The 70,717-nt window shown below is 32.9% G+C and overlaps 2 protein-coding genes across 3 annotated transcripts; one reads left to right on the top strand and one right to left on the bottom strand.

Moving 5' to 3' along the window:
- Window positions 1-44,442: 44,442 nt before the first annotated feature.
- Window positions 44,443-58,597, bottom strand: LOC134696543 (uncharacterized). Its single transcript, XM_063558392.1, has 10 exons — window positions 58,534-58,597; window positions 56,084-56,136; window positions 54,839-55,019; window positions 54,233-54,547; window positions 53,865-53,931; window positions 52,709-52,773; window positions 51,034-51,096; window positions 50,034-50,096; window positions 48,621-48,716; window positions 44,443-47,390 (listed from the first exon to the last, which is right to left on the bottom strand). Exons 2-10 carry the CDS (start codon window positions 56,105-56,107, stop codon window positions 44,905-44,907), a joined length of 3,360 nt encoding a protein of 1,119 aa, XP_063414462.1. The 5' UTR covers window positions 56,108-56,136; window positions 58,534-58,597; the 3' UTR covers window positions 44,443-44,904.
- A 3,138-nt stretch (window positions 58,598-61,735) lies between these two features.
- On the top strand, window positions 61,736-70,342 carry LOC134696500 (uncharacterized). Of its 2 annotated transcripts, XM_063558332.1 has the most exons (5): window positions 61,743-61,897; window positions 63,659-63,732; window positions 66,115-66,170; window positions 68,568-68,609; window positions 69,932-70,342. In XM_063558332.1, the coding sequence occupies exons 2-5, from the start codon at window positions 63,725-63,727 to the stop codon at window positions 70,186-70,188; spliced, it is 363 nt and encodes a 120-aa protein (XP_063414402.1). In that variant the 5' UTR covers window positions 61,743-61,897; window positions 63,659-63,724; the 3' UTR covers window positions 70,189-70,342. The 2 variants fall into 2 exon arrangements, with proteins under 2 accessions (XP_063414403.1, XP_063414402.1); XM_063558333.1 differs by lacking the exons at window positions 66,115-66,170; window positions 68,568-68,609; window positions 69,932-70,342 and adding an exon at window positions 64,975-65,257 and having other exon boundaries at window positions 61,736-61,897.
- Window positions 70,343-70,717: the final 375 nt, after the last annotated feature.

Here is a 70,717-nt window from a genome sequence, read left to right as displayed (position 1 = left end):
AGCTTGTCATGGTGAACAACCTTAGGTTTACTTTTTGGGGTCATCTTTATTCGGTATAGTACTTCGTTTAGACGACTGATGACCACATAGGGCCCATGCCAGGGTCGCTGAAATTTAGGATTTCTTCCGACTTTCCTCTGGTATTGGTAGTACAAGACGTGATCACCAACGTTATACTTAGTATGGTGAATCTTATGGTCATATGTTTTTTTCATTGAATTCGAAGATAGATTCATCTTTCTACGGGCCAATTCATGAACCCTGCCTATAGCTTGTTCTAGCTTGTCCAGATAGTCATCTGGTTGAGGGTTAGAGCCATCTGACTCTTTGAAAGGTCTACCCATGACAAGATCTACAGGGAGATTAATTTCCCTTCCGAACATCATTTGACAAGGAGTAACTCCTGTCGTCTCATGTTCGGACGAACGATAGGCCATCATAACGAGTGGAATATACTGGTCCCAGTCTCTCTGATATTCGGAGACAAAAGACGCCAACATATTAACCACTGTTCTCATATAGCGCTCTGCCATACCATCGGACTGAGGTCTCATGACTGTTGTTCGAGTCTTATCGATGTCAAGCACTTTACATAATTCTTGAAACACTCGAGCTTCAAAATTTGCTCCCTGGTCAGTATGTAATTGCATAGGGACACCAAAGATGGTGACAAAGTTTTCAATGAAAGCTCTGGCAACTGTTTGTGCCTCTTGATTCACGATCGGAATCGCATGGACAAACTTAGTGAAATAATCACCGATCACCAGTACATGTTTGTTTCCATATTCGGAAGTTGGAAGTGGACCCATTATGTCCATGGCCACTCTTTCGAGGGGGGCACCGACATTGTACTGGCGCATCGGAGCTTTCGCCTTACAAACCGGTGATTTCCTACTGGCACATACATCACATTTGTGACACCAGCGTTCAACAAATTTTCTTACCCCAAACCAGAAATACCTCTGTCTTACTTTGCTCAGGGTTTTCTTTACCCCTAGATGTCCACTACCCATTGCACTGTCATGCAAATGTTTGAGAACAAGATCTTTAAAAATCTCTGGTAATACTATTAGCCAAGAAATAGTGCTGCCATCGTCACTCTCCCATTTTCTATATAACACCCCATCTTTTATATCAAAAGATTCAAGTCGAGTCCAATAGAACTTTACCCCTGGACCATATTTGGAGATTTCGGACCACTCTGGCTTAGTGGAATTAACCAACCACTGCCGAACTAGTCCTAATATGTTATCTTGCTCTTGCTCTTTTTGAAGGTCAAGACTTTTGTCAAAATCGTCAGACTCCTTGGAAGAAATAAGCCCATTGGGGAGAATTTCTGGTGTTGTTTTTTTCATACTTCTTGTTTGAACCGCTCTCACATCAAAGTCCATTTGACCTTTAGTACTCGAGTCAGACCAACAAACATCGGTTAATGTTTCTCCGGTTGGCATAAGCATCTGGTACGTCATTGGACCTTGACATGAGGGGTTTATTTGATTACTGTCCAGTTTTTCACCCATGCATTCCTTATTTGAAATTGCTTCCATAGGTGTACCTGGGTTTGGACAAACTAAGGTTTTACCATACACGCATTTATCATTTGTAAATGCCTCGTTGTGTATAGTATTAACGTCTTCCAAACCCGGGTTTACCGGTGCCTTGACTTGATCATTCTTCAATTGCTCGGTAGCAACTCCTGCTTCTGCGTCATGAGCTAAAACTCCGACAACAGATGCACTCGCTTGAGTTTCTTTCTTTGAGCAATGCGAACAATTTTCCGGACAAGGTCGTCGACTCAGAGCATCGGCATTACAATGAATGCGCCCTGGACGATGTATTATTGTGAACTGATAACCACCAAGCACTTCTAACCAACGGGCAAGTTGACCCTCTGGGTTTTTAAAATCCATAAGCCACCTGAGGGACCCATGGTCACTTCTTACAATAAACTTGCGCCCATAAAGATAATGGTGGAAATTCTTTACGGCTAGGACAATAGCAAGAAGTTCTTTCCGGGTTACACAATAATTTTTCTCACATTTTGAAAAGGTTTTGCTATAATATGCAATCGGTTTTTCAATACCATCTTGCATTTGAGACAACACAGCTCCCATCCCATAGAAACTTGCGTCACAGTCAAGGGTGAATTCTCCCTTATCTAATGGATAACCAAGCACTGGGGCAGTAATCAATAATTCTTTCAACTTAGTGAAGGCCTCTTGGCAATCAACGGACCAATTAAATTTGCTACCTTTCTCAGTTAATTCATGAAGAGGTTTTGCAACTATGGCAAAATCTTTGACAAAACGTCTATAATAGGAACAAAATCCGATAAAACTTCTGGTGTCTTTAACGTTTTTCGGGACAGGCCAATCACGCACAGCGCTGATTTTTGCCTCGTCCGTACGTATACCATCTTGAGTTACCCTATGACCTAAAAACGTAACTTCGCTGCGTGTAAGTACACATTTGCCTGGATGTAATTTTAAATTTGATTGCCTCAAGCGATCACAAACTTCTCTTAGATTTCTAAGATGTTCCTCAAAATCTTTAGAATAGACAATTATGTCGTCAAGATAGACTAAACAAATTTTCCATGTCAGGCCTGAAAATATTCTTTCTACTAATCGTTCAAAGGTGGCAGGTGCTCCACTTAATCCAAAGCATAACACCTTGAACTGCCACAGACCACTCCCTGGAATAGCAAAAGCAGTCTTTTCGCGATCGCTTTCCTCCAGGTCACATTGCCAATAACCTGACCTCATATCAAGAGTCGAAAACCATTTATTTCCACTCAAAGCATCAAGAGTATCATCTATTCTCGGTAAGGGCTGACAATCATTTAGGGTAATAGAGTTAAGTTTTCTAAAATCACAACAAAATCGTATACTCTCATCAGTTTTCTTTACTATTACTACTGGGGAACACCAAGCACTGCTTGATGGTTCAATTATACCCCGGGAAGCCATAGTTTCTATCTCTTTTTCGGCCGCTTCCCGCTTTGCTAAAGGTAACCTATAAGGCCTTTGCTTTATAGGGGGTGCGTTCCCAGTATTTATCTTATGCTTAATCAGTTCTGTATGCCCTATATCAGAGGATGATGTAGAAAATACATCAGCATAAGAACATAAAAAATCCTTCAACTGATTTTTATTCTCCTTGCAGAGTCCATCTGATCCCTTTTCAAACACTTCAATCAAATGCTCTGGCATTTCTTTTTCAGTTGCAACTTTAATGCAGTTCACTGACTCTATTGGTTTATCAACAGAAACTACTTGTTGCACATCAACTGGTTCAAACAAACCAGCAACAGTGTTCTTGTGAACTTTTATAGGGTCTTCACTAAAATTTATAACTCTTAACGGGATTGTGTTCGAGTTTTGTTGGATTACAGACCTAGCTAACAAAAGCCCTGTTTTCTCAATAAACTCTTTATTTGTCTCCACAATTCCAATTGAATTGTATTTTATCCGCCCGAAGGCATGTCCTTTTATTATCATTTCGCTGTGAGGTGGAACCTCAACTGTCTCGGCTATAGAAACTTTACAACATGAAACTTCGCCTTGATTTGTAAAATAAGGAATGAAATCATTTCCTATTCGTAAACTGCCTTTAGTAAATAGTATATCAATGTGAAATCTACTCATGAAATCTGTGCCTATAATAGCAGCGTCTTTAATTTCTGCTAATAGAAACTCATGTTTACACACATGGTTTCCTAATTTTATTTCTAAATCTACTTTCCCACTGAATTCAGAAGCAGCACCTGTCGCTGTAAGAAGATTCATGCGAACAGGTATAACTTGGGGTCTTAATTCTAAAGGAATACTATCAAAAATATCTTTTCTTAAAATAGATACACTTGCTCCAGAATCTATGAGAAAAGGTATAGATAATGAATTAATTGTACCCAAAACAAAACAACCATTTTGTTGCCCCCAAGTTACATTTGAAATTATGGTATTAGGCCTTCTTACCGCTGTCGGGGGTTGGCCTGCGCTCCCGACACTTGCTCGTTTTCCGATCTCTGATTACCCCTTCTATTGTGATCAAAATTTCCATTCTGATTTCCAGACCTTTGAAAATTTCTATTGTTTTGATTTCTACCGAAACCATTATTATTTTGATTTCTTTGAAAATTTCCACCCCTATTCTGCTGACTATTGTTATTTCTGTTAATAGAGTTAACTTCATTTTGCAAAGTTTTCATGCCATCTTTTAACTCTCTGAGATCCGATTTTAAAGTGTCATCACTAGATTCGACCACAGCCGTTCTTATGGATCTCCCCTTTTGTTTATCTGCCAGTCTTAGAGCTTCTAGACGGACAGAAATATTTTCTGCCTCACCTATTGTCTTTGGCCCTACTTCTCTCAGTCGGAGGCGTATATCAGACTCAGGAATGGCATCTATAAAATAGTCAAGGGCCAACGTGTCCCTGACCAAAGATGAAGTACCCGGATAAGCCTTACGGGTAAGTTTCTTAATGGCTTGGGCAAGCTCTGGTAGTGATTCCTGTCTGAATCTTACTCTTGTTTGTAACTCTGCCCTAAATACCTCTGATCTATTAATTGAGCCAAATCTACTTTTCAGTGCGGTGACTAAACAATCAAAATCATGTCTTTCCCCATTTGTAATTTCATTACGTATTGCCCTGGCGTTCCCTGATAAACTGCTTGCCAAAAGCAGTGCTTTTGTTTTTGAGTCCCAAACATTAAGTTCGGCCAACAAATCAAATTGAGTCAAATACTCTTCCAAATCATCAGAGCCGTCATAGATTTGTGGCTTAATCTTACAAGAAATTTCAGATTTTGACCGTCGGACCTCAGAAAAATTACTATTATTCTGATCATCCTTATCATGTCTAACATCGGGTCCCATATTATTATCTATGGAACTTTCATTGCCCCGTCCTAAAATTGGGGTAGACCTAGTGTCAACAGTGTGCTTTTCAAACTTTTCAAACATCTTACTCATATCACTTGAAAAGTCGGAAAAACATCTGTCCATCCGAAGCCTAATTTCTGCCCTAGCTTCGGCCATCATTCTCTCTGTCCTTCTAAAAATTTCAGTACCTTGAGCGTCTATTTCATTTTCATGAATAGTTGCTTCAGCATCACCATGTGTCTCATTCAAGTGTGGGCCGAACGTAACTACGTTTGAATCGTCCATTATTTTCTATCTATGATCTTATATATTCAACTTAATCTGACTCTATAAATTTATCCCACCGCTGCCACCAATTGTAACACTGCCTCTCGGGTGCTAGAGTCGGACACCAGAGAACACAATGAACATAAAGTAAAGGGATCTTTTTATTGTGTGTATGTATATTAGGATAACGTCTAGTTGGTTTACCGTCGACCAAAACACTCTACCGATATTGATTTTATATTTGTTTTGTTATTACTGTATATTTACTAAATATTCGTGAAATAAAATACATGAAATAGAACAGTTTAGATGCTTTATTATTATTTATAAAAATGCTGGACTGGTAGTGGTACAGCTCTGTTCCTGGCCTAGTCCGGTTCCTAGTATCGTTGGTCTTATCTATAACTAACCTAAACAGAGACTTTACTCTGTCACTATCTAAATATTATTAAACTACCAATGTGTAGCGCTAAACTCGATCACATTAAAGTAAATCAACCAGATTCACTAACCCACAGTTTATAATAAGTCTCAATTCCTTAAGACATAATAAATACAATCAACAATCAACAATTCTTTATAGGTAATCACAAAATCGTTCCTACCATAAAGCTTCCGTAATAAATATTAAATACTTGACTTTCTTAAAGGTTGTCACCTAGGAATTTCACCTAACAAAACAAGTTGCCCAAAACTATATATTTATTTGCACCAAGCAATATATTTACACCCAGGAATTACACCTAAACCATCAATTGCACCAATAAATATTTGCACCAAGGATTTGCTCCCATTTGGCACCTAAAGTTTGCACCAATAAATATTTGCACCAAGGATTTGCTCCAATTTGGCACCTAAAGTTTGCACCAATAAATATTTGCACCAAGGATTTGCTCCCGATTTGGCACCTAAAGTTTGCACCAATAAATATTTGCACCAAGGATTTGCTCCCGATTTGGCACCTAAAGTTTGCACCAATAAATATTTGCACCAAGGATTTGCTCCCGATTTGGCACCTAAAGTTTGCACCAATAAATATTTGCACCAAGGATTTGCTCCCGATTTGGCACCTAAAGTTTGCACCAATAAATATTTGCACCAAGGATTTGCTCCCGATTTGGCACCTAAAGTTTGCACCAATAAGGGTGCAATTTAGTATTTACTAACTTTTCCTAAATCTACTGTGTTTTCGGACATTCTTTTTCTACTTTTGAATTTGCCACTCTACTTAACAATCTATCTAGTGACTGCCTCCCTTTGTTATTGATTTTAGTTTTATACCAATATCAGCCAATCACTAACGTTCTTACTAACGAACGACCAATCAGCAGCCATGTTTCTGATTAGGGAAATTCCCTTCAGAACAACTGAGAATGTAAACACACGATGTTTTCACAGAATAAAGATGTTTTCCAGCGGAATAATAACTAGAACCAACATGTTTTATACTCTTGGTGATATCTACACCTATTGGATAACATAATACTTGAACCACAAAGGTTATTATTCTAAATTAACAACCAAAATATCGATATCAACACTACGGTGACCAATTGGCAAGTTGTCACCGCAAGTAAATCCTTATCCTTACAAAATAAAGGACTTAATATTATTATACTTATCAATGCTATAATTGTCCAACAAACTGTTTATCCCCCCAGAATTATATAAAAGACCGATTTCAAGCTCTTGTGGGAAGTACAGATAAACTTCCGTTCTGTCCCGGCTACCAAAACAACGTTGTACGAACTAGACACAATATTTTTACCACCCAAAACAATCATTTATTGTACAATCCTCAAGTCATATGAACTAAAATACATGTTATTAAATCTCACTAGCAATTATTCCACCTTATTAGGTTTAAGAACAATACACACAAAATATGTGGGTAAAAAGGGGGAGGCCAGCATTACAATATAATCATGACAATGGACAGCAATATTGCAATTTAATAACAACAAATTTTTATACGCATAAATTTAGGATACCAGCGTGTCCTCCTTTTATTCAAAATATTGATACGTAACAAAATTTCAGTAGTTTTAATACCTCATGCTGACTTGGAAAACAAAACTATTTGACCAAAACTGATCATATGTGCACTTTTATTTGCAAATCTATATACCCGCATACCATTGTACCGAGCGCCTTAATGTCTTCTCCTGGCGCTCCTGTTCACATTTTAGTAGGACTGTAAATGTACATGTAATCAATAATATTGGAAAACTATTAATGCAAAAAAAATTTCCGAATAAATTGAGAATGTCAGAATTTCATCTCTTTATTCATAATAACAATCACATCATATATAGGAGTTCATGATGGTGTACGTGTAAAACAAAACTATTATGCCACATCATCAAAGTACCAACACTGACATGTCTGAATTCATCTCTACTATTTACAATGATTTTATAATAAAAAAAGTATACGAGGTTCTCTTCTTGGAATCTATTATGTCGGTTGATTGATTTTGTTTATAGTTAAACGTCAAGTGGCAACTATTTCATTTAAGTTAGCATTGAGTATAATTTTAGGACGTCCCATATAAATATCGGCAATGACAAATCTCTCGATAAATCTGACGAATTTGACGAGATTGTTGATAGTTTTACCACACCGTATGCTTACGGACACTGTATAATTTCTGTTAGAATATTCTGCGGGAAATAGAATAGTAAATCCAATGCAAACAAGTTGAATATCAATGAAATATCCATGCAAGTATAAATTTATGCATAAAGTAAAATATAGGAAGGGACAGGTAAACAACGGGGAACGAAGTAACGTAGACGATGTTGCCGATATCCCGTGATATAAGAATATTGTTCCGATGCGTTGGATAACCTTTTATCCGCCTTCTAATAAAATAAAAACTCTGTGTGATCGTATAGCCATTTTTTATTTATATAAGAATACATGTATATCAAATAAAATAGAGCATTTAAATAATATCTAGTAGAGTCTAGCGAGTAAATAATAAATGATATCTGTGGAAAAACAATGCGAATGTTGTTTACATATTTTAATGAAAGTTCAAGTCTGAAAGAAAACTCTTATAACGATAATCTGTCATAAGCAGACCTGTCCTCAGGTCTGGTCAATAGCAGACTTGTCCACAGGTCTGGTCAAAAGCAGATCTGTCCTCAGGTCTGGTCAGGAGCAGACCTGTCCACAGGTCTGGTCTGAGGTAGACCTGTCCTCAGGACTGGTCAAAAGCAGACTTGTCCACAGGTCTGGTCTGGAGCAGACTTGTCGATAGGTCTGCAGCAGTCCTAAAAAAGCAGACCGTAGGTCTGGTCCACCAACGACGAAGTTAACTTGCTTGACTGCTTAAAAATTCTCAAGTTAACTTAGAAAGCAGTCAACAAGTTAACTCTAAGTTAACTTTTGTCAAGGTTAGGACCGCACCCATCTGTATCATCAAAAGTAAAAGGTTGTTTGAATTAGTTACTTTAAAAAAAATAATCAGTTTCAAAATTCGACATTTTATTTTAATTACCCACATTCTTACCGTGATTTTTTTTTTACCTTTGCTCATACCAATTTTCGTAGATTGATAAAACACTTTTTTTCGTCGATAATTAGTTCATGCATTTGCCAAATATCACAAGCATATCGAAAAGGTGTACATCATTTAACATGTACATTTTTCATGTTTTCGGTAAACGATGGTCAATGATGGCAGGTGTTTAAGATTTACTTAAACTGAAAAAAAACTTGCAATTAGTATGAATTGGAGACCGTCAAAACTTTTGCAGAATTTGAGTGCTTATATATCCGACATTTTGTTTTTGTAAGTTCAGTATTTTATATATATTCCGTGGATACATGTAGTACTATTTAGAAGCGTTTCAGAGAATATCTGTTGCTATGTTTAATAGATATAGGAAGATGTGGTGTGAGTGCCAATGAGACAACTCTCCATCCAAATAACAATTTAAAAAGTAAACCATTATAGGTTAAAGAACGGCCCTCAACACGGAGCCTCGGCTCACACCGAACAACAAGCTATAAAGGGCCCCAAAATTACTAGTGTAAAACCATTCAAACGGGAAAACCAACGGTTTAATCTATATAAACAAAACGAGAAACGAGAAACACGTATATATATATATATTACATACACAAACGACAACTACTGTACATTAGATTCCTGACTTAGGACCGGTGCAAACATTTGCAGCGGGATTAAACGTTTTAATGGATCCAAACCTTCTCCCTTTTTCTGAAACAATAGCATAACATCACAACATAGAAAAACATACGATAAAATATCAATTGGCAGACTTAACTCAATCAAAAAACGTATGATTACACAATGAACGAATAAATTTGATCTTCGATATCTGAATACAAATGCACAGTTAACTAAATATTAGAGACAAACATTCATGACCAAAAAGCTAACAAACAAATTCAAACACAGGACATCACTGAGAAATCAATCAATGTTCACTTTAGAAAAAAAAACGTTTGTTTATAATCTCGAAGTTTATACAAATGTTATAAGAATAAGTGAAAAATTGAAGATACAATGTATTACAGAATATTTAAAAAATACAATTCAGTCCAAATATGATTAAACGAATGTTCAGAAACGATCGTTGTTTTCCTCTTATACATTGTTATAGTTGATGTGTTTCCCTTGGTTTTCGTTTGTACAGCAAATTAGTTTTTCTCTCAATAGATTTGTGACTACTGAACAGCGGTTAACTACTGCAATGTTATTAGACGTATTGACAACGTAAACAGGTATATATATATATCTAGATTTAAAATGTTGATATGTAATAGAAATAGTCGATATCAAAGTTAATTCGATGGCATCAACCTTAAGCAAGGAAACAAATCAAGTGAAGTCATAAGATACCGCCGATTACGACATTAAATCGAGTTCTTCGATATCTGTACCAATTGAATTTGAACTTGCTTGATTCAGAAAGTTGATATGTTGGTTTAAATATAAACGATAGAAATTCATCTTACAGCTCAGTCACTTTTATGTACAAAATCATGACTACAATGTAAGATAACTATCGATTGTGACTTTTTGTCCCCAATATCTTAATTTTACTGTGTACTTAGACAAACAATATTAGTTTGTTTCTTGTACACATATTGCGATTTTCAATGCTTATGATATCTGTTAAAAAATATTTTGAAAATTTATGTCGCAAAATTATGCTTTTTGATTATAGTATATAATCATTGAATACACATGCATGAGATTGATAACAATTCTTGGTAAGGATTTGTCGATTTCTTTACAAAAGTGCAATTTCAATATTTTATTCATACACATGTCAACATTCAAATCTACTTTTTGGATATTTCAAAAATATTGCGTTTGGACTAAACAAATATATTGGATGAGACTGTCATCAAAAGGATAGGTTTAGCGCTATAAAAACAGATTTAATCCACCTTTTTCTACATTTGAAAATGTCTGTACCAAGTCAGGAATATGACAAATCTTGTCCATTCGTTTTTTATGTGTTTTGTCATTTGCATTTGCCATGTGATAATGGACTTCCCTATTAGATTTTCCTCCTAGTTTGTGTTTTTACTTTTATGTCTGCAGTGTAAACAAAACAATCATGTATATCTTGACAATTGAAGATTTAGTTGCACTCGGCTTAAAAAAGATAACTCATCAGATGTCACATCATTTAAAAATATAAAAGCAAATCCGAGAAAGGACGTTCCAGTCCCTAAAACAAACGACTCCTTTTCAACAGAGTTCCGCCAATGCAATGTGGATGCCATTTTTTTAAGAAACACTTGGTGACCTATTAAAGTTCACACACTTGTTTTTCAAGTTACTACTAGGAAAATGTTTTATAAAGATTTATCGGTCTTTAATTAGGAATTTAGCCTATTTCAATTTAAATTTCAGTTACCTTGAAACAAGTAAATGTAAAAAAGATAAAACGAAATATTTGATGACGAAATAAACTATCAACACAGAGAAGACAACGATAAACATACTGTAAAATCGAAATTCAAGCAGGAATTATTATAAAATCATATTTACTGAATAATGCTGTTGCAAGCGACAAAAGGCATGTATTTGCTTTTAAATCTTGAAAAGAGAAAATTTTATAGTCACTAGTTCATAGGCTTGCATCACACTCAATAAGGGAACCAATATGTATCTCTACATCATTATTATTTGCGATTTTGAACATTATGTCTTAAACGGACATAATGACCAACGATCGCCGCCGCACCTTCTTTCACTGAATTATATTATATAATGTACTGTTTGTCTTAATTTATTGAAATACATATAAGTTGGTAACTTGATATTTTATAATACATTGTTATCGATTTAAAAACATATTTTTTGAATACAAAATTACAATGTGTTACATTCTTGTTATAAATATAAATGTTCTAGGTGTGGAAATATACTTAATTACATGCCTTTTTTTTTCTTATGATGCATATGCTACTGTTTGAGGCAGAATAGGCTTGGTTTTGACACGTACGAACATATCAACGTTCGTATAAAAGAAACCACGGCTTACTGTAGAATTACTCAGTTATATCTCGCCAAGGTAAGACGTTTTTGAATTGCTCTGAAGGTAAGTAAAGATTTAAAGTAAACTATTATCTATATGTTGTATGCCAACAAATGAACAACACTCAGAGTTTACAGTTTTACTAAGTAAACACTTTTATTGTAAAATACTGTGTTTATATTTAAGAGTAATGAATCTTGATCATATAATATTTTAACAGGTAACCTACTTTGTGGTAGGACAACTTGGTATTCAGCAAGTAAAAACAACTATTGAAACAAAATTGAATATATAATAAAGAACGGTATCTAAAAACAATTAAACAAGTTGAGAATAGCATAACGATTTTTTTGGAAGAATCAACCTAAAATAATGGTACCTTTTTACATGTTTGCTTCAGCTGCCCCCCCCCCCCCCCCTCCACCCCCACCCCAACACACACAAAACAAGATATAATGTTATCGGAATCATGAAATTATGAGATATATGTAAAATGATGCATAGTAAGGAATGATTCACAATTACATGTAATACAATTATCTTGCACAATAATATTTGATAACTTTGCCGGTAATAGTTATTTTACTGTGATAAGCACGATTCCAACTAAACAGATGTATCTATTTGTCTATTACGGAGATCCTGAATTCCAATTTCGCTTTAGCTATTATTGATATGTTAACAGCTATATATTTGAATTTTCGATTATGCTGCACTTCTGATATTAGCGATAACCAATTGACTATTATTATTCATTAAGTCACCACCAACTTAATCGTTAAAATTTGTTAAATTTGCATGTCCGTCTATCCGTCCGTCCATCACACTTCAGTTTAGAAATGCTTTCACCAAATGATTCTATAATTGGTTTGTAAGCTTTCTATTATGTTACAGGTCAATTTTGTGATTTATGCTGGTGGAATAACATGTCAGTCGGATGTGTGCCCTACGAAATTAAAAATATTCTTACAATTGGTAAGGGACATATCTATCATGCCTTACCATAAGCTAGGTTAGCCCGGCTATTGCAATCCCATGAAGTTCATCAACTGTGTTTACTTTCAAAAATTGATTAACGAATGATGAACTCGAAACAAACTCCGAACAAACGCAATTATCTTTTTAAGTATCTACTTGTATAAAACATTTAAAAAAATCATATACCCCCTTTTTTCCTAACCCCCAACCCCAATGTTACATCATATATTACAGTAAATAAACCGTCTGAAGAGAAAAAAAAGACAAAACTGTGAGTGAAGCAAAGAACGAGGTCATATTCCAATTTAAAATAATCACCCTCTACTTATGTACTTTTTTACCCAAATGTTTAATTATGCTATTTTTGAGTGGATGTTGCTATGGATAATATGTGTTTCCATGGTAACAATTGAAGTCAACAACACTATACGATATTAATTTAAAGTTTACATTAGCTTTTATGTATTTTCTTATCCGTTATGAAACAATACTGGACATTTAAGCTCTCATAAATAAAAATTCCGTTTCCAAGGAAAAATAAAATTGTTGTGGTGATAAAGCTAAAGAAAATCCAAAGCATTTTTCTATTTGATTTGGTAAAATAGTATCCAAACTTCATAACTACAGTGCTAACTATTCTGTACACATTTGGACTATTCATAAACAGGCTCTGAATTGTGGTTATTTAGCAGATTTTTAAAAGATTTTACTACGCTTAACAACAACAAAAAAATAGAGTGTCCGTTACCATGACAAGCACTCATATTTTCCAACTCAAAATATTTTTTGTCTGTATTCATTTATTGCTTCTACTACATTTACTAGGCAAATTATAGATAAAATCTGGAAACCTTCATAAATCGCTCTCTGCCTGGTTCTTACATTGAGCTGTACTTAAATGTTAATAAAAAAGGTTATTTATCACTTAACTATTGTATAGTAAATTAGTGTTGTCCAATCGTCACGAACATAATTTTAAAATTATTTAATGATTCCGATACACTTTTATATAAGATATATCAAAATTGAAAAGAAGTCCGGTTAACCGGTTATCGTTTACGGTATCCGATAGTTGGTACTTCCGACGGTCAATCGGTTAACCCTTATGTGTCATTAATCTCAATTCTTTTGATTATTTTTCCGTCTTTGCATTTCTTTTGAATATACATAATAAACATGTTTCAATTTCTTGGATATATGAAGATTCTAGTGTATATGTTTGTAGAACATCAATTTTGCATTTCATCAACTTCATCCTTAGACTGTCTAAATAATAAGTCACTTATTAACAAAAATATATTGTAAACAAATTAAAAACATCGCTCATTAGTTATGAATATCAGTTTCTACTGACACTTCATTATTAACAAATCAGTCGGATGAGTTTTTTAATTTGTATTGCCCTTAGTAACAATTCGCATACACGTTAGTTTATAATACATATTTTTTTTTCATCGTTATCATGGTTAGTTATACGGACCGAAAATTGCTATGAAACAATAATACCGAATGCTTGTTTTAGTTCACAGGTTTGATGGTACTTATAACACATTGTACATCTATTGCATTTTTTATTTTTTATTTGTTTTAATTCTAAAGGAAAACAAATAGAACAGATTTGGAATTATGATCACCCTAACAGTAATTGCAATGGTTATCACACTACATATGGCTTATGGTAATCCGTGTATAGAATTCCAATGTAGTTGCACAGGCACAGCAGTGTTATGCAAACAGAAAAATTTAACTGATGTACCTGATGGCATACCTAATACAACAACAATATTGTAAGTATGGTTCGCTTTTACAATTTCTCTCTCTAGTGACTTAAGTCTTTCTGCTTTATTGTTATTTTGTCTGATTCTCTCTAATGAATTAAGCCCTTTCAAACTTGTTTCAGCGCAAGTGTTTTGATTTCTAGTAAATAAATAATCAAAGATCATTTATTTAGCGTGATGTTCAACATTTTTTTTAACCTTTGAGTACTAGTGTAACAGAGATCATCCTCAGTTTTCTTTGTTGGTTTGTGTTGAATTCTTACGACTAAAAGCTGTGTTCAGTCTACTGCTGTTTGAAAAATATAAAAACACGCACGCTTGTCGAGTTCAATGAATTTGAATAATATTCTAATGACAATTCATTGCTCCTTTATCTAGAAATCTACAAGGAAACCAAATTTCAAATATAGCAGCAGATGCGTTTAATGGTCTAACGGCATTGACCTCTCTGTAAGTATAGTTTTATTGGATAAATGAATGACTTGAATTCCAATTGTCCAATTCAATAGTCGACATTTTAAATAATCTGATCGTCTCTAATCGCATTGATGGTCAATATGATAATGTATGGTCATATTGCTTCTCAGCCATTATAACCCTTGGATTTCCTCTACCTTTAGTGAATGTTATGATTAACTTTTATGAGCCTTTGAGGGTAACATAGATCATCCCCAGTGTTTTTTGTTGGTTTGCGCTGCCTTTTTAGACTAAAAATTTTGTTTAGTGTACTGATGTTTGTCTTTGTGGATTTTTATACCCAACCTACGATAGTGCTGCCATTCGCCCCGCTTCAGGTCTACATGTGTGGTCAAGGTAGTTTTTGATGAAATTAAAGTTTAATCAAATTGAAACTCAGTACACATAAGCCCTATGATATGATATTTCTTTTTTTTGTTTACGCCAGATTAGTGTTTTGACCCCAATTTCGCGGTTCACCGAACATAGAAAATGATAGTGCAAGTTTTAGGTTAACGTTTTTGGTCAAGGTAGTTTTTAATGAAGTTGAAGTCCAATCAATTTGAAACTTAGTACACATGTTTCCTGTGACGTGATCTTTCAAATTTAAATACCAGATAAGAGTTTTCATCCCAATTTCATGGTCCTCTAAACAAGAATAAATGATAGTGCGACTGGGCCCGCTGTACTATGGACACTTTCTGGGTTTTTCTGGGCATGGTGTTTATGCTCGAGTTTTGGGTTTGAGTTCTCTTTTCTTGCCTTTTGTGTGCTTTTGCCAATAACTTCAATGGTTTCGTTAAAAAAATCTGCAACAGTGAAAAAAGGAATGCGCATATTAATACTAACGTTTGTATAATCTATACGAGCATGCCCCTAGTCACGTCACATAACAGAAGGTGGCCACCTCATGAAAAGGAAATTGCTTTGAATATTAGACAATGCAATATATTCGAATGCCATTACGTCACGGATAAGGAAGGACACATATTTGCGTTCTTACACAGTTTTAACCCTGTCAATACACTTTTACACTACAGTTTGTATTCTCTAAAGTATTACTGAGGAATACGACTACATTACATATTGAATAAACAGTTGTGCCATGTTACGCCCGTCACGTTTTCCTAGGAATACATTTCAATAACTTCTCAATACCATATCCGTCAATGCCATATCCAAAAGTTACAAACAAAAATAAAGACTTGTATTTTAGTCTATCTGATGAGTTAAGCCTTTTTCAACTGATTTTTATAGTTCGTTCTTATGTTTTACTGTTAAACCACTGTCCCAGGTTAGGGTGAGGGTTGGGATCCTGCTAACATGTTGAAACCCGCCACATTATTTATGTATGTGCCTGTTCAAAGTCAGGAGCCTGTAATTCAGTTTGTTTATGTGTTACAAATTTGTTTTTCGTTAATTTTATTTACATAAATAAGGCCGTTCGTTTTCTCGTTTGAATTGTATTATATTGCAATTGTCTTATCGGGGCCTTTTGTAGCTGACTATGCGGTATGAGCGTTGCTCATTGTTGAAGACCGAACGGTTACCGATAGTTGTTAATGTTTGTTTCATTTTGGTCTTTTGTGGATAGTTGTCTCATTGGTAATAATACCAAATTTTTTTAATAGATATATAAATCATTTACTAAAGTTTATGGAAAATTGATCAAAACACTGAGAGGATATGGTCTTAATCTGGAAAATCCCAATTTTTTTATGAATAAAACCTAATAACTAGTAAACGTATAATCTGAAATTGATAAAAAATCAAAAAGATACTTACTTCAATATCTTTTAACAATTTACAAACATTTCATGAAAAACGACTAATACATTTTTAAGTTATTTCCATTTTTAAAATGAATAAAACAACAAAACTCGATTGACAACGATATACAATACCACGGGCGTATAAAAGGCAAATATAAAACTTCACGTGTCGAGTTCAATATATTTGAAAATGTTTTCATGACAATTCATAACTTATTTATCTAGAAGTCTAGAAGAAAACCAAATTTCAAATATAGCAGCAGATGCGTTTAATGATCTAACGGCATTGGAAACACTGTAAGTATTGTTAATTGTTATAATTAATGACCAAAATTCCAGTAGTAAAATTCAGTGGTCGATTTGTATGTTATCATGTACATTGTAATCCTGCTTCTCAATCATGCAAACACCCTTGGATTTATATCTGTAGCAAACGTTTAGAACACAATTAAAAAAGTGCCTGAATTTACAACACAAAATTAAATGTATGAAGTTTGTTTTTTCTTAAACTATTATCCATTATAATTCAAAAATTTTCCGTGCATTAATTTATTAATCATTAGAAACACAAGTACACTCAGACATAGATGAATTTTTGCTTGACATGGGTACCATTTGCAGATACATGTTTTTCATAAATATTTTCAATCGTAAACATTCTTATAATATTGTTAACAGTATGTCTGTGTAACTTTAATAAGTCTTTATAGACCTGAATGTTCTAAGTATCACGTAAGTGTATGGCACCCATATCATATTAAGTTTGGGCTAAATCGCTATTTAGGTCATATGACCTTAGAAAATATAACCAACAAGTGAGTTATATAGCAGAGTTCACTTAAATCATTATAAAATGTAGAAATTCAATATTCTAGTTATCACCATCGCATTAACTCAATGTGAAGAGCCATGGTGTGTCGAAATGCTCACTTTGAAAACAATACACAAAATCTATCTTCAAGTTGTAATATGGTTAAATGCATTTTTCGATAGATACAATGTAGTTTCTCCAATTACGAATATAAGCCAAATAATAAGCACTATCGTATTGAAGAAAATTCAAAATTATAATTCTGACAATTATGTGAGTCTTTGTCTTTAGTGTCTTTTGCAGACAATTCATTATATCCTTGTCTGAACGTTTAGGAATTGTGGGTCCTCAATGCTTTCAACTTTGAATTTGTGTTTGAATTTAAACTTTTTGATATGAGCGGCATTGATAAGTCTTATGTAGACCAAACACGCGTCTAGCGTATTAAATTATAAGCCTAGTACCTTTTGATAGATATTATTTGTGTATTTCTCTGTCCTGTATATTCTCCTATTCGTTTTTTATTGCATTCCTGGCATGTAATGGAGTTATTCAAATGTTATACGTCTGGCGTACTAAATTATAATCATGGTACCTTTGATAACTATTTACACCACTGGTTGGATGCCACTGCTGGTGAACGTTTTGTCCCCGAGGGTATCACCAGCCCAGAAGACATGGATATCAATAATGTGGTCATTTTAATAAATTTCCTGTTACAAAACATTGAATTTTTCGAAAAACTAAGAATTTTCTTATCCCAGGCATCGATGACCTTAGCCGTGTTTGGCACTATTTTTTGGAATTTTTGATCCTCAATGCTCTTCAACTTTTTACTTGTTTGGCTTTATAAATATTTTGATATGATCGTCACTGATTAGTCTTATGTAGACGAAACGCGCGTCTGGCGTACTTAATTATAATCCTGGTACTTTTGATAACTAATTATATTTATTATTGCCATAAAAGCTGGAGGTTTGGCTACCTATACAACCAGGTTCGTTCCACAAATTACTCATAGCATGTCCTGTACCAAGTCAGGAAAATTGCCAATATTATATTATTATGCTCGTCTTAAAAACAAGTCTCTATTTGTTTGTTCCATATTACCAATGATTCTTTTATTTTGTCTTTTTCAACAATTTGTTGGTTTTAATTCCATAACATTGCAGAAAGAAAGACATGCTGTTGAATGTTGATATAACAATTGTGTTGCTTCATGAATGCTGTCATCTTAGACAGATTACATATATAAGGTATCCTGAGGAACATGACAAATATCAAGAACATCGTAGTGTTTAATCAATTTGAAGTGTTTTACTGACAATTCATTAACCAAATTTTATATTTTTCAGACGATTAAATGAAAACAACATTTCTATTACCACAGCAGATATGTTTAAGGGTCTAGTTTCATTGACATTCTTGTAAGTAATTTGTTTAATATGCATAAGGTCTGCAATTATTGTTTAACGCTCCTGTTTTGACAAACAAAAAGTATGTATGTGGTCACCGCTATTTTATTTCTGAAACCTACTCCTTACCCCAACTGTATACCGTATCATTCTTGATATAACATTAGAAAACAAATCTCTTAGTTTTGCCAGCATGGTTAAAAATAATATCATAATTAGTAAATGTTACTTTGATGGCAAAATCCTTTTCTTATATACTATAAGGGATATTTAAACCCGTTCTTTCAATAGACTTAGTGTTACTGGTGAGGGTGAACTTACCATAAAAGATGAGGCTAATATTTTATTAAACATTAGACGTGTTTAATTTGATTACTCGTGAACAATGTAATACTGACAAAGTATTAAGGTGATACTTAATTTTATTTTCAGACATCTAGGTTCTAATCAAATTGAAACCCTCGCAGCAAATACGTTCAAGGGACTTGTGTCATTGAGAACAATGTAAGTATTGATTCAAGATGGAGAAAAACTGAACTAAATGATTCAAATTATATGGCCTAATTTATGAATACGATGATTATCCAGTATGGTTATACAGTTCGTACACCATTTATATTTAGGTAGTGTCATTTGTATAGTAATCCATACGAAAAGTGTTAATGTTTGAATGCACATAATCATGTGATACTAGGATACATACGTAATGTTCACCTTTTTTATGAATTGAGGAAAACTTACATATATCTCCCAATTGATACGATATTCCCGTGCTTGTATTTCCTATCATGATTTTCTTGATAGAGGGTTACTGCTCACAAGGAAGCTATTAAACCAAGAGTTCCAAATGGTGAAGTTGAAATCATCCCTTCGTAAATTTTACGGACGCCATCACGAGTTGGTTGACTGTTATGGAATAACCGTTTCACAAATGATATCGGATATGTTCCTTACGTCGTAACTACACTCCCCTTCTCTTTCATCAATTTGACCTACCGAAATAGACTATTTACCGGATTTGTAATCACATAAGCAACACGACGGGTGCTGCATGTGGAGCAGGATCTGCTTACCCTTCCGGAGCACCTGCGATCACCCCTAGTTTTTGGTGGGGTTCGTGTTGTTTATTCTTTAGTTTTCTATTTTGTGTCATGTGTACTACTGTTTTTCTGTTTGTCTTTTTCATTTTAAGCCATGGCGTTGTCAGTTTGTTTTAGATTTATGAGTTTGACTGTCCCTTTGGTATCTTCGTCCCTCTTTTACACTTTCGTGGTTATTTCTTTTCGTGTTTTTGCCAATATTTGCATAAAAGCCACTAGACAATTTAGCATTCAATTTAATTTATGGTTTTTCTGTTTACCCGAAGTCAATAGGAATTGGTAGCTAACATAAAAATGGGTTACGAATAAGTGTCAATCTACAAAAGTGATTCGGACGTTTATCATTTATTGCATGTTGTTTTTGTCATTATTAAAATATGTTTACTAAATATTACATAACCACTTAGTTTATAGGTATATTGTTGTCAAAACCTATTGATTCATGTGTCTTTGATCACATAATTGGAAATGAAATAAAATCAAGAGCAAGTTAGCAACAGAAAAAGGATCCAAATATAATAATTATTTAGTGAAAAGATGAGAAAAGAAATCCCACTCCTGTACAGTCTTTTATCATGCACAGAGATATAAGAAAATGTGGTATGAGTGTCAATGAGACAACTCTCCATCCAAGACACAATTTATAAAAGTAAACCATAATAGGTAAAATTATGGTCTTCAACAAGGAGCCGTGGCTCAAACCAAACAGCAAGCTATAAAAGGAATTTTGAGCCCTCAATGCTCTTCAACTTTGTACTTGTTTCGCTTTAAAACTATTTTGATCTGAGCGTCACTGATGAGTCTGGCATATACAAAGATAATCCTGGTACATTTGATAAATAATTAAACGTTTTAAAAACGATTGATGTATTCACTTTATGCCAACGTTTGTTTTATGAATCAAAATCAAAATCATTTGAGGTTTTTAATAGAGTCAACTACGATTTTTAAATGTGTCGTATTGATCATGGGTAGCGAATACTAGTGTATGTACTCGATTAGCTTTTACGCAATCGTTGCAAGTAACTGTAGAACGACCTTTTGCAATTTTTTTTGGTAATTATATTAAATTCCGCTGACATTTCAAAACGAAAAACCGATCAACAATATAACGCACATTTATAATATACATTTGTACCTTTTATATCATTTATAAAAACAGGAAATAGAAAAACAATCAGTAGAACTTTGTGGGTAAGGTTTGGGAAATATAAACAAGTAAGAGCCAGTTAATAATACCATTCACCCTCCCCCGTGTTTATATAGTAATAATGAACGAGATTAAAGCAGTAAACATATGTATAGTAAATACGTTAATAATTTGTAAGGTTTGCAATATTACCTCAGGTTTTTCTTAAGATTGCATTTCTAGTATCAAAATCATCGCACTTGGTATGAAATCCAAGCTCTTATCCGTTTTAAAAAACACAAATTCTGCTGTTACGATCGAACTAGATTACTTAAAGAATAATAGGTAATCTCAAAATCAACACAGCTTTGTCATTTATAAGTATATAATCAGAATCAATAACAGGACATATCTTAGCAACGTGTTCATATAATTTCAATATTTTTATTAACATGACCCAAATTATATTGATCATTGATCCTTTTATATCTTGAAAATTCAAAAGAGGTGTCAATTCAGTTTATGTAAGGTCTGATTCATGTTTGCACATGTGCACGTATCAGGTAATTTCAGGCAAATGTAAAGTGTTTTAAAAACGAGGACAAAGAAGTTTTTTGCAATTTGCAGATTCATTTTTTTTTCATTATTGTCATGATATATACAAGTTTCTTCATTGAATAAAACCTCAAAACTTCAAGAACGGTTGAGTGACGTACTAACCGTACCTGATGAATAGTAAATCGGGGAACCTCTATAAAGAGAGAAACACATAACATCTTTAGTATCGCATTCACTAATGTAGATATTAAATCATTTCTAGTTGGCTAAGACTATATAGAAGCTTTGGTTTTACAACAGATGGTGAACATGTGTATCATATATACTATGATCATACATGCATTGAAATATCTAGTTAAGAAAATGTCATCACAATAATTCCAGGACATTTTATTCTTGTAATGATAACAAACAAGATTGCTTTTCCCCATCAAAGGAATCACTGCAAAATAGAGATACTATATACACAGTATGATACTTTAAATAAGTGTTCCCAATTCATATGTTGAATACATCCAAACCGTTAAAAATGTACATGAATAGAAAACACATAAGTAATCTGTTATGCCAACATGAAAATTTTCGTCTATAATTTTAAACTGTTGATATTGCTATTGATAGATATTCAATGAACAATGAGGACATATACTATTATCTTTGGATGTTTCAGAAAGGGTTGTCAGCACAGAACGATTAAAGAACGTTAGGAGTATTGATAATAGACCTGTTTCAAGCATGCATAAACATCTACAGAACATTGTGTCTTTATACAGTATTGTATGTTGACCATATTTGTAGGAATGCTATAAATTTGTTGAAATTATTATCATTATTATGATATTTTGTGTTCAATAAATTAATGACGATTAACGTATTTCTTATCTTTTTTCAGATATTTAAATAAGAACAAAATTTCAACTGTAGCAGCAGATATTTTTAAAGATTTTGTTTTATTATCTTACATGTAAGTAATGTTTTTAAGATTACAAAATATTGAAATGCTAACTGTAGGTCTACATTTCTACGGTTGACATCGTAGATTTGTTCCTAGTCAAGGTCGGTAAACAAATTCAACTATTGAAACATTGAGTTTCTACGGTTGACATCGTAGATTGGTTCATCGTCAAGCTCGGTAAAAAAAATCAACTATTGAAACATGGAGTAATATTTAATGTACTAAAACTTGGGGTGATCTCAGGTACTCCGAAACCTTGAACATTTCATAACCCCCATTTCGTACCCTGTTTAAAACTATTTCGTACCTCAACCATTCGTAACTCATGGAATATTAATATGGATACCATTTCGTACCTCATGGAATATTTTTGTACCTTACAGAAGGTTTGTATGTATATCAATCCGTATCTGATTGAAGATTTACGTGTATGCCATTTCGTATCTGTCATGGAAGATTTTTTTGTGTTTCATTGAGGTGAGATGTCGTACTTAAGACAAATTTATATGTATACCATTCGTACCTCATGGAAGATTTATAAGCATACCATTTCGTACCTCATACAAGATTTGTATGTATACCTTTTCGTATTTCATGGAAGTTTTGTATGTTTACCATGTCGTACCTCATGGACATCCTAATTATTTCATATCGCCCATTTCGTACCCTGGTAAAAACCATTTCGTACCTCGACCATTTTGTACATTTTGTAGAATATTAACATGTATACTATTCCGTACCTCAAGGAATATTTTTCTGTGTTACATATCTTGGTGAAAACTGTTTCATTGCCGTACTATTACTAGTAATATGCCCTAATTATACAATAATGGCAGCGAAAAGAATATCTTTGCATATACTTATAAACATGAGATCTGCTTCACTAAATTGGAACCTTTAAGATCCACTAATATATATTTGTTATTGAACAATAAAAGGAAGACGTTACATGTATATATCAAATATAAATATAAGATGATTTGGTATGAGTGCCAATGAGACAACTCTCCATTCATGTCACAATTTCTAAAAGTAAAAAGTAAAATCACAAATTTAATGAACTCCGAGGAAAATTCAAAAAGGAAAGTCTCCAATCAAATCAAAATTTCAAACACATCAAACGAAAGGATAACAGCTGTCATATTTCTGACTTGGTACAGGCATTTTCTTATGGAGAATATGGTGAATTGAATCTGGTTTTATAGCTAGCTAAACCTCTCACTTGTATGACAGTCGCATCAAGTTCTAACATATTGTCAACGATGCGTGAACAAAACAAACAGACACAAAAAAGGTAAAAATGTCAAAAATAGTGGTACAGCAGTCAGCATTGTGTTATCATCTTAATCACTATAAAAACAACAAATGTAACGAAGAAGCATAAAAAGGCATACATTAAATATAACATCATTATGTTGCTTATATTATACGATTTTAATTATCTATTTAAAATCCACCCATAAAGGATGGAAGGTTTTAAGTACTGGTGTAAAATTGCTCGTTTGAAATTAGCACAGGTACACATGAAATAGTTTTGTCGTTCAAAGTATGACGGGATACATAAATACAAAAACGTAAAACTGATATAACAAAAAACAGACTTAACAGTAAAAGTAATAATAATAAATAAAACAATTGTGTGGTTCAAAATATGACGGGATACACAAGTACACGTCACGTCAAATGTACATCACAAAAAAAAGACTTAACAGTAAAAGTAATAATAATAAATAAAATAATTGTGTGGTTCAAAATATGACGGGATAGATAGGTACAGAGTCACGTCAAATGTACATAAAAAAAGACTTAACAGTTAAAGTAATATTAATAAAAGAAATAATTTTGTCGTTCAAAGAATGATGGAATACATAAGCACAGAGTCACTTCAAATGGATAGCTAAAAAACAGACTTAACAGTAAAAGTAATATTAAAAAAGACAAATACAAGAATACTATAACACGTTATTAAGATGATAAACAACGTCAGTACGCAAAATATATACTCCAAGACCATCGTGTATTATTTGTGAAGTTGATACGGACTATTTATCAACAAGTTATTGGTACCTTCCGATGAACTGTTATAGGTGATATACATAGATAATATTTTTGAATAATAATTTTGAAAAATTGATACACACACTAAACAAAATTTATGTCTCGTTTTTGAAATCAGAAGGTTAGAGGTGAGGTGGCAACATAAATGAACTTATTTTTTTTTCTTAGTTTCGAATTTTTAAAATGCTGTTTATGATTTAAACATTAACGTATAGGAATCCGTACTTGTTAAACATAGACCATGCTGTCACTTTAAAAAAAACTATCACAAACAAGAGCTTCTTGTCTTTGATGAAATGTACTCCTACAATTTAGATACGTATCGCTTGTTATGTTTATTTTTGCATATTTGCCGTTTTAGAACTTTTTATGGAAGAACATCTTCGTTTTATTGAGAAAAAAAAATCATGATTTTTTTTTACCAATATATGATATGGAATAGTACGGTCATATATGGCCCAATGATGAACGAACGAAATGGTAGATGAATTTGACCCTCAGGGTACGAAATGGATTTTATGATGGGTACGAAATAGTAAATGTCGGATACTAAATTGCAAATTTGGGTTCGAAATGGTCAAGGTACGAAATTACTTGATTACAGCAGATCCTGATCCACATGTGGCACCATTCACGTTGGTTAAGTTGTTACAAACCCGTTAACTATTCTAGTTCAGTCACATTCGCTAAAAGGGAACGAATTGTAGTTACGACATAAAGAGCTTATCCGGTATTATCGATGAAACGGGCATTCCATAACGGTCATATAACTCGTGATGGCGTCTGTAAAACTTACAAAGGAGTGAATTCAACTTCGCCATTTGGAAATCTTGGTTTAATATATATTCTATCAGCAGCAACCCTCTATCAAGAATATAATGATAGGAAATACAGACCCTGGAATATCGTATCAATTGGGAGATCTCTAATCCATCTTCAGGCGCTGCTGGAATTTTGCTGCAAAGAAATAACAAGTTTACAACTGTGAAAACTAATACCCTCACTATTGTCGATAGTTTTGTTTTTAAAGGACCCTCAATCAATTTCTAAATGAAAGTAAAGATATTCTTCATACTTAACTGTATCTGTTGTATCCTTTATTGCTGGTTCGATGGGATGGATGTGTTTAACATAATCACCAAATTTTGAATTATTTGGTTTGTGATAATCCTCTTTATAGCGGAAGGTAGGATAAACGATATTGCTAACTCATTTTGTTTTCTTCCGAAAAAGTAACTGTATGGGGTAAGCCTCATGAATATAAAGGAACAAGTTGGTAAGAAGGGGAACACAATTGTTTGCCATGGGTATGCCGATACTTTGTTGAAAAACACGTCCTCAAAACGCGACAAATATTGAGGGTTTTGTCATTGGTAAGTGTCGTGGGGGTATATGTTGAGTTTCCAAGTGAATTGTCAATACCGAATTCTTTTATTCAGCAGTTTATGTAATGAGATTTACGAACAAAAAAGATATTATTTTGGACTTGATTTTGTTGGGTTTTTTTTTTTTTTGGGGGGGGGGGGGGGGGGGGGCAATACTATTTTTGTCATGGACGTAGTATGCATATTTTGCAACATTTGGGTTTTTAAAGATTGACAGATTGGTAATAACGAGACCAGCCGGATCATATGTGATTAAAGAACAAGAACAGGTGCAATCAGGAGGTTTAGACCTGAAGCCGTCAGTACAACCGTTTTTGTTCAGACAATCATGATGACATACTACTATATATACAAATAACTAGGAACACTAGGAACACAATAGTCTACATATCAACACATCCTAAATTGTAATCTATAATTTAAAAAGAATGTCCTTCATATTTTTTTCATATTGTCAATAGATATAAAATTTATCTAATAGGAAAATTATATATTGAACACATTTTTATATTTGTTGAAAAATACCCATATAGAATGGGTTGGAAACTTTGTCATCAGCTGTTCCCAGTATCTGGAACATTAATTTGAATCTAAGATTATGTTGAAATAAGGGGTGCTGATGTTTTTCTTTTTCTTTTAGTTCCACTGACGGTGACTCGAGAATAGAAGTACGGTCTCCATTGGTCTTCCACTGAAAGTAAAACCCTCGCCAACGTGGGGCTTCCGTTTGGTTGTGCGGGATTTACAAATAAGCAGTCACGTCCAGTCAGAATGGGGACAATAAATCCGATGCCCCGTGTCGAGAATGCAACACGCTTTGCACGTTAAGAACCCTTGAAATATTTTTGGGGTTCCGTATGTGACCTGTTACAAGGCTTAATGATTGTCCCGATCGAATTTAACCTTATTTCCTTCGGCAGTCAACACTTCTCCAACCTTAATCCTGGACGCCTCTATAACAGAACCTATATCTAATGTTTTTATTGTTAATTTGTTCTCCTCGTGAATATGCATGAAATATTTGTCACTGGACGTTAAGCAAGCAACAATCAATCTATCAATTGTTTTACTTTTTTGTGAATAGGATGTATATAAACACAATAGTTTCTGAGTCAACGTTCGACCATAAGTAAATTCATTGAAACAAGAAAAGGTGAAGGTGTTATGAGTGAAATCTTGTAAGCTAGCGTTTTCGATTAGGAGGGGGTCGATTTAGTGCAAAGAGTATTTTCGTATAATTACCCGTTTACGCCTTGCATATCCACAGCGTACATTTGTAAGTGTTCCAATATAAGTCTGTCTCCAGATATTGATACGAAGCACAAAAAAGGCACACACAAAATAATGACAAATAACATACTGTACCAATATATGGGGTACTTTTTGCTGCTACTGAAAATGAGTTAAAAGCCAATTACAATGAACAATACATTATTTTCTTCATTACATAAGGTTGTTTCACCATTGTTAAGCATCAACATGATTAAAAACGTTCGAAAAGGCTTATCTATTATATTCTATCATTTAATTTAATTTGACATTGTTATTGTTTCAGAAAAGGGAGATTTTGTTTGGTACCATTTTAAAAAACGTTAAATCCCATTGTAAAAAGTTCGCACCTATCCTAAGTCAGGAATCTAATGTACAGCGGTTGTCATCTGTTCGTGTAGTTCATACGTGTGTCTCGTCTCTCGTTTTTATATAGATTAGACCGTTAGTTTCCCCAGTTGAATGGTTTTACACTAGTAATTTTGTGGGGCCCTTTATAGCTTGCAGTTCGGTTTAAGCCAAGGCTCCATGTTGAAGGCCGTTCCTTGACCTATAATGGTTTACTTTTTTAACAGTTCATCGGAAGGTACCAATTACGTGGATTGAGAGTTGTCTCATTGGCACTCATTCCACATGTACATCTGCGTATATCTATTATCTTTGTTTTACTTTCAGAGATTTCAGTAACAACGACCTTACAACAATATCATCCAATATATTTAGAAACAAGACAAAGATAAACAGCATGTACGTGATTTTTAAATATCTTGATATATTATGATAGTATTACGTGAATATTTCTGCATTGGCCATTGTATTGGTCCGAGGCTTGCTGTATTGGCCTGAGCCGACGTCAAAGGCCAATACAGCTGGTTGAGAACCAATCACAAGGCCAATACAGAAATACTGCAATATGAAATGATCTGGTGCTGTGTCCAGGTGTCTTCTACATTTTCTGATGATTGTTTTACGTTTTACAGAACTATAAAGTGTTATAGTTCATATTTAGACACAACATATCAATAGTTATTTGAAAGGTACTGCCAATGAATGAGTAATGCAAAAAAAATATGATTATTTAAAAAAAATAAGAGTTGAATATGATTGAAAATGAAACAAGTATCTTTACACCAACCAACTGGAGAACGAGGATTTGAACAATAACAGTTCATCCCATTAAATCAATATTCTTGTTGAAAAATAAATCACGCTTACAAAACATTAGAAGCGAAGGTAAACGTCAGAAATTAACTTTGTAATAATCTACTCGTTGCCCAAACCTGAAATAGTTTAATTGTCTGCTAAAAAAATGCTTAAGTACAGCTATTAGAAAGATCCAGGCAGGGGGTGATTCATTAATGTTTAAGAACTTCTTTATTATTTTATATAATAGACAGCTAAAATTGAAATAAATGTTGCAAGCTATTTTATTCAATTTTGTTGAATGGTTGCTAATATAAAGAAACATACAGACATTTTTCATGAATTCATGATAAAATCGTAAATGAAAATCGAAAAATTGCAGCAATTTTATGATAATGAAACAAACGACAACTATTGTACATTAGATTCCTGACGTCGGACAGGTGGTAAAATATGGTTACATTTGAATCATGCTAGGGCATACAGGCCGTCACATGTCCAACCTTGACGTCTTCGATACATGATGTCATATCATAATTGGTATACAATACAGGTTATGTGATACTGTTTATGCAGTACGGGATATGCAATATGGGTTGATGGTACAAACTTGAACATTTTGTTATTTCAATTATCATATGCAATTACTTATTAAAATTTGTCATATACTTGATTTACATAGTAAAATGTTAATTGAATATATAAAATCAAATATATGACAAACGTTAATAAGCAATTTCATATGATAATTAAAATAACAAAAGAACAAATGAAAATTAAATCAAATAGTGTTTACTCACCGTCGTTTATGTTTATAGGTAAATTGGTTCATGTATGATCATTACTCTGTTAAATTAAATATGTTTGTTTTTCATTTTCTTTTAGTAGAATCAAGTGAATGTAGTATCGGTTCAAGAATTAGATTAATTTGATTTCATAAGATATTTTGTGTTATATTTAACATTGTCATAAAAGTGCGTACACTAAACATGAGTGTTACTATCGTGACAATGTCCAGTATTTTCCGCTATTGCTTACAACATGTGTACAACATGAAATCTAGTTTTTTACGGTGTTTGTTTTAAACGACAATGACACACTATAAGTATGTAATACTTAAGAACATCACACTTTTTTTTTAGCTATTTAAATTCCAACCCTTTAATATGTTGCAAGATGACCGACTTCATCAAATGGATCTCTGCTCAAACTGATCTCAGAAATGCAATAGGAACATGCTTTGACTTTGATGCAAAAACAAACATCAAAGTATTCGACATATTAAATTGTTCAAATACGGGTAAGCTATCTTCATGGCAATAATGGTAACAGCCTTGATTAAAACTTCAATTATCTTGACAGATAAAAATGACGAGTAAACAGAAGTTCATTTAAAAAAGAGAGAAATTCAAAACTAGACCCACACTTTAAGATAAAAGACATCAGCAAATGATGAATCACGTCGGGTTTAAAAGCAAATTATGTTGTGCATGCATCACTAGGGGCACATATGTGGTCGCTATTCATATTACTCTGTCATCGTCATTGATTGTGTGTGGTGTAACCATGGTAACCTGAAAGTTGACATGGTAATTGTTATATAATAGAACAAATTATTAGTACCCTGTGTGAACAGAATCGTCCAAATATATAACAAATACATAACATCTGTATTATACCTATTTTAGTGTCTTTTGTATAAATCGGAGTTTAGAAACGTTCATTATCACTGTGCTAGTATGCATATTTTAGGGGCCAGCTGAAGGACACCTACGGGTGCTGGAATTCTCGCTACATTGAAGACCCATTGGCTGTCTTCAGCTGTTGTATGCTCTATGGTCGGGTGGTTGTCGCTTTGACACATTCACCATTTCTTTTCTCAATTTTACTGATTCTTTTACACCCTTCTTCTCACTTTTTGTAAATTAAAAGACGACATTTTTCTTAAATTTAACATGAAATTTTGACCGGAAGTTCACCAAAGGTCACCAAATTGCTGCTTCAACAACAATGAAAACCAGCTTATGTGATTTAGATGAATATAAACATCAGTTCTTTTAGTTCAAACTAAAACATTTGAAAGAAAATTAAAGAAAAGTTTAAATTTAAACATGCATCCGCCATTTTGGATTTTACCGGAAGTAAACTTTATTTCAAGATTGCCTCCATATCTAAAATTGAAGAGTATAGATAGAAGTATGTTTGAGCAAAATTTGGTGCTTTTAACACGAAGTGCACAATTCCTTCATATATTGCACCTACCTGCTGGACTAATTGTGCCGATTGATAATCTCAAAAGAAACATTTTTTCAGTCTAAAACAAAGAAAAAAACGAAAAGTTATAAATACTACTAACAGAACACTAAACACAACATAGAAAACTTACCAAAACATGAAGTTACATGTATTGTTAGTTTCACAATATACCTTACGAATGTTTCATCTTTCTTCGTTTATAATATTTGCATTTTAGTGGATGGTCAGTGGAGCTCTTGGTCCACCACATCATGTACAGTGACATGCGGTACTGGAACCGAATATAGGAATCGAATGTGCAATAACCCAACGCCTTCTGACGGGGAAAAGATTGTGTTGGTAATGAAACCGAACTATCAATTTGCAACTTAGGAAAGTGTCCAGGTATATGTTACGTTTAGATTTAACTGCAAATAATGATAAATTGAGACGCTGTTTTTGAAATACTATACTAGACTAACAAACGTTTTAATCATGTTTGAGCACGTAGACCCTTCGCAAAAAAATCATTTCGTATTGACATATCTTCTCATATAGACCGTATACGTAATATGTATATCAGGTCGTTGGGACTCGTTGCGTTTGTGTTGTTCTTTTCCTACATTTCTGTTTCTTGTTTCTTAAACTTGTAGTGCCAATTTAATGTTTATTGTCTTTTGTCATGGTACTGTCAGTTATAGTGTCAACCTATCATAATGGTAATCTTTTTTTGTGGTTCCGCCTTTCTCAATATTTCATGCAAAATGTTCGTATAGTTATGAAACAATGTTTTAAAACAAATATCAATATTCTGGATTATATTTTATCCATACTGTGGTAAATCATATCTGTTCAAATAAGTTTTACCTGGTTTCATGAAATTATCAAATACATAAAAATTCAAAGCTTGTAAAAAGCATTTTTGATAATTGTAAAATCGGGATGTAAATGCATATGTATACATAGTCAAAATTTATATATTTTACTTGCACAAGGAATAAATCATTATAAAATGTACGACAAACATTTGTTTTACTTTCATTAGAAAACTTTCATTATAAAATTTATGTACGTGTGTACTTATTATTCATTTAATAAACCCTAGTAATTGTATTGCCAGAACCCTGCAGAAAGAACAAAAGAACTGACAAGAAATCAGGTATGTTCTTTAACATACAATGCATAATACTTACCATTACAGCATTAATCCTTGTCAAGAAAACTTACTTTAAACGAGTCTTATACCAACAGCGATATCTGCTATAGTCAAAATTTAAATATTTTACTTTCGCAAGAAATAAATCTTTATAAAATGTTCCTTTCCAATTGCTGATTTTCAGTTTTATGTGGTGTTGTTCATTTTTGTCAAGTGTATGCTTGTGATATTTTGAAAAATCTTTGTTTCTTCATGTCTGGATAGACGTTTTAAATTTCAATGAGCGTAATTCATGTGTTTCTTGTAAATCAAATTAAAGACAGAAAAAACGTAAACACAATTTACGTAAATTATTAAGTAAATTTATTTATAGATAATTTTGTTTAGGTCTGGACGTAATTGTAGAAATATATCTTTTGATTATTTTGCAATGTTTTGTTCTTTATTAAAAGTTTGTTTTCTACGGAAAGCAGACATGTGTAGTCAAGCAATGAGTTCAAGATAGATGAATACATAAGTAGATCGGGTTGCATTCGAAAGGACTATTTTTTTAACAGCTGCCATTTAACAGGGGAAAATGATACTCGTTTTAAAAATGAAAACAACATGTTAAACAATTTCATGCGTCGGACCGGTGTCTTCAACCTATGCCAACATTTGATAAAAATATATTCAATCTATGCCTACAAACAAAATACAATAGGTGTTGTTATAGCAATTATTAATTAATAAAAGGTAAAATACAGTCAGTATATTTAAGCATTAAAATATTACTCTTTGAAAACTCAGAAACAAAAATAAAGTATTTGGAAAATTGTGTTGTAGTAAAAAAAGGACAAAAATTGTTAAATAGAACCCCTGATATAAGCAAAATTGTGTTGAAAAAAAATAAAAAATCATAATGAAAAAAAAATAGACTAACTTTCTGAAATTAAACACTTAAATATAACAATACTTGAGAAAAAAGAGATAAAAAGCTATTCTAATGGTGCAAATTTTTATGATAATTTTTGTTCATTATTTTGTTGTCTTTAATATGAAATATACTTAAACAATTAACAATTATACAAACTTCCCAATATTCAACAGATTTTTTTTTAAATCAAATTAATTTTTCAATTTAAAACTTAAAATAAATATCAAAAAGAATATTTTTTGGTTCATTTATAGGCAGTGACTTTCCAGTTGGACAGTGCAACCTAGTATCAAAAGTGTATTATGTCATTGAATTGGAAGAAAGCTATCTTATATAAAATTTAATATTTTGATCATATATTGTATAACATGTATTCATGAGAATGACACTGATATATATTTAATATGACAAGATGATTGCTTCTTTAATTAAAATCCATAAAATTCTTGTTTTTCCCTCATCATTTCATTATATTAATTTTTAACTAGTTCCTATAAGAAAAAGAGATCCTCAACACACACAATTATAACTACATTTTCACTTGTACTTGTAAAAACTTAATACTTTAACGGTAGGTTTAAACTGGTTGTAAATTGATTAGCCCCTGATTAATTTATGTTTTTATAACACTTAATCTGTAACAAATTATTCAACCTATGCCAACTTTTTTTCATACAATTTTATACCTAAATTTCAAAATGTTGGCATAGGTTGAATGAACCTTAATCGGCAATTATCACAGCCAGGGGGTGTAAAAATTTAGTTTTAAACGTACAAAGTTGATTAACCTTTTAGTTATGCATCCACAGAAGACAATGTAAGCAGTACTATAAAGTTATATGTGTATATTATACACATGACAACTTCATTTTTCTAATAAAGTAGTCGATCAAATGTTGGTACAATTTTAAGAAGAGGCATGCGCAATTGACATGTGTCATTGTGGGAAAGCAGTTAATACAAAGTGATTTAGTATTCGTGATATAGTTTTTATAATAAGGCACGACAATAATTCAGTACACTTTTCGAACATTTAATTTTCTTTAGATAAAAGATGGCGTAATACAAGGACATAGAACAGAAATTATCGTCATTATTTTGTTAAAAGATTTAGGAATAAAAGAACATGGAAAAGGAATCATCGTCAATATTTGGTGAAAAGATCGAGGAATACAAGAACATGGAAAAGGAATCCTTACCAGTAATCTTTATTTGACGACTACGCGCAAGAAGAGGATGAATGATGGACTTCATGTCTTAAAATGATGGTTGATGACGAAATGCGGACTTTAATTTTTTCTTTTACTTTGGGATAAATTCGTTTTACGTATTATATTTTAAAGTTTTACTTTTAAAATTGGAAAGAGTATGACTACAAATAACCATTCGTAGCTTTCAAATATATACTTCTACATTCATTTATCGTAACTGTAGCTCAAAAATTCATTATCATTTTGGCATTTTGGCTAATTTATCTGGTGTTTCATTGTAGGGATATACATGGGTTCATATCAACATTTATTGCTATTGGAATCGAGTTTTTGCTTTTTGCAATAAAAGAAAGGATACATATTTTAATTTATGTTTTGCCATTTGGCTAATTCATATCATTTATTCATTAATTACCTTGATGTATAATCGTTGCCGACATTCACTTTATAATTTTGTTTGATTGAATTTTATTCTAGAACATACATTAGTCAAGGTTAACATCAATTGTAATGGGATGCTGTTTTTTTGCAATAAAAGATGGGATGAATTTGATGTTTTATTATGTTTTGCAGGACTCTGATATATTTATAAAGAGTCGGTGCGCTATCTTAAAGTGTCTACAGATACCAGAAGGATACGTTAGCTCAAACGTCGCAAGAAAATCGATAATGCCTTGTGAACACAACAAAAACAGCAAAAAATATCGAACAACATAATACATACAGACATCAAATAGAACACTAACAACTAAGCAACACAAACCTCTGTTAATCTGAAGGTAATCCCAGGTTATCCGATTGAGTAAACAAACCTGTTGCTTCTGTCATCTTATAAATGTCCTGTTTTACATGTTATATCGATCGGTCGTGCTACTGATATAAGTACATAGTTACCATTGATATATGCATGTCTCATATACTTATTAAATGTATATACATACTGCGTGACTTTGGACTTTGTATATATCAGTATCACGACGGAAGCCACATGTGGAGCAGGGCATTAATAAGATGTTCTACGAATTTTAAGGGATTTGTATTGCTTAATTTTCAGTTTGCTATGTTACATTCAATATTTGTAATATAAGTAGCATACCACAAGATGACCATAAAGACGACTTATCAAGCAACTCAAAATACTGAATAGATAGTCAAATCGTTGACAGGTCATTTACTCTTTATATCGCTATGCTTAGTTCAAGTGATAAATTAGACAAGTTGAAACAAATCACATCAACTATTGTGATACATGTTATCGTTTTATGATGGTTGGGTTACGTTCTAGATAAATAATCTCTGATATGGTTCGAGGAAATCATGACTTTATGTAGTCTGTGAAAGCTAGACTATTTCTACTGTCGATTTATCGTATCTTTATATTTTGTGAACTAAGTCTTACACATGTTAGATGCACCGTTTATCATTAGTTTTTACCGCTTTGAACCAGGTGTCAGTAATGGCGAGTACTCTCAGATCAGTGCCTAGTGTCTTATCATTATTCGAACATACAAGAACCCGATCAAGTTCACTCTGTTTTTTGTTATACATACTTCTAATGGAAGCACACCACTAATTCATGGTCCCATTGCTTTCTATGTTAAATTCCTCCGTTTCAAGCAGGCACACCTCTTTTATTTTAAGTTCAAATAAAGTGACAATCATTGCATGTCAAAGCAACACCTTCTGGTGTCCTGTACTGAAAAAAATTCAACATACCGTACATGGCATATAAGAAAGATCTGGTTCCCGGACATTCGGATGTACCGAAACCGGATACTTCCGATCTGACAAAAAGGCAAAATGTACCCCCCCTTTTTAAATTTCATGCCATTTTTTATTTTTCAAATTTATCAGTCAAAAATTGTTCTACAATGATCACCAGTCATGCAGCTTTAATTTGATACCAAAATTAATAAAATATTCTAAATATTTTGAAAGTTATGTCCATGCGTAGGAACTATTTTGTGTTAAATATGTACTACTTTCTGGTATGTGCTTTCTGGCCGGGCCTGAATTAGTGGTGTTACACCTAATGAACAATCTGATGAGTTAAGCCATTTTTCAATTGATTCTGATGCATGTAGTTTGTTAATATGTTGTAATGTTACAACACCTTCCCAGTCTTCATTGACTATTAATGACGTCAAAATACTAAATCCCTGTGATGTGTTTTAGTCGATTTTAGTCTCTGATGCATGATTTTTTATTATTAATTGGTTTTGGCTTTTAACTAGCTGTCAGTAACTGCGAGTACTCTCAAATCGTATTTTCTTGTTAATTCGACCTGTTGATACTGTTTATAATGTTTTTTTGTTATTTTTTATTTATATGGATCTTGTCTGTACACCAGCTTTGATTAATTGTAATATCTTCAATTTATCACTTATTCTTACAACATTTGTATAAACTTCAAGATTATAAAAAAACGGTTTTTTTCTAAAGTGAACATTGATTGGTTAAATATTTCTCAGTGATGTCCTGTGTTTCAGGTTTTTGGTCATGAATGTTTGTCTCTAATATTTAATTAACTGTGCATTGGATTCAGATATCGCAGATCAAATTTATTCGTTCATTGTGTAAGCATACGTTTTTTGATTGAGTTAAGTCTGCCAATTGATATTTTATCGTATGTTTTTCTTTGTTGTGATGTTATGCTATTGTTTCAGAAAAAGGGAGAAGGTTTGGATCCATTAAAACGTTTAATCCCGCTGCAAATGTTTGCACCTGTCCTAAGTCAGGAATCTGATGTACAGTAGTTGTCGTTTGTTTATTTAATATATACGTGTTTCTCGTTGTTAGACCGTTGGTTTTCCCGTTTGAATGGTTTTACACTAGTAATTTTGGGGCCCTTTATAGCTTGTTGTTCGGTGTGAGCCAAGGCTCCGTGTTGACGGCCGTACTTTAACCTATAATGGTTTACTTTTTAAATTGTTATTTGAATGGAGAGTTGTCTCATTGGCACTCACACCACATCTTCCTATATCTATATAATGTTATAAATTCAAACAAATTAGATGGTGACAGTGAAACTCGTTTACTATTGAATTTCATATTTCTTCCTTTAAACGTCTTTTAAACTATTCACTTCAACAACTTTTGAATCGGGGGTATGTACGTACATGTGTACAACTCCAGTGTTGATGATCATTGTAGATAAACTATTCAGACTATTCGTCTACTGACATGACTGAGGTCATTTTCATATTTGCTGGGAAAAAAATCGGTAAACTATGACAGTTGTAACGGCAACTTAATTTATTTCCAATGGTCAAAATGTGCACGATTCTTGGATTTGTTTAAGTTGCAAAAGTAAGTATAAGGTTATATGCAAAAAGGGAGATGTGGTCTGAATACCAATGGGACAACTGTCAACCAAAGTTCGAATGAAGTAGATATAAGCAAGTGTAGGCAACTGTACGGCTTCAGCAACCCATACCGTATACGTAATGGCGTCTATTAAAGGCCTCGACATGAAAAAATGAAACAATTCAATTGACAAATATAGCGAATCATAACTAGCATGAGTTGTGAAAAATACGAACACAAATGAACTTATATTAAAATCAAGGAACAAGCAGTTCGGTTTTTACTCAATGTTAAGGGCTGTACGGTTGCCTTTAATTGCCTAAATGCGATACAGTGACATATATTGTTAGTTTCAGTGACATTTTGTCTTTTGTCATGGTATTTGCTTGTGGAGAATTGTGTCAATGATCATCACACAAAATCGTCTTCTTTTATTAAAACCATTGCAGTTAATTTGAATAACACGAAACGAGTGGAAGGTAATGACACAAAGCACAGTAGTACTAAAAAAACAACCTAAAAAATACTCTCAAAAACATAATGATGTATTTGTAAAATACAGATATTCAAAGATCATGAAGGGTTACATTATTAACTAGCAAAAAGATGTATCAATATAAATGATATAAAATGTAAATGCAAATGAAAAACAAATGATATTGAGGAAGTTGTTTTCTCTGAATATGATCTATCGAATTAGACTTTGAGATCAGCCCTGGGTTTCTGTTGTCCGTTTATATTCATCATTTCAGTTTGAATATTCCTTGGGTAGTTTTCACATCTTTTTCAAATCAAATGAAAAATCAAAAGTGATCCATTTTCATCTTCGGAAATGACGTTTCGTAAACACACAGAAAAAAAAACGTTCGACAAAAAAATATAATTTTCTCGGTAAAAAAGCAAGCAAAATCCTCGTGAGTGTGATATACAATTGAAAAACCAAAGATAAATGAAATTACATATGTGTTGATTAAAAGGGGGAATTAGTACAACTATAGTACACTGTACTGTCTTCAACATTGAGCAAATTCATCCTGCATAGTCAAATTATGTATATGATCCGTAACTAAAAATAATTCGAACGGGAAAAAAAGCGGCCTAATTCATGAACGAAATATAAAACGATTGTTATTTAATAATGCCCGCGTCACACTGTCCCAATTTTTACGCCGATATCAACACAATTATGGAAATTTTCAAAATCGGGACTGCTCGTATCCAGATCGGGCTATTCGTAGTGCCATCTTTAACCATCGTAGAACCATCAGCCTCTTTTTCTAGCCTTTGTGGAAAACTTCGGGAAGCGTTCAAAATTTTTTAACATTTAAAAAATCCCCGAAGGTGCGTCCGATGTTGAGGGTTCGTATTGAGTTCGTATCACCATCCTCACCATCGTAATGTCACAGGGAATGCATCTTTGAACATCGTATTGCATTCGTGTTTCCATCGTTTCCATGGGGCAGTTTTGACATTACGATGTGTACACGAATGAATCACGAAGCTTCCCGAAGGTCTTACGATGACAACACGACTTCGCGAAGACCTCGTAATCCCGTCGTGTTGCCATCGAACAAAAGTACGAAGGTGACAAGATGGAACTACGACGGCAATAAATCCAGCTAAATGTAAGTATTTTTTCGCGCTTAAATACATTTAAAGTGCCATGCTCGATATGCACTGGTCAGTCTAATACGACAGTAAGGAAAGACATTGACAAAACATGGATCTCATATCATATGATTCTATGAGAACAAGAAAGGCGACAGCGTTGTTTCTATTAATTCAAATGGAACAAGAAGAGCAGCTATTACAGGCTCAGGATTTACCTTTACCAGTAAAATATTGTTTTTGTCAATTTTTTTCATATCAAGTAACATAATGAAAATCATAAATGCGCCTCGTACACCAACACTGCAGGTACACGTATATAGCAAAACCAACTTTTTCTTCATTATTCTGATTTTAATGTATCGTCTGATTTGTTGTCACACGAATGTTTACTCCATAACCATTTTGTTTTCTATATGTCATATTTTGCTTCATTTGTTGCTTTCTCCACATCCTCCCTTTTATCTATATTATTATGATATTCTCCTGGAAAGAGCTCTTTTTGAATAAAAGGGATCAACGAACCCATTACCTTACCTTTAATATAGATCAGTAAACATGGGCATAACTATGGGTGATCCTTCAGAGTAGTGCACACATTTTACAGTTCAAACAAGGCCATGTCGAGCGTGGCTACCCCTCGTATGTAACATATTGGGGACAAATATGGACACTATATTTGTATATGACACATGCGGAAATGGTAAATTGAAGATGTATATTTGATACATTAACTATTTTTTTTAGTAATCAACCAAAACATTCAGTAACTAGTAATACCTTTAATATTGTCTTTAGAACCAGCAGGTGAAACAATGAGCAACCAATTTCCTGTGTATTATGCTATTTCAAGGAGGAACAATGTCCCAAATGTGGTTAAAATCTTTTGAAGCATATTGGTTTTAGAGTGTCCACAAGGGTGATATTGCTTTGTGTTACAACTGCCACCGTGACCTTGACTTTTGAACTTTAAAGTCAATAGCGTTTAAGATATTCTTAACGAGTAACGTCATACCAAGTTTTGAGCATTTTGGTTCTAGAACCAGAAATAAAATGCTCATTATAATATATATTCAATATTGATCAAACAATTTAAAACGCGTGATGCCTTCGGCATATAATTTAAATGCATCGTAAGCTGTACACTACGTCTTTTAGACATCGTATGGCCATCGCGTCATCATCGTAATCAATCGTGTAGCCTTCGTAATCCATCGTGTAGCCTTCGTAATCCATCGTGTAGACTTCGTGATCCATCGTGTAGGCTTCGACTGAGATAAGAAGCTTAAATACCCGTCTTGGTTAACCTTCGTATGTCCATCTTTTGCTATCGTATATAACTTCGGCAACATCGTACAGACTTCGTTATTCATCGTACTTGCTTCGGTCAATTTTTGGTATTTTAACGAGATCGGGATCAATTTCGTACGAACTTACAATTTTCGCATTCGGGTGTCCATCGTATATAAAAATCGGGACAATGTGACGCGGGCATTATGCAAGACCGTTAACGCATTTTCAAATATCAACCTAGTAGTAACTTGCATAAACAGTGTGTGAATTTTAATGGGTCATCAAGTGTTTCTCAAATAATGGCATGCAAAAGGAAATCACGAATTCACCAACATTCAAAATGACTTCATTTTCAGAAAACGACATCTGTAACAAACATAAACTTTTAGCTACTTCTTTACAAGCAGAACCAAACACAATGAAAGTTCCAACTATGTACTGGCTTCCGAAGCTGCACAAAAAACCTTACAAATATAGATTTATTTCATCTTCTAGCCATTGTTCAACTACTAAATTGTCTGTTTTACTTACTAGTACACTTGGTACAATTAAAAACCTGATAATAAATTGTTCAAATAAGGCCTTTGAAAATAGTGGAATTAATTACTTTTGGAGTGTCAAAAACTCTAGGAAGTACTTGATAAATTGCATGCATATATTATTGATTTTGAATCTGTTCAAAGTTTTGATTTTTCTACCCTATATACCACTTTGCCTCATATTCTTATTAAGAAAAAAATCACATCCCTAATTAACTGGGCATTTAAAAAGTCGGAATGCGAGAACATATGTTCAAACTCTTTTAGATAATTTTTTAGTAGCAATAAACAAAAGAACTATGTCAATTGGACATGCTTTGATACTATTTATGCGCTTGAATTTTTACTTGATAACATTTTTGTTCGCTTTGGAGATTCCGTTTATCGTCAAGTTATTGGAATTCCAATGGGGACTAACTGTGCACCACTTATTGCGGACCTGTTTTTGTATAGTTATGAGTTACAATGTATGACTAAAATTAGAAAAGACCCATCAAAACAACATTTGATACAAAAATTTAACAATACTTTTAGGTATTTGGATGATATATTGGCTCTCAATAATGACGACTTCAGTATGTATACTAAAGAAATTTATCCTGTAGAACTTACTTTAAATAAAGCTAATGATAACAATGACCACTGCCCTTTCCTCGATCTTGATATCTACATCATAAACGGGAAGCTTAATACAAAAAATTATGATAAAAGAGATGATTTTTCATTTCCTATTGTTAATTATCCATTTTTAGATGGTGACGTTCCCTTGTCGCCATCTTATGGTGTTTATATATCTCAACTTGTACGATTCGCTCGTGTATGTAACAACGTATTAGATTTTAGCGAGAGAAATTATGTATTACTGAAAAGTTATTACAGCAGGGTTTTCGATATCACAAACTGGTCAAAACATTTACTAAATTTAACACCGGTATAAGGAAATAATTCGTAAATATAACTCAACATGCAGACATCTTATACGTTCAGGTATTTCACATCCAATTTTTTATGGAAATATTCTTTATAAAGCACAAAAATGTCAGTATTCTCCTCAGAAACTAACAAAACCTTTAAATAGACTTATTAAAAGGGGATATAGTTACGATACTGTTGTCAAGTCATTAAAAATTGCATATTTTGGCTTTAACATTGATTCACTGATAGGGTCTTTGCATCGGAACTAAACACATTTATTTCTAAAACAGTTGTTGGCATGACACGGGTTATGTTCTTCTCATATATTTTATGATAGTATGATACTAAACCCCTAACGGAAGGGATTGTACCTGATATTCATATGATGAAGACATAATCTTTCAATCAGTTTAATTGAGGTCTGGAGCTGGCATGTCAGTTAACTGCTAGTAGTCTGTTGTTATTTATGTATTATTGTCATTTTATTTATTTTCTTTTGTTACATCTTTTGACATCGGACTCGGACTTCTCTTGAACTGAATTTTAATGTGCGTATTGTTATTCTTTTACGTTTCTACATTGGCTAGAGGTATAGGGGGAGGGTTGAGATCACATAAAAATGTTTAACCCCGCCGCAATTTTGCGCCTGTCCCAAGTCAGGAGCCTCTGGCCTTTGTTAGTCATGTATGATTTTAAATTATAGTTTCTTGTGTATAATTCGGAGTTTAGTATGACGTCCATTATCACTGTACTATTATGCATATTTTTAGGGGCCAGCTGAAGGACACCTACGGGTGCGGGAATTCTCGATACATTGAAGACCCATTGGTTGCCTTCGGTTGCTGTTTGCTCTATGGTCGGGTGGTTGTCGCATTGACATATTCACCATTTCCTTTCTCAATTTTATTATACACAGTGCAATGACAGGTTCGTGTTGAAAAGAGGGTCAGGTTTAACGTGAACTGACCCCCTTTTTGTCCCTTTTCCAATTTCTTGGGATTTTATTTAAAAGCAACGCCGCACGACTTTTGAGGCATCTGGGGTTTCTTTTAAAGACGATAAAAACACATTTTCAGTTGTCAAAATATGGGTGACTGTTTCCTTTACACTGCCAATCGCAATATATTCGAGGTATGATTAAACCTTGCAATTACTCTTTTTTGACGTTTTTGATAATTGTTATAAACCTCTTAAAAAATGTTAAATAAGAATTATTTTGCAACATAAATTGTCAAAATCGAACCAATATCGTCGGTAGTTAAAATTCCATTCAAAATAGCATTGACTTAACTACATTTGAAATAGCATGGAATCACCATTACTGGTTCTCCTTAAAAATGGAAACAACACTTTTAACAATTTCTTCCGTCCGAGTCGTTTTTCTGGATTTAGCTTCATGTATTAGTACCAAAACCGTTGAAGAGCTATACGTTAAAAAAAACTAAAATAAATTGCCAAATTCATCTATAAACAACTTTGCCTGAGAGAGTTGAATCCTTATTTTAAATTGAACTTATGACAAATCTAAATAGACAGACTATGCTAAAGTTTCAGAGTAAACGGACCATGACTGAGGTAACTATCCAAATTAATTTCCATTGATGAGGAGTGTTTTATGATGAAAAACTAAATACCTTTACTAATTGACTTACCATAATTTGTTTCCCCTCAAACTAAGATTTTCTTTCACGAAAAAAAAAACCAACGACATTTTTGGCAGGAAAAATGTCAACCCTGGTCAATGTTTGTCGGATTCAATTCCACACTGCAAACAAGGAGTTTAAACGCACAATCATAATAATAGTGGACTGACGATAAACCACTTAGACCACTCTATCATCGTGACCCCAAAAATATATGAAATAATGCACACCATTTTTAGTATAGGACGGCATGATTTTATACCCGCATGGGAATTCTCTTGTCATTGCAACTAGAGCTTTTCTCAAGTCAGATGTGCAGGTTAAACACAACTAGTCTGTCTTCATCTATTTTGGGCATCCTTAAGTACAGTTAGTGTTGTACTGGTATCAATTTTGTAATGATTGTTTCCTTGTTTGTTTTTTTATTATTTTGGTTTACTTTTGTTCACGTTTTCTTTTACAATAAATTTTGAATGCCATGTCCCTATGAATATTCCTATTATATGAGACAAACTGTATTGGTTATAGATCTTTGATAATTATTTTACTTTCACTATGGTCTACTATACCGACCTATAAATAATCGTGGAGAAAACTCGAGTATCCGATGAGTGCAATCTAATTTCGGCAGGACAAATAACAACCCTATTCAATTAAGATCCGATTATATCATGTATATTGCAGCCGGAAAAAAATTGGTTCGAAATCACAACCTCAATAAAGAGAGGATATAGACTATTGTATATGAACCACTTAAAACTGTCGACAATCCAGGCCCCATAATATATGAAATAAAACAACCCCTATTAGATGTTAGATGACAATATTAGAGATCCGTAGATTAAGAACTTTAAGCTTGTATTCAGTCTTGCGACTAACGTTTATCTCCGGTTAGATCCAACAGTTAAGTACATCGAGTTTATCTTCAGTCATTGCAAGCATTTGTAGTATGGTAACAATTGTTTTAATATTTTGTTTTAATGTTTGCTTTTGTCTTTGTTTTTTTACTATCTGTTATGTGCGTTTTTCTAAGACAGAAGTTTTTGAATGGCATATTCTCATGCTATTTTGTTATACATGTTATAGTATAATGAAATATATGTGCAAATCGGAGTGTATGATTGTCTTTATTATAGAATCGATTCATAGATTGACATCGAGTATATACATGTAAACTATACATTGTTACATGTTGTCTTTTAAATGTACTTCCATTCCATTATATTCAACGTTGGAAAGATTTGATATTGATATTTACTCCAAATAACATTTCGATCTCATGCAAGATAATAACAAAATATATTAACAAAATTGAAAAACAAATTTAGCATCATATAGCTAGACATCTAAATTATATTCAAATGATTTGTTAGAATTATAAATACAACAATTGTAAGAATCGATCCAGTAAATAATTTCAAAGAATACTTATTATTGTTTTGTGAACATTTCAGTCTTATTTTTTCATTATAACTGGACAAATTTCTTTAATTCTTAATGTGATATTTTGAAATCAAACTTGTGTCAAATAAAGATCAAGTGAACATATATCTAAAGCTGACTGACATCTGTTTCAATACTCGTCGATTTTGATCAGATCTTTACGTTGTTCAATAGGGCAACAATGTCACTGAACCCATTTTCCTTTGCAATAGCTATAGGTGAAAGTCCCGATGTCTTCACATGTGCATCATAAATGAGCAATATCTTAACTATTTCAATGTTACCATTGACGCACGCTTTGTAAAGAGGTGTTTCACCATCAACGTCGGTTACATTTACTTTTGCCTTTTTCTCAACCAATGTATTTACAACGTCTTTGTGATTGTTCATGCAAGCCAAATGGAGAGCGGTAACTCCGTCTTTATCAGTATGATTTACATCAGATTTAAGATTCAGTATCATCTTAACTATATCATTGCATCCATTTTCACAACTGTAAAAAAGGCCTGTCCATCCCTTCTCGTTTTCCTTGTCGTATTTGACATTATTCTCTATAAGAATATCTATAACATTACGATGCCCGTGTCTGCATGCTTCATGAAAGGGTCTCATCTTATCCCTATTTGTTTTCGAATCAACCAAAGCTCCTTTTCTAATTAACAATTTAACGATATGTTCATTTCCGTTTCTACATGCTAAATGAAGAGGAGTCGTCCCACTTTTCTCTTGTGCCTCTACTTTTGAACCATTTTGTAATAAAATATTAACAATGTCTATACAATCTTTCTCACAAGCTGCATGCAAAGGTGTAGAACCGTTTAATAAGCTTTTATTTATATCTGCCTTATTTTGAATTAGAAGGCTCACAATATCTTTATAATCCCTTGTGCATGCATAATACACAGGAGTCCTTTCTAGTTTGTCCAATGCATTAACATTGGCTCCAGCTTTTAATAACAACGAAGCTGTATTATACTGTCCCTCTAAGCATGACAAATGTAAAGGTGTTAATTCACCTTTATCTTTTATATCAAATGTAGCATGATGATTCAGAAGTACTGTTGTTATTTCGGTGAAACCTTTCATACAGGCTATGTGAAGAACACTTTTGTGTTCTCTAATCATATACGTTTCGTTGATCTTGGCAACATCGTTCGGTAAGTTGATAAAATACTTCACAACGGGAATTAAATTATTTTCACATGCGTAGAAAAAAGGCGATAATCTGTCGTTGTTCAAAAAGTGCACATTTGGGTCATTTTCAACAAGCATTTTAACTATATTAAGATGACCGTTCAAGGATGCTAAATGCAGCGGTATATTTCCCTTTGCATCGGTTTGATGAATCATTCCGTTGTCAAAGTTCATAAAATCAGAAACATAATCTTCATAACCTAACGAAGAAACAACATGAAGAACAGTTAAACCGTCAGCATTCATTATCATGTTTTCTCTCGTTTTACTGTTTGTTAAGAACTCCAAAAGTTTCTGTCTGAATACTGGAAAAGCACTTTGAGTATTTCCAAAAACATCCACAAACTTGCCTTCAAAAAGGTCCCTTGCAAGACGGGAAAAATAAGCCTCTTCATGTTCTGGTGTAATTTTAATTACAGGAATAGTCTGATCGGCCTCAATGCATGTCAATCTTACTTGATTCTTAATCACATCGCTCTTACTGTAATTTAGTACTGAGTTTATACATGTGTTTGCAATGCAATAAAGAACTAAAGCTTGCATAGTTTCGTGGATATATTCGAAAAAGTCATTATCAACCTTTACGTATGTATCTGTCAAAGCCTCGAGTTGACTGACAATAAGTCTTTTTGATGGAAGAATTTGAGATCCAGATTCCAGGAATAAGTTTTTTATCAACTCTTCATTTTCAATATTAACATGAGATAAATGTTTAGTAATTGTTTGTTTGATAGCAAGCACAGCTAAAGAGATATAACGAACTGATGATTTCAGTTTGTAATTATTAATTTCCTGTTCTATGAATTGAACAGGTAATGTAAAAAAGTTTTCTACGGTACAAACGTTTTGTGATGAAAAGATCGAGCATAACGAGGGCAGAAAAGGATACATCATTATTATTTTGTCGTTTATATATTGAATGTCAACTTTATCAAGATATGCCTCACATATGGTCCGTTTTTCCGATAGAGTAAGTCTCAACTCATCTGTATGTATATCGCATACGGAAGCTGATAATCCAAAGCGTTCGCATACTTCAGGAAGCCAAATAGACTTTCTACACGTTAGTATTACTTTGGTCTTATCGTTGTTACTTAAAATCTTATGAATCAATGGTCCTTCTTTATCCCACAAAACTGCTTCCGTCTCGTCAAATTCATATTTTCCGATAAAATCATCAATGATGAATACTTGATTTGTACCTGGTAAATAATACTGAGTTAAGTCGGATGGCTTCTGTGCCGGAATTATTGTGTACTCATATTCGCTCATCAATCTAAATGCTGTGTGATAAGCACAAGCGGATTTTCCTGTCCCTGTCGGTCCAACAATAGCAACAAGCTTTTCTGTCTGAATGCGCTGATATACAAATTGAGCAGCTCTTGTTACAACAAATTTTACAAGTACTTTGGACCAATGTGAAAGTCTTTCCTTTCGCCATTCTGTAATAAAAATAGATTACATGCTTAGAAGAGTGATATGAATAAAATGTAATTATTGTGGAATACAACATATCCGAAGGGAAAATTGATATAACCCATTTTCAATTTGTAAAATACATTTAGATATGTACACTGTATTTATATAGACGTATGTATCATAATATGCAAAGTTTTGTAAATTTTAGTATTTATAGCGATTCCTTAGGGGTTAATTGAACATTTTGGTCATGTTGACTTATTTTCAGGTCTTACTTTGCTGTATATCATTGATGTTTAATATTCAAGATAATAACCAAAAACAACAAAATGTCCTTAAAATTACCAATTAGGTGCAAACCTAACAACCGGCTATCCGAATCATCTGAAATGTCTAAGGCAGATAAATCTTGACCTGATCAACAATTTCACTCGCTGTCAGATTTGCTCTAAATGCTTTGGTTTTTGAGCTATAAGCCAAAAAATGCAGTGTGCCCCTATGTTCTATTTCTAGCTATGGCGGCCATCTTGGTTGGTTGGCCGAGTTATGAGGAACATTTTTTAAACTAGATGCACAAATGATGATTGTGGCCAAGTTTGGTTTAATTTGGCCTAGTTGTTTCAGGAGAAGAATTTTCTAAAAGATTACTAAGATTTACGAAGAATTGTTAAACATTGACTATAAAGGGCAATAACTCCCTAAGGGGTCAAACTGACCATTTTGGTCATGTTGACTTATTTGTAAATCTTACTTTGCTGAACTTTTATGCTGTTTACAGTTTATCTCTATCTATAATAATATCCAAAATAATAACCAGAAACAGCAAAATTTCTTTAAAATTACCAATTCAGGGGCAGAAACCTAACAACGGAATGTCCGATTCATCTAAAAATTTCAAGCCAAATAGATTTTGACCTGATAAACAATTTCACCCCCATGTCAGATTTGTTCTAAATGCTTTCGCCTTTGAGTTATAAGCCAAAGACTGCATTTGACCCCTATGTTCTATTTGAAGCCATGGCGGCCATCTTGGTTGGTTTGCCGGGCCACCGGACACATTTTTATAACAAGATAACCCAATGATGATTGTGGCAAAGTTTGGTGAAATTTGGCCCAGTAGTTTCAGAGGAGAAGATTTTTGTAAAAGTTAACGAAGACGGACGACGGACGCCAAGTGATGAGAAAAGCTCACTTAGCCCTTCAGGCCAGGTGAGCTAAAAATGCATTTACAATCTGGTGCAAGGATATTTTACCTAATACATAATCTGGAGTCTTTCCTATACTTTCTTCAAGTTGGCATATTTTGCCCTTTAACTCCTGCTTTTCTAAATCAGTTTTCTCTTCAGCCTCTACAAAATAAAATAAAATATACATAACAAGACTTATTCTATATACGTTTGGCAAGACCCTTAAGTTTGTATGCAAGATATTCGTCATTTCAAATAAAGATTTTGTTCACAAAAAGCTGTAATGAATTACCAATTCCTCATAGCTTGTAACAATAAGACTTTTCAGGATCTCCACCATGACCCCTTTGTTATCTATATAGCTAAACATTAATCGAACTAACTGCTTTTGGAGCCTATTTCGTTCAACTACATCTCCAAAGCTATTGCTTTGTAAACAAGAATGTGTCCCCATTACACGTATGCCACATCCGCATTTAATTTTCTATGTTCAGTGGACCGTGAAAATGTGAGAAAATCTCTAATTTGGCATTACAATTAAAAAGATCATATATTAAGGAACATGTTTACTAAGTGTTAAGTTGAGTGGATTTCAATTTCATCAAAAACTGCCCCGACCAAAAGTTTTAACCTCGAACAAAAACTTTAACCTGAAGCGGGACAGACGGACGAACCGTACAACGGACAAACCAGAACACATTATGCCCATAAATGGGACATACAAATTACATCAATACTATTTCGTTTATTTAAGGTTTGATACGAAAATACAATTAACTGAAATAAAGCATCAATTATTTTAATAAATATTCTGTCATTGTTTAGTATCAAATGATTTCATCTTCCCAATTGTGACTTTTCATATTTAAGACCAGGAGTTCAACATGGTGAAGTTGTAGTTATCTCTTTGTAAATTTTACGGACGCCATCAGGGGCTGTTTAACCGTTGTGGAATATCCGTTTCACATATAATATCAGATATGTTCCTTATTTTGTAACTTCAATCCCGCCCCCCTTTTACGAATGTGACCTACCTAGTTAGCCTATTTCCCGGATGTGTATTAACGTGAGCAACGCGACGGGTGCCGCGCTTGTTGGTCAGGATCTGCCTTCCCTTCCGGAACACCAGAGAGAATCCCTAGTTTTGGGGGGTTTCTGTTGCTAGTTTACCCCTACAGTATTTGAAACATGATTACCTATTATGTCTGTTTGTTATATCAACAAATCGTTGTCAGTAATGGTATTGGATGCGACTTTCATATACGGGAGAGGTTTTTAAACCAGGTGTAATCTATCATTTTCAACATTTTTTTTTCATAAGCTTTAGCAAGTTGAATGATATCAAACTACAAGAATAGAGTCGAAAGACACAAACGGGTATTCATTAAGCCTCCCATCATATAAAAACGTGTGCTGTATTCCTATTAATGAGATATATACATTGACACATGTTGCATTATTTTTAATAAAAAAACAAACCTTTGCGTTTGAGTTTCATTCTGTATAAACAATCTTCTATGATAGGCAATACCAAAACTATAACTGAAAATATACAAGATGAGATTGAGAATGGAAATAAATCAACTAAAATTAAAAAAAAACATGCATTTGTTGTTAATGTCTGTGTCATTTTGGTCTCCTTTGGAGAGTTTTCTCATTGGCAAGCATACCACATCTTCTTTTTTTATATTAAAAACTATGTTTTAGTCAAATACGTAATGCATTAGATTATAGTCGTCCTTTGATATGACCGAATCAAACTCTTGACACGTCGACTGTTACAAATGTGGGTCTTTTTGATGGAAACAGAAAGTTTGCCTTGCAACAGCTTATCGTAAGACCTATCAAACAGCTTTTGCAAATGGTCCTTACGTACAGAGAGCGTGGAACTCTCTTTTCTAGCGGTATCAGCTTGTACATCTTCAATCTTATCGAACGTGACTGCCTATTTGTACATTCAGCACAGCCAACAGATGACAAAACTTCGGCAAGGGTTTTTTTCTGTGGCCAGAAGAAGACCATGAATTGCCGTATTTACAAAAAATGTATGTTCCCCAGTCATCCTAAGGGGTCATTTTACACGAGAATCGGACTTAAACTTGATAAATTATCAGTGAAACAACAACAGTATATAAATTTGTAATATATTTGACCTATCATGAGGGACATGCCGACTTTGCTGTGAATATAAAAAAATAACATGTCCTTTCACAAACAATTATAAATGAGCATGTCACGTAATATAAAGACGATACATATGTTTGAAACAGTCGCTGAACCACAGGACGATATTTCCCAGGTCAAAATCTGTATGCCAGTCTTAATGTACGTTTCAAAAACATAGATATACTAGATACGATGTATTAAAAGTAGCTTTTGACATATGATAAAACTGTGTAAAATTAGATTACGCTTTCGCTGCCACAAATCTATTTATAGGTATGAAAATTCTGATTTTTTTTATAAAGACAAAACTTACTTGGTAAGGATAAAATCAGCATAAAAACTACGAGAACTGCAGCACCCGCAGACTTTCCATTAGCTAAAAAAATAATGGTTGCAATAAGTCGAAATTAAGCTGATATTTTTATTTGTGAGGGTCGCAGCAGTCCATTCCATTATTCAAAATATCCTATTCATTATTCAAAATTGACTATTTCTTCATTTTCACGCGTATTTTGGCATTAAAGTCATCCGTAACCCCTTTTATTGCGGGACAAAGGTTAACAACCATTTTATTCTGTAGGCGTTCAAATTGTGTATAACGTTTCCTGTAATTCAGTGCTGACAGGTCGAAGCAGTCCATTTCATTATTATTCAAAAAAGCTATTTCTAAATGTTCACGACAATCTCGACATTATGGTCCTCTGTAACTTCTCTAATAGACGTTGCGGAACATATTAATTATATTACTTGTGTTCCTCTAGTGATAAGCTTTCGAATGAGGTATAAGGTATATCTATAATTTGGTGCTGAAGGAGTGCAGCATTACAAGAATAGCAAAGGTCTTGTGAAAATAAAAAAAAGACAATATACATGACAGTGTATAGTATTTCAAATTTTATATATGTTTGGTATTCAGGTATTTCATATATTGAAACAAGGAAATTTCTGTTAAAAATAGTTAGGAAAACCCACTAGTTTATCCTCCGAAACTAACTGAATAGATAAAGATCATTATTTCACAGAGTGTTTTGTTTTTTATTACAAAAATGTATATTAATTTGAATTTTTATAAGATTATTGAAAACGACGAATTCTGAAATACGGGATATATAGTGTCACAGTCAAAAAAAAATTCTTTCATAACTTCAGTATTCACTTTTCAACTTGAATACAGAAATATCAACTATTTCATTATTCATTATACATCTTTCAACGTTGAATACTGAATAATGAACTATTTCATTATTAATTTCTGAATTTTGAATAATGAATAATGGAAGTACTTCAGCGGAGTTCAACATTGATTTATTTTGAAATACTCTAGACTTCAAATCAAATGACATTCAAAACGGACAGTCGTTTATTAAATGGCTAAATTAAAAGCTAAAACCCTTTTAACTACAAATATATGGACAAACAAGAATGTGTACCAAATACACGGATGATCCATCCGCACTATCATTTTCTATGTTCAATGTACCGTGAAAATGGGGTAAAATCTCTAATTTGACATACAAATTGAAAAAAGATTATATTATAGGGAAAATGTTTACTAAGTTTCAAGTTGATTGGACTTCAACTTCCTCAAAAACTACCTACTACTAGACTAAAAACTCTAACCTGAAACGGGACAGACGGACGAACGAACGAACGGACCGACGAACTGACGAACGGATGCACAGACCAGAACGCATAAAGCTCATAAATTGGGCATACAAACTATAATCTAATTTACTTGGTATAGTCAAATGTTGGATTAAACCTACGTTTTATAGTACGTTTAACCTCTGACTTGATTGACAGTCTGAAGAAACATTGCTGAAGAAATATTCACGTGCCAGTGAAACATTCGAGCTTATTAAAGAGACACTGTGACAGTTCAATTTAGATTTTTTTTATGTTCTAAATCAAATATGAGAATAAGTCAAATAGGTGATTCGGAATTTACCGATACTTATGTAATGCCCCTTCATATACGATCGACATACCTATTACATGAGCCTTCAACGAGGAATTGTCAGTCCATAATGGAATTTCTGGATTCTTGGTCAACCTGAGAAAGAGGATACAAATATAGAATGTATGCACAATATAATAGTAAACGGGATTTATAAGTACCCGGCCACGTACACTTTTATTTTTGTCTATCTGATGAGTGAAGCCTTTTTCAACTGATTTTTATAGTTCGTTCTTATGTTGTACTGTTTTACCACTGTCCCAGGTTAGGGGTTGGGGGGTTGGGATCCCGCTTACATGTTTAACCCTGCCACATTATTTATGTATGTGCCTGTTCCAAGTCAGAAGCCTGTAATTCAGTGGTTGTAGTTTGTTTATGTGTTAAATATTTGTTTTTCGTTCATTTTTTTTACATAAATAAGGCTTTTAGTTTTTTCGTTTGAATTGTTTTACATTGTCTTATCGGGGCCTTTCATAGCTGACTAAGCGGTATGGGCTTTGCTCATTGTTGAAGGCCGTACGGTGACCTATAGTTGTTAATGTTTGTGTCATTTTGGTCTTTTGTGGATATTTGTCTCATTGGCAAGCATACCACATCTTCTTTTTTATATTATATTGTAAAATGTGAGACATCCCCAATACCAAGTAGACCTACCCACATTTAGTTGTCGTCATTTGCTAGTTTTCTGGGGTTGTGGTAGCTGCTGAATGAACAATATTTCATATTGACTAATACAATAAAACAGCAAGGTCCATATTACCTGACTTCCGCAGTTGAATGATCAAATATGTTATGGTTTGAATAGACACGTGCCATGTTTCATTGTTTATCTACATACATTTTTTCTCCAAATTATAGTAATTACGTCTTGTGTGAGCTTAGAAAATTGTATATTAAAACAAACAAAAAAGGAGGCAAGTATTGTTGTATTCTCTTAACTGGCATTGTCAAAGACTTTTTTTTATGTCACTATGCATGTATAAACTAAACTGTATAAAGTTTAGTAAATCATTTCATTAGCAAATATGCTTGGAAGATTTTTTAGATTAGGGAAAACAATTTATTTCAGAACTGATAACGTTGATATAACACATTTACTCTTATGTGACGTCACGGTTTTATATCATTGATACCTTGATAAGCTATTATGATTATCTTTAATTATACTACAAGATTATTTTACTCACACGACCGGAAATAGTGATTCACAGTGAAAGCTAGGTTTCCACTCATTCTCATTAAGACACTCATAATCTAAATATGTTAAATTAAAATGAATTAATATGTATCCAAGTTGTTACTTATCACATTTAAAACAAGACTGCACACGTCGAAATGTGTCACTATGAATTATACTATTCGTGATTGATTCAATGTTCTAATACTTTAAGATCGAAAAATGAACCTTTCGCAAATATTTTCCGTTATAATTCCTTTAACATTTAAAAATAGAAAAAGGATATTTTTATAAACGGATTTAAAAGCAAATGTCAGCATTATTTGCAAAGTCTGTCAAAGTATTTTACAGAAAATGTCCTTTCATGTACTATTATACCTGGTGATAAAATGTAGTTAGGTGGACATATCTTCAGATGACAGGAACAATCTTCCTCGGATGGTACACAATAACATCGGCGTTTTCGTTTATTTACGAAATCATATCCTCTCGTATAATCACAGCGGCAGGATCTATCATTTTCCAATGTACCATTACTATAAACGACTTGTCCCTCCCCACTGCAGTAAGATTTCTCATAAACACATCGACTGTTTCCAGAAGGCAGGAATTTGAAAGGCTGGTAGAACTCACTGTTACAATCAGCGCCTTGCAATGTTCCATTAGATGATCCAGCAACTATAAGCTGTTGTCCTATCAAATACAAAAACTAGAAAGTAGCAAAAGGCAGGTTAAACCAAACATACAAATTTAATTATCCTATTGCCATTGCCAACAATGTGTTATTATAAAAGTGTTAACCTGACATATCATTTGAGAATACATGTAGATATGAGATATCAATATTATTAAGCATGGTATATTTTAAAGAATTTCGGTACGACTTATGAAAGATTGCATTTATATTTGATATAAAAAAAAATTTTTATATACATTTGTATTCTATAATATACATGAATATAATGAGCAAACGAGAAAGCTTACCTGGTGCTTCGAAATCTGACGTTTTTCTACAAAATTCAGTAAAATAATGTTCGTTCCTATTAAACAAGCAGAAGTAACTGTCCACAGAGCCACAACGCTTTTCTGCTATATGTTTCCAGTGCGACTGAACAGGACAATGAAAGCTGAAACCAGATTCAGATAGCTTCCACAATGATATTATCTGAAGAAAAAAACATGTTGTATAGTGTTATGTCGGATGCACGAATGGCGTACAGAGCCTTCAGCATCTCATGTTCTTTGATTCATGTTAAGTATGTAAGACATGGTTAAAGAACAAGCCTAAAAAAATAAGCAATGAACAGGTAGATGTTTCAACCTAACAAACAATTAGTAAATCAACTCATCATATATACCAGGATTGATTTTGTTTATTTGCACCAAACGCGTTTCGTCTACTAAAGACTCATCATTGACGCACGAATCAAATGTTACAAAGGCCAAACAATGTACGAATCTAAAGAGCATGGAGGACAACATATCCTAAAAGTTTTGCCAAATACAGTTAAGGTAATATATTCCTGAGGTAGACAAAACAAAATATTAAAAACACGACCGAGTGATCATGTATTTATTAAAACCACACACTACAATTCCGTGGAACGTCAATTGAAATATATTAACAATCATTCCTAGTTGCAACAACAGATTCAATAAATTTGCACAAAGACAAACCTGAGTAGCTATTTTATGTATTTCTTTATCTGGAAGCAAGCCATTTCGTACCTTGACCAGTTCGTACCTCTTCCATGTTGTACCCAAATTTGTCATTTCGTACCCAACATTTACCATTTCGTACCCATAATAATATTCATTTCGTACCCTACGGGCCAAATGCATCTACCATTTCGTACCTCATGGACTTTATACATGTTAGCTATTTCGTATCATATCTAATCTTACATAAAAACTTTGGAAAATACCTTAATTGTGGCTGGCTTATTTGTCGCTAGCTTGAGACCAGTATATGATATAAGACGGGAATATTTTCATCAAAAGAACAAATATAATAGTGAAAAACCTTCCGAACTACAATTTGAATAGTTCATTCTTCGAAAAGTTTCGGAGAGTTTGAGCTGACAAATATATTTTTCGCAGTTCATATAAGAACTTATCAACAATGAACAGTAAAGCATAATTCTATGGCGGACTTCAGATTGAGTTGATCCTTACTATAGTTTCAATAAACCACAATTGTCCTTATCAACCCTAAGTGTAACAACTTACCAAGCAAAGGCTGAATAGATACATGTTGAAGTTTTGTTAAATCATTATGAAAGCTGAAAATAAAAGAATATGATATAAGCCAAGGACATATGTAATCCCTATTTTAACATTTAGTAAAAAAAACTCCAAAGATTGTTTGAAGTACATACAATCTTTGACTCTCTGATCTTGCAATAGTATAGTTTGTTCTTATGTTGTATTGTAACACCACTGTCACATGTTAAAGGGAGTATTTGTCGCTAGCAAACGTGTTTAACTGGCCACATTCTTGTTCTGTCTGTACCAGGTCATACATTTTTCATGTCGAGCCATAATGATCTTAAAGCAGATTATACAGAACTTTTTTTTCACATCGTTGAAGACCGAACCAATTTTCAAATCAAAAAGCTTTAAGCATGACCAAATAAAATAAATGCGGAAAACTGTTTATTTGAGTGGTCTGTATAAAATAATCAGACCAGAACAAAATTCGAACTTGATCTGTCACTTGTTATGATAGATCAATATACCAAATATCAAACCAATATCCTCAATAAAGGCAACAGTAGTATACCGCTGTTCAAAACTCATAAATCCATGGACAAAGAACTAAATCGGGTTCACAAACTAAAACCGAGGGAAACGCATTAAATATAAGAGGAGAACAACGACACAACACCGAAACGCAACACACACAGAAACGGACCAAGCATCAGACAAAATCCCACGAGAATAACACATATAACATCTAAACCAAATACATGAATTTGGGATAAACAAGTACCGTGCCACGTCTTATCTTAATATCTCAAAAATAATAAAAATGTAAAAAAAAAAAAACGACACAACATTAAAATGCAAAACACACAGAAACGAACAATAATATAACAATAGCCATCTTCCTGACTTGGTATAGGACATTTTTAAAGGGGAATAAAAATGATGGGTTGAACCTGGTTTTGTGGCATGCCAAACCTCGCACTTTAATGACCAAGTTAAATATAACATTGAAAGTACAACATAATATTACAGGACTACAATACAAATAAATAGGAGAACATATTAGACAAAGAAACACATGATTAATAGATAACAAAAAGAATCAGGTTTAGAATTCAATACGTCAAACACGCGTCTCGTCAATACAAGACTCACCAGTGACGCCCAGATATAAAAGATCGAAAGTGAATAAAAGTACAAAGTTGTACAGCACTGAAGATCAAAAGTTGAAAAATGTTGTGCCAAATACGGCGTAGCTTTTTCCCTCAAGCCTGAAGGAAAAAGTGTGAAAGACTTATTTGCCTGTGTGCCTACCTCCCTGGACAGACAGACAGACAGACAGATCTAATATCAAATGAATACGGCCTTATCATACTTTCATTTTTAGTCTCAACTGTCTCAGATTTTAGCTTGTGAAGTCAGATTTCCAATTGAACACTTTCAAATAATTTTCAAATCTTTCATTTTTTTACCAATTCATGAAACCTTGGTAAAAGGAAAAGAACTTTATTATTTTACGCAGTTAGAAAAAAAATAGTTCTGCAGTTAGCTTGCTTGGTCTTTGTGAAATTATCAGTCATATTTGTCATTTAACTAAAATGATAACGAAAATTTAGTTGTATTTTCGTACTATCAATGATATCAATAATCCAACAGATTGCACATAAACTAAAACTATTATACATCGTCAAATGGTATAACACAGTTTCATATTATTCTAATATGAAAAGAGAGTTGTACATTAAATGCATGTGTCGGCAACGTTCATTCAGTTGGGAGACATACATGTACATGTATTTTGCTATTGATTTCTTAATTACGTACAGTGGCAAATAGCTGTTGCATACTCAAATAGTTTGTGTCAACACCACACAAAAGTTTTGAGAAATCATATTATTTATTTTTTTATTTTGATCAAAAGAACATGTAAGATCATGAAATTGTGATCTGGGAATTTATTTGTACTTTCGCTTTCTGTTTAACTTATTCCTATTTAAAACACATTCGCAATCATATAATGACGCAACCTCTTTGCTTACATATGAACCTAAATGTAGAAAATTCTACATGCGTGTGTATACGTATATAAAAATAATGCATTCTTCTCCGTCTAGGTCGTAAAATAAGTCCGTTATGTATGTAATTGGATATCTATAGACTTTATCACGATTTATGCAACCTTAATATAGATCAAATTTCGAAAAGACTTTCTTTCCATATTATTTAAATTAACCCAAAACTCATTGTAGATTAATTAGAACACCTTCTTCCAATCGTTCTTAAACGCCCTCTTGCTTATTATACAGTATATCCTATGCATACATATGCATGAATATGTGTACACACATTGCACCAATTACCTAGTAATAAATTGATAATTACATATGATTTTTCATTTTTGTCATACAAATATAGAAAGTTGTAACCCTATGCTAAGGTCACAAAAAACTATATAGATACCAAAAACTTACCTTTAGTTATCAATATATAAATAATAAAATCGAACTGCCTAACTAAAATGGTCGTTTGTTTACCTATATATATGTGTCACATTATTGAGGCTCTAAATGTGGGTTCTCTATGTAAGTAAAATAATTTACGTACAACACCTTTTTTTTTACTTTCGTTATCTATTTGAGATAATGAATTGATATGACATGTAGTGCATCGTTTAATATAATCCGTCTCATGTTTTTATTTATACTCAAATTATAGCACTGCAATGTATGTTTACTGCACACAAACAGACGCAATTTTATTGAATTTAAATCAGTCGTGACCTACAAATGTATATATATATATATAAAGAGGAATGTGTGAACCTAAACTATTTACTTAGACACTTTTTGAAAGTATGATTTAAAAATAAAACACTTAAAATATTTCTTAAAAATAGAAACATATGATACGACAGGGTCAACTTAAAGTGCAAATTCATGACGTTGAGATTTCCGAAAAATCATTATGAAGTATGAAAACGAAAACGAAATCATGTAGCACTACATGATTGTTTTTATTAATAAAAAAATCAGGGAATAATCTTATCGGTTATCGGTTATTGACCGTGAGATTATGATCTCTGACCGTGAGATTATCTCTGACCGTGAGATTATCTCTGACCGTGAGATTATCTCAGCGGGAAAATATCTCATATCATTAAAGAGGGCGAGTCGTCAGGATATCAATTAAAAAAGAAAAAGACAATATATATGAGACACATATTTTGAGAACTGACACAAATGAGAATTATGCATGGGTCTTTCGTCACGGCGTCTTTTTATGAGATTGAATCAGAGTAATCATGTACTAGTGTTTATCATATGAGCGTCGATTTTGACACACGGATTCCTGCATGGTCTTAATAGTGATAGCAATAATGAAAATTTAGACAAATATAACGAGGACAAAAACAACATCGATAATTCATCTTGTGGCTATTTTTATTTTTCCTAAGGGTGTATGGCTGCAGATCGACTTTTTAAAAAGTTGTTTCGTTCGGTATACTTGTAATAAAACACGTAATGACCAATTATTAGTTTAATAGCATGTTTGTTGTCCCTTTGATGCTTTAGTTTTTATATTGACCTCGGTTTCGCCTCGAGCAATAGTTGGAATCTTAGTCATAACAAACTTGTTATTACCATCATAACCAGTCAAAAGTAGTTTACTAAAGGTTACAAGAACGCAATTGTTTGTTTATATTTTACTCACTGTGGTAAATATGATATCCGTAACTGCAGTGACGTATATCCAAAGATGGCGGAGTATGTGTTTGGTCAATATTTCTTTTTGTCAATTTTGTTATTATAATGTGTTATTCGTCGGTATTTCATGTCTTTTCATTCATAGCGTATTACTTAATTTGAAACTTAAATACTATTAACAGCAATCTAAAATATCGTGATGTATTTGTTAACTGAAATTTTAACTGATTAAAATATCTTAATTCAAGAGGGCCAAATAGCGTATTTCCATAGAAATAGGTTATTTTACCGGCACTATAGCAATATGCTGTTGATATTGTTGTCAGAGCTGGAAAAATAGAAAATATGTCACATATACCTTGCTAGCTTAGGCAAGTGGAAGCCAACTATTTTGTTTACACATATGCAATTCAAACAAGTGACTTTTACTTCAAAAGCTAGTTTAATTTAAACTGTTTCTATTTTTAAAGCGATGTGATTGACTTTGTTATATGGTAAAATGTTTTAAAAAAAATATGATGAAGTGAGATTTTTAACTTTTGATTTTAAAACATACATCTGAAGGACTCCTCGGGTGCGGGAGCTACTCTCTGCATTGAAGACCCATTGGAAGCCTTCGGTTGTTGTCTGCTCTATGGTCGTGTTGTTGTCTCTTTGACACATTCCCAATTTCCATTCTCAATTTTAGGTAAACAAATTGAGATTTCATTCGGATGCAGACATGTACCATTAGGATGTCAGATTTTAGAAATAAGTTCAACTACATGTATATACTTGGGTATAATTAATTTTCATTGCAACAAATAGATGCTCAATATTTTTATTTGGTTTTTTTTCAATTGTGATGAATGGCTGTAAATAGTTATTTACACTTTGACTGATAAAATTAATGTTATTACAGGATTGTACATGTATGTGTCTCAAATATTGTTAGCTATTTTCTACTGGTATATCAGTAATTATTTGATTCTTTTATGTTGACAGTGCACATTTTCATAGTTCTTCACAAGGAACCAGCAAAATAACAAATTAACCATACTACCATGACTACTGGTGCCGTTAGAATAGTCATTTCTATTTAAATAGAAATATGCTATGGTGCTGGCTTGAATTTAGATATTGTAATCAGTGCCAACAAAACAGCCACTGTATTTTTTCAAACGTTTTTTTCTGCTTTGTAAAACATATAATATATTAAGGTGGTATGGGTGTCTTTCGCCATCTTGGATTGTAAAAAACAGAGAAGCTAAGGTCCATATTTTCTATCAAATTAGCAAAATTTGATGCAAGAATGCAGATATTTCATGTGTTTTTACATTTAAAAGATCCAATTTATAAGAATATAACTTATAAATATAAATATATGTACAAGTGTGGATTATTTTTGGTTGTTTTTAAATATTTTGAAATTGTCATTTTAAGGGGAGGTAACTCTAAAACAGTGCATTTTCTGTTGGATTGTTCATGGAATTTTCCTACTTTGTATTTTAGCCGGAAAAAACGCACGGTGACCCTATCTTTTCTTTTGATATTATCAAAGCATTGTTTGAAAGCTATATTTTTCTAATTTATTTTACAATTCTATCATTTCGTTTAGTTTCTATTCACAAAATGGTGTTTTTTCCTGTATAATCCATACAACATGTGTCATTTTGTCACGACCCGTAGCTTGAAAAAATGCACGGTGACCTATCATTTTTATAATATTTTTTAACATGTATCCATAGATACTACATTTTGGCAAAGTATGAACAAATTCTATCATTTTTATTTTAGACTCCCATACCACCTTAAGTGGTTTCATAGGTCACTTGTGACAAAATAAGTTCAAACTATTTAGTTTTCACGACATACGAAGCTAATAACCGGAAGTATTCGACTTTATTTAAGTACACTTATACCTATATTCATATAACATAAAGTTATTTCCTTACTTTGGTCCAATGATTCACAAGTATTCTATTTTTCATTTCCTTGAATTTTGTATTGTTTTTGTATTTATTTTTTTCGGCATAACATGTTAAATTATGGCATGGATATTATTACTTAAAAGCATATTCATTATTTTTACTACTGTTCATGCTAAAGGTATAATTCCTTATGGTAAAGGAATTTGTAAAAAACCAAAGAGGTATGTCATACTTTTGAGTACAAGACTGTAGAATGATCGAAGTACTATAACTGAAATCTTGATGGTTCATGGTTTAGTATCATGTGCATACGAATTATAATTTAGATATAAATTATTAACCGATGTTTATTTTTTTCTTTTAGTACATACGAGACTATGTTTTATCCTTATCAACTCTTTGGTAAAATGCAACCCTCTCAACGTCTTTGGGTGTAATTTATCATAAAGACATGTTTGTTTTTCATTAAAAAAAACCCACACACATTGGGAAAGAGGGCGGGGTGAGTCAGAAGATTTTTTTTATTAAGTTTTTCAACGATATTGATCAGATTATTTTTCTTTAGTCTACATTTACAAATAAAAAAAGTCACGCATTTGTATGCAAATTATAATTAATGTTCATTTTTGGGAGAATTTTGTTTTACGTATAAGTTATCGTTATCAACCTGCACACCGATTGTAAGTACAGAAAGACTATATGCATATGCAGTTTTTTTTAAAATGTAAGTCATGGTTTAAATTGTAACTTCTGTCTGCAATTATATTTTGTTTTGATGTATGATTATTTGAACATTTGACAGGACACTGATTTCTCGTTAGAACGGTTTCAAATTTTGTTTTGTGGATATCTTGTAATGCTTGTTATACGGTAACATTTAGACTTTGTCATTGTTGACCAGTTGTTTATAAAGACGACACTAGTTTTCCTCAACATATGTCTTCAAATTGATTATTAATAAATACTACACCGATCATGGTCTATGGATAGTCTGTGTTGATTTGGGGCCGAAATAACGAGACGTGTTTCCGTTTTTAAGTTTGGAAGAGTATCAATATGTATGAAATGAATGTTGATATCAATAATCACTGAAAATAACAAAAAGAATAAAACGATATGAATAGTAGTTTTTTTGGTATTTGTGTATGCATAAATATATTTATTGACAAGAATTATCAAATTCTTATTCAATTTTAAAGCTAAGCCGCAGTACCTGTTTAAAGTAGATTTTAACATTTAATCTCTTCATACATGTACTTCGGCTTTTAATTTTGAAATAAAATATATACTTTTCAAAAAGTATCGAAGAGCGAGAGAAAGAGGTATATGCTACAAAAGCAATTTTAGCGTTTCCATTTAATATAGTCTATAATATTATAAACTACAAAATGTACTTTGTCTTCGTTCTCTTATTTTTTTGTGAAGTCGTTGTCAGATGATTTCCGACTTTTTTAAATGTCCGTTTGCCTCTCTTTTACTGTAATGGATACTTATCTATTTCTCAGAGAATGAAGAAACATGAGATTACAAATAATGTAAAAACACATTTCAAGTACTAGAATCTCAAAAGTTTCTTGAAATGAAAGGCCTCAATTTGCCAAAAAATCAAATATTTATAACAATTTTCCAGTATAGAAGAATTTGAAATTTTGCTTAACGTTAAAACTTGTTGGATAATTCCTAACATAGTTCCTGTGATGTAAAGTCCTAGCAATATTATATTATTACAATGGTGCAGTCACTCGATAAAGAATTTTAAAAAGATCCGTTTTTGCTTTGTTTTTCTCTTTGTGCGGCACTTTAATTTCAGTTTGTTATTCATGATCATGCTTTGCTGAAGATGCTTCGGTGTTGCCGTATGCGTGAATTTTATACATAAAGGAGGAGGGGGAGCTTGGCTATGGTTTGTGTTAAAATCTATTGTGTTTTATAACTATACCAATACAATATTTATGACTAATCCATATATCTCTTAAATTCAGCGAAGAAAGAGGCATAAATGTAACAGTGCGACATTGCTGCAATAATTATTACCAAATAGATGAAAGATGTGTCAGTAAGTTTAAAGTGTACTAGGGGGAAAATACATATAAATTCACAAACATGTACTACATAAAATTATATTTATACCTTTATTTAATCAGGCATAAAACAAACGTCATCTTTCTCTAATATACTTGTAATTTCAAAGTTGTATTTCATGAATAAAAGCATGTACACGTGTCATTTAAATTAAATGCACACACCACATTTTATAAGGGAACAACAATTTAATTTGAAAGGGTGATTACATGTATGGGATTTTGTATTTCTAAGTCAGAACATTTTTATTTAGTGTTTCAACGCTATTAATCAGATTATTTGTTTTTAATATTTAACACAGCAAATGTATAAAGTATGGAGGAAATTTGAAGTCATGTCATATTTTTCAAATCTTATTAGGGAACATACTCCTCTCCCTACCCCCCCCCCCCCCCCCCCCCCCCCCAAAAAAAAAACAGTGGTCGTTCTCTAAGACATTTATTTTTGCTTGTAAGTATCCAGAAGTCCATTCCTTACTACATATCTACCATTGTTTAATTAGTTGAAGATGTTGTATTCAATCATTTCTAGCATGTAATAATTTGTGCTCTATTTAGTGTCGTGATGAGGAAAACTGTAAAAGTTTAAAACAAAATGCATTTTTAAAAGAATAGCCTTGAACATTATACGAACAAGACTTACACCCCAAGGGTGACTGGGGTATAGAAATATGGTCACTTGGTCTTCTCCTGACCGGCAGTAAAACACGTGCTGAAGTATGGCATCCGTTTGACTTTGCGGGATGTATCAAGTTCGCAGTTACGTCCGGTCAGAAGGGGGACGTTAAATCCGATGCCTCGTGTAAAGAGAGTGTCACGCTCTTTGCACGTTAAGAACCCTTGTAACAACACTTTGGGGGGTCCGTAGGTGGCCTGTTGCAAGGCAAAATTTCTGTCCATATCCAATATACCCTCATTTTCCAGTGGCAGTCCAAATTGCCCCGACCATCTTCCCAGATGGCCTCTATTGTATCAACCTACTTATTGTTTTTATTGTGAACTTGTTATCTTCCTGAATATGCATGAACTATTTACCACTGGACGTTTAGCAACCAACAATCAATCAAACAAACGAACAAGACTTTGTTTCTGACGTACATATCAAATTGAAACATTACTAATAAATAAAATTACCCTTTTATTTTTTGTTTAATTTGCTTTTATATTTTCACGACATCAATGAAAATAATATCTTTAAATTTTAATACTTCCTTCAGAATGTCCGATTGGTCATATTTCGAGAGGAGACAACTGTACAAAGTGCATGGGCGAACGATATGGTAGAAAATGCGCAGAGACATGCAGATGTAACAGCACGGAAAGGTCTCAAGACAATTTTAACATAAATTTATATGATATTAACTTAAAGTAGATCGGAAATTAAATCAAAATACATTATATATATACATTGTATATAGGTTAGGATTGAACTATATCAATTGGAAATATCCGTAAAGCAAGCTATTTTTGTTTCTGATCTTTGTTAATCAGGAAATAAGAGAGACACATACAATGTTCAAACATTATAATATATATATTTATTCTATAATAATTGAACAATACATCTGTATCACATATGTTTTATTGTTTGTACGTACTTTAGAACAGGGAGACAGTTCTGTCACGTCGCGTACGTAAGAGGGAACACTATAAATGGGGATTATACACGTTATTAACTTTGTTACTTCAGTTATTCACTATACCTGCATTTTTATTTTAAAATTGTCGATAGCAGGACAACAAATATCAATCATAATAAATCTGGCGAACCGGCTATCGGCCTTGGTGGCACATTGTATCTATGAAGACTTGTTCCATACCAGCATCAGTTGCTGTATGGCCAAATTCTAACACAATGCTACTGATATCAATACGCTCAACGGGGCCACGGTGTTGTCAAACGACTGTATCAATAGCGGTTAACACATACATTGTGAGTTTGAATACCCACGTGGCAGGTACGATCGACTCCTATTTCAATTTACAATAGTTGTCACTTTTCCTACCGATGATCACTGATTTTCTCAAGGAACTCCGGCTTCCTCTGACAATAAAAAAAATGACCGCCACGATATACGAAATACATATAAATATTGACAGCAGTCTAATTACAACAATGAGTCAATTTATCAAAACGCTCAAACTAGGACGACGATTTCGGGCACTACGGTACCTGCTTGAGTTGTTCAAGAAACACTCACCAAATAATTAGAAATGACAAAAACACAAAGCATAAAACGGATATTAATCAACAGATAAAACTGACCTACATGTATATTACATTATCTGTTGCAGGTATCCATTTGTAAACGCACGGACAATTTGTTGCATTTTAATTTTTTTCTTTTCCCATGCAGGTGTGATAATGAGAAGGGGTGCATTCCTCTAGACGCTTTTGACAGTAGTTCTACATGTAAGTGATTACGAAAAGCGTATAATGCATGAATATAGTTTAACGATAATGTCATTGCAAATAAATATACATGTAACTCCATTCAAATAAACTTCCCCACGGATTTGGATTTGAATGTTTTAAAAGCTTATAACACAGAAAAAGTAAAGATTATTACAAAAACATTAACTACTGGGTTTCCGCTCTATATGTTTGTGAGGTTCCCGTATTTCTTATGTTCGTCGTGTACAAGGCACATACATGGTAATATAGTGACATCGGCTCCTATTCTTTCATTTTCCACAATGTTTTCCATATATTTGGCTTTACGACTATGTCACATCAATTATCAATTCACCATTAAATCGGCATTGTCCATGCTGTAGGGAAAGGTAAAAATCAAAAATTAATAATAAGATTTCTAAAACATGTCCCTTTATATCGCCACTCTTTTGAAACTTTGTTCATGAATCCTCTCAGATCTGATTGATTAATTGATAGGTGTTTGATAAATGTCCAGTTGCAAATATTTCATGCATCTTCAGGACTTGACCAAATTGATACATACAATTGGGAGGTTCTCTAATAGCGGCCGACAAGTTCTGTGTGTTACTAAACTCTGCACAAACATAGCAGTCCTTTCAGAACTCGGCAGGTATCCTGTATATTTAGATTTGTTAAACAAAATATGTTTGCACTGGTAAAGGCTTGGGCAATTTCCATCTAATCTGTTGATAAATCTAGCAGTAACCAGTCAAATATCTGATGAGTCTTTTGTAGACGAAACGCGCGTATGGTGTATATACTAAATTTAGTCCTGGTATCTATGATGAGTTTCTTATACATGTAACTCATGGTATTATTCTATACTGTTTTACAGTGAAAAACTGGACATTAACCTACTATCTGCAACAAACTTAATTTAAATTGTATTTGAAAAAAAATCTTTAGAAGAACTTTCTTAAGACATGACTACCCATACAAAATAACTATTCAAAAGATCTTTGATAACTAAGCGCATATTTTAAAATTTGCTTTCAATTACGAAAGATATAAAAAAAAAAAGAGAGCAGAAGAACCGTTACACATTTTTTACTGAGGAACCCCAGTTTGAGAATGGAAAATGGGAGACATACACGAACACTAAATATTACTGCAGGATGTTTTAGAGTGCCCTCTATAAAGCCCACAACGATTAGAATTCCTACAAAATTAAATTTCAAAAGTTTTCAAATCTGAAAAAAACACATACATTTAGAAAACATCTTTTTTCTGGATAAAACAAATGCAGATTGAGTTTTTAATACAGATTTTAGTATATACCTAGAAAATAACAAATTCCCGATTAGACTGGAAAAACAGAGAAAAAAGCTAAGATAAATAAATGCAGTTATTCCTCTTTGTACTGACTTTCTCCTATTATGTACATATTTTATAATTTTTCTAAATCATATTCAATTATTAGCAATCAGTATGAATGCTCTAATGCATGTGTTGTTTGTGTGGATCCTGTATGTAATTTGTGATTTTTGTTGATACATGTATATGCTCTTTATGGGCCCTTTGATTAGGAATACAGATATTTGAGTTTGAATTTATACATGTATATAAAAGATAGAGAAAACAGAAAGAAAATCAAATCAAAGGAACAGAAAAATACATATATTGTTGCAGACAGTACGGTTACCTATAGTTGTTTATGTTTGTGTCATTTTGGTCTTTTGTGGATAGTTGTCTCATTGGAAATAATACACGTCTTCATTTTTATATATAATAAACTATTGTATCATGCCTTGTAAAAGAAGTTTGCAGTTACACAACCTGTTGACAAACACAAAATAATACACTTTACATTTTGATCGGTTGAATAACTTCATAAAAACTTTAAAACAGGGACATCATAAATAGTACATTTAGTACACCTGTGTAAATCCTCAAAACAATTCGTGAGGCATTTAACAAACAAAACATTGTTTTATAAATTAGTAATCCTTTAGACTGTAAGTTCGCGTTTAGTTATTAAGAACCTTTTGTTTCAATAAGATTACTAGTATTAGAAAAAAAATATCAATAGTATGATATAAAACCTCACCATTTATACATTCTCTTTTGAATTATAAGTTCTGTATATAATAATGTAGTTTCTAGGTAGTAAAAGTAATCATGTGTTCAATGCATTAGACCGTTGGTTTTCCCGTTTGAATGGTTTTACACTTGTAATGTTGGGGCCCTTTATAGCTTGTTGTTCGGTGTGAGCCAAGGCTCCGTGTTGAAGACCGTACATCGACCTGTAATGGTTTACTTTTTTAAATTGTTATTTGGATGGATAGCTCTCATTGGCACTCACACCACATCTTCCTGTATCTATGTTATAAAATATTGAAAATAAATACTACATGTACATGTATTTTTTTTCAGACAAGACAGTGGTAATTCCAACTGCTGGCGGTCAAACTGCAGGTACGATAACTATTTGTGTAATTGATTCAACATGTTAAATCAAACAAACTTCATGTCTGTGAACCATGTTTACACATAAAAAACAAAGAGTTTCCATTTCATATGAGAAATATAAATGCCAAACTATGTCCTTGTTACGAATTTTCTCTCTGTAGTCTCCTGTGAGATACATCTTATCATCCCTTAGAAAATTTTACAGACGCCATCACGAGTTGGTTGACCGTTATGGAATAATCGTTTCACAAATGTTATCGGATATGTTCCTTAATTACGTCGTAACTATACAATCCTCTTCTCTTTCATGAATGTGACCTACCGAATTAGTCTATTTACCGGATTTGTTATGATCTGTTATTTCATAAGCAACACGACGGTAACCACATGTGGATCAGGATGTGCTTACCCTTCCGGAGCACCTGATATCACACTTAGTTTTTAGTTTGGTTCGTGTTATTTATTCTTAAGTTTTCTTTGTTGTGTCATGTCACTGTGTACTATTGTTTGTCTGTTTGTCATTTTCATTTTTAGCCATGGCGTTGGAAGTTTATTTCTGATTTACTGAGTTTGAATGTTCCTCTGGTATCTTTCGTTCCTCTTTTATGTCTGCTGTTTTGTCAATCGAATGTAGCTTACTTCCTTACAGCATAAACACAAAAAGAGTGCAAGCATATTCAATTTGTCTTCATTACTGATTTTACAAAATGTTCATATTCCTCTTACGGAATCTGTTCTGTTCTTTTTTGTTCTGTTCTGGTTCAGAACATTCCTCCTTCAAAGGAGCACTTCGCACAAATCACGTATTAGTAAAACCTTATTTGTAAAAACTAATCTATTACTGATGAGGTGCAGGTAGCAATGTTTTTTTTATTAAATTTTGCTAAAAACAAAACAAAACCACATGTCTTGGATTGATGAAAGTATTTTGTCCTAAATGATGCATAGGAAGACTTCAGCGCTCGAGAATAAGTAAAACTCCTTCGGATCATCAATTGATTCAATAAATACTATTCAGCTATACCTGAATCATGTGATTATTGCGTATATACCACAGGCACTTGTCTAAGAAGAAAAAAATCCTATATACCTTAATATAACACTTTCCTGAGACAAGTGCCTATGTATATAGGCATTGTTTTGATTAAATCTCAACTATAATAATATAAAATCCGCTTTGAAAATTATGTCCGGCTATGAATTTTGCCATATTATAAATTACCAGATTGATATATAGACAGTTTTTTTTTTTACTTTTTTAAAATCTATAAATTTCATATTATTATAATAGATAAACAAATATATACATATATGTTTATAATTTCTAGAAAATGGTAACAGTAATGTTATTATCTTCATTGCTTGTGTTGCCGCTGGAAGCATTGTAATTGTCATCTGTGCAATACTAGTAAAGAACAGGGGAGCAGTCCGTAGACGAAAACCGATTAACATTGCCAGGGAACATGCAAAGAGGAGTAAAAAAGGACAAACATTAAAATGTAAAAATAAAAATGTGAAAGACAATAGAGAGAGCATGTATGCTGATATAAATGAGAAATACATGATTAATTTCGACGGGGAGTAGTAATAAACGTTGCAAGTTATATTTTGGCAATTAGAAGACACCTATATTATAGTTTTTCCTGTGTCTGTGTGTAGATTTGAGGAATCCAATTTTGATTTGCTTTTAAATATTTTAATTATTTTACTAATTGATTGAATATTTTTTTTTAACATAATCCGAGACTGATTCTTATCTAATAATAAACATAATACGCTATAATTCTCGAACTGTTTACACCAGTCCTATGATTGCATTGCAAGCAATATGGTTTTCTTATTTGCTTGTTTTGATGTGGCATCCTGCAAAATCCATCACGTTGGTTAAAGTTATAGATCTCCTGACTACCAAGCAGTCCTTAAATCTGTTTCCTTAAATCATCAATAATATTAGCATTAATCAAAGGGTCATTAATAAATGTTAAGATTAATTACGATTCAAGGATACATACATACATGTATATAGAAGATGTGGTATGGTTGCCAATGAGACACCTCTTGGAATTGGCTTTAAACTAGCTGTCACTAACTATGAGTCTTCTCAGATTTGTATT

The sequence above is a fragment of the Mytilus trossulus genome, chromosome 14, assembly GCF_036588685.1.
Source record: "Mytilus trossulus isolate FHL-02 chromosome 14, PNRI_Mtr1.1.1.hap1, whole genome shotgun sequence".
NCBI lineage: Eukaryota > Metazoa > Mollusca > Bivalvia > Mytilida > Mytilidae > Mytilus > Mytilus trossulus.
Note: the sequence above shows the minus strand (reverse complement) of the source record. Positions and strands in the feature narration are given on the sequence as shown.

Coding starts and splice junctions, on each gene's coding strand:
- LOC134696543 (XM_063558392.1), bottom strand. CDS start 56,107: ATGTATCTATTCAGCCTTTGCTTG. Junction 50,097..51,033: donor GCTGATTTTATCCTTACCAA/GTAAGTTTTGTC, acceptor GTATATTTTCAG/TTATAGTTTTGGTATTGCCT. Junction 48,717..50,033: donor AATGAAACTCAAACGCAAAG/GTTTGTTTTTTT, acceptor TTTATTTTGTAG/AGGCTGAAGAGAAAACTGAT.
- LOC134696500 (XM_063558332.1), top strand. Junction 66,171..68,567: donor TTTTGACAGTAGTTCTACAT/GTAAGTGATTAC, acceptor ATTTTTTTTCAG/ACAAGACAGTGGTAATTCCA. Junction 68,610..69,931: donor TGCTGGCGGTCAAACTGCAG/GTACGATAACTA, acceptor TATAATTTCTAG/AAAATGGTAACAGTAATGTT.